General features: G+C 35.7%; 2 protein-coding genes across 23 annotated transcripts; one reads left to right on the plus strand and one right to left on the minus strand.

The window, feature by feature from the left end:
* Positions 1-5,784: 5,784 nt before the first annotated feature.
* FUBP1 (far upstream element binding protein 1) lies at positions 5,785-38,828 on the plus strand. Of its 21 annotated transcripts, XR_015767977.1 has the most exons (24): positions 5,787-6,011; positions 11,289-11,379; positions 12,222-12,284; positions 13,104-13,142; positions 13,802-13,841; positions 14,337-14,389; positions 14,482-14,553; positions 14,677-14,734; positions 16,929-17,091; positions 17,183-17,281; positions 17,404-17,505; positions 17,740-17,842; positions 17,941-18,041; positions 18,428-18,569; positions 19,182-19,342; positions 21,992-22,143; positions 22,233-22,312; positions 25,814-25,951; positions 27,630-27,704; positions 33,444-33,503; positions 33,584-33,729; positions 34,109-35,435; positions 36,306-36,352; positions 37,275-38,828. XR_015767977.1 is itself a non-coding variant. In XM_088022381.1 (23 exons), exons 1-23 carry the CDS (start codon positions 5,892-5,894, stop codon positions 37,303-37,305), a joined length of 2,136 nt encoding a protein of 711 aa, XP_087878507.1. In that variant the 5' UTR covers positions 5,785-5,891; the 3' UTR covers positions 37,306-38,828. The 21 variants fall into 21 exon arrangements, 16 of the variants coding, with proteins under 16 accessions (XP_087878507.1, XP_087878506.1, XP_087878508.1 ...); XM_088022381.1 differs by lacking the exon at positions 34,109-35,435 and having other exon boundaries at positions 5,785-6,011; XM_088022380.1 differs by lacking the exon at positions 34,109-35,435 and having other exon boundaries at positions 5,785-6,011; positions 38,601-38,828.
* Positions 38,829-39,821: 993 nt separating this feature from the next.
* Positions 39,822-60,238, minus strand: NEXN (nexilin F-actin binding protein). 2 transcript variants are annotated; one of them, XM_028102412.2, is made up of 12 exons: positions 60,171-60,197; positions 58,577-58,768; positions 58,306-58,384; positions 58,080-58,228; positions 53,464-53,505; positions 52,087-52,281; positions 51,810-51,986; positions 49,904-50,092; positions 45,872-46,069; positions 42,465-42,686; positions 40,431-40,616; positions 39,822-40,193 (listed from the first exon to the last, which is right to left on the minus strand). In XM_028102412.2, the coding sequence occupies exons 1-12, from the start codon at positions 60,195-60,197 to the stop codon at positions 39,822-39,824; spliced, it is 2,028 nt and encodes a 675-aa protein (XP_027958213.1). The 2 variants fall into 2 exon arrangements, with proteins under 2 accessions (XP_027958213.1, XP_087879090.1); XM_088022964.1 differs by lacking the exon at positions 58,577-58,768 and having other exon boundaries at positions 60,171-60,238.
* Between the last annotated feature and the right edge of the window lie 710 nt (positions 60,239-60,948).

Here is a 60,948-nt window from a genome sequence, read left to right on the forward strand (position 1 = left end):
ACAGGTTGCCTGGGTTCAGATCACTAACATGTGACCTTTGGCAAGTTAGTTAACTTACCTGTACCCCAGCAAAATGGAGATTTTAATAAGCACCTCATAGAGCTATTATAAGAATAAATGAATTAAATACAGATAAAGCACTTAAGAATAGGACCCAGTATATAGCACTAGCCACTATAAGCTATGTGCTAATCAGTGAAAACACAGAAAAAGACATAGCCTTTATTGTCACCGACCTTACAATCTAGTGGGAATTCCAAATGATACTATGCTATTATTGCCATGACGTAGTACATGACAACAAATAAGAATCCTTAAATTTTAGAGTTCTCGACAGGCTTTCTGGAAAAATGGAAATTACCAGGCAACAGTAAAATGGAAGAGGTGGGAAGTGTACCTGACAAAAAGGGAGCTCTGCAGTTATGGATAAGTGAGAATGATGAAGATAATAAAAGTCTGGACTTAGGGCAAATCAATGATCATAAGCAATATCCTAGTTATTCTTCAGTCTTCTTACAGCCCTCCAATCAGGACACGCTATCAAATTTGGCAACCAAATTAGATAAGAAATTTCTAATAAATGAGGGTGAGAGGATAGTATCTTGACTTCTGAAAGGGATAACAGAAGTCACAGTGTAAAAAGATAAGACTTTTTATTATCCTTTACTGTTGGCTACTTTTCAGAAACAGATTAAATTGCCCTCTTTTTTTGGTATGCTGGTAAAAGGAAGTTGTGTGACTTACCAAAGGGCACATGGGTTGTACTTGAACACAGATCCTCTTGGGCCTAGTCCAGAGTCCTTTCCACTATCTGGGGCTGCCTCCAGTTTCAGACACTGGTCAAACTGTTGTTCTCCAGCTAATTTGTGTTAACAACTTTGTTCTCTAAAATATATGGGTGCCTGGGTGGCTCAGTCATCTGCCTTTGGCTCAGGTCATGATCCCAGGGTCCTGGGATCAAGTCACACATCAGGCTCCCTGCTCAGTGGGGAGTCAGCTTCTCCCTCTGCCCCTCCCCCCCAACTCATGCACTCACATGCTCTCTCTCTTAAAATAAATTTATTTTTCTCACAAAAATAAAATCTTTAAAAAAAATGCTAATATATACTGCTTCCATTCACACCTTAGTCTGAAATAGAATTCTAAAAACTCAGTCAAGAGGGATATAAAAGTCATTAAACCAATAACAAACATAATGATCAAACACCCTAATGACATCCTGGACTATTTACTTTAATTTGAAGTGGCCACTATTCTTCTCACATCTAACCTGAATCTGTTGTTACTGTATACTGAGGAAATACTGGCCTGGTTTAAATGACACACAGTATATAGCATGAAGTTATCAGATCCTTCTGGCCAAGAGTTGTTAGGAGGTAGGTGATCGGTAGAAAGTTGAGGCAGGAAGCCTGTCCAATTTTGTCACTCTAAAATGCCTGTTAAGGGGAGCCTGGGTGGCACAGTCAGTTATGCATCCCACTCTTGGTTTCAGCTCAGGTCATGATCTCAGGGTCATGAGATGGAGCCCCTTGTCAGGGTCTGAGCTCAGCAGAGTCTGCTTGGGACTCTCTCTCCCTCTAAAATAAATCTTAAAAAAAAAAGGGGTGGGCACCTGGGTGGCTAAGTTGTTAGCTGTCTGCCTTCAGCTCAGGTCATGATCCCAGGGTCCTGGGATCAAGCCCCGCATTGGGCTCCCTGCTCCGCGGGGAAGCCTGCTTCTCCCTCTCCCACTGCTTGTGTTCCCTCTCTCGCTGTGTCTCTCGCTGTCAAATAAATAAATAAATAATCTTAAAAAAAAAAAAAAGCCTGTTAAAAAATCCATAATGGACTATTTTTCTCCAACAGCTAAAAATAATGTTACTATCTCACAGATTTAATAAATCCAAAATGAAAATTGTGCTAAGAAAAAAATCACATAGTCATTTGGTAACCAGTAAGTCAGAAGGTAAAAGAAGAAACTTGCCAGTGCATTTAATAGTCCAACTTTTATTACATTTGCTAATCTTTTCACTCTGTTATTTGGTAAATCTAAATGCTCCCTACTATACTTCTGGCAGTTCAAAAACACCAACTTTTGCTTCATCCTAAGGATAAAATATGAAATACCAATTTCTGTGGTAAGAGTCTGACTATAAAATATAATCCAGGCAAATATTTAGCCAATCTCTCAAAGCATAATAAACCAATTTTAGATTATTAGCTATGATACATCCACTTTTAAGAAATTTACATTGCAAAAGGGAATAAATTTAGTCAAGAAAAGCCTGATGTTGGCTGTCTAGGTGGCTCAGTCCTTTGAGCATCTGCCTTTGGCTCAGGTCATGATCCCAGACTCCTGGGATAGAGTCCCAAGTTGGCCTCTCTGCTCAGCGGAGCCTGTTTCTCCCTCTGCCTGCCACTCCCCTACTCACATAGTCTAACCAAAAGTCACTGATTAGTTTTCCCACAATTCAGTTGCTCTAGCAGGATCCTGGGGTTTACCAAAACTAAGATTTGAACATAACTGCAATCTAAAAAATGTACACGGATTATCCTTTCTTGATTATAAAATGCCAGAAGCTGAATTACATGTTTATTACTAGTTTCCATTTGTACAGCACTTTCTGAAGAGCTCACAAATATCTCATTTGAGGACAGTAAAGGAAGTTATGATCATCAGTGTAGATGAGAAATCTGAGACACAGAGACTAAGTTACTTGCCCAAGGTCATAAAACCAACTAAAATGTAGAGGCAGATTTTTTTCAATATGCATTCTTTGAACAAATATCTAAAACGCTGACTAGGCATTAGGGACTGGTCAATGGTAGACAGACAGTCCTTGTTCTCCAGTTTAAATTCTAAAGGAAAAGAGACAATAAACAAGTAAACACAGAGAATGTAATTTCAGATAAATGGTATAAAATGGTAATGGGATAGTGATTGCAGAATGGCACAACTAGAGGTCAGAGATGGCCTAAGGAGGTGACATCTGAACTGAGCCTCGAATGATGAGGACATATCATCCAAGTGAAAGTCTATAAAAGCATCCAGGCCAGACAGAAGAAAAAACAAATATAAAATCCCAAAGGCAGGAAGTATCTTGGACAGCAAGGTGAGTGAAGAATGAAAGGGAGGAGTGTTTTGAGATGGTAGCCTGATCATATGGAGCCCTTACACCACTCTAGGAGATAGGATTTAAAGTGCAATACTTAGGGCGCCTTGGTGGCTCAGTCAGTTAAGTGTCCAACTTTGTTTCAGCTCAGGTCATGATCTCAGGGTTGTGAGATGGAGCCCAGTGTCAGGTTCCCCACTCAGTGGGGAGTCTTCTTCTCTCCTTCTTCCTCTCCTTCTACCCTTCTGCCCACCCTTACCATGCATGCTCTCTGAAATAAATCTGAAAAAAAATATAATAGGAAGACAAAGATGAGATGATCTGATTTGTTTTAAAAGAAATCATTCAAGCTGCTATATGAAGAAACAATTGTAATATAATCAGGTAGAGGCTTGACCTTCAAAAGTACTGGTAATGGATCCTTGTTACTTTTGAGAACTTACATGTTCTCAAAACATGTACAAATATGTATATTACATATTTTTATAATTTCATAATTTTTTTTTTTTAGATTTTATTTATTTGACAGAGAGAGAGAGAGAGACAGCAAGAGAGGGAACACAAGCCGAGGGAGAAGCAGGCTTCTGCAGAGCAGGGAGCCCGATGTGGGACTCGATCCCAGGACTCTGGGATCATGACCTGAGCCGAAGGCAGTCGCTTAACAAACTGAGCCACCCAGGTGCCCTATAATTTCATAATTTTAAAAAGCAAATTGCAGAGATTTAAAGGTGGAAGCACAAAAACCAAGTAGAATACTATTGCAGTCCAGGACTGAGGTGATGGTAACTTGGGAGTAGTAGAAATGAAAATTAATAGAATTTGGAATATACCACAAAAGTATGGTAAATAGGTCCTCCCAATGGAGAGGAAGGGGCAGGAATGAAGGCTGACCAGTGGTTCTCAATGTGGGATTTTGCCTACCAGGGGACATCGGCAATGTCTGGAGATATTTTTGGCTGTGACAATTGAGTGTATTTGTGGCAGGGGGTGGGGGGGTGTTATGTTACTAGCATCTATGTATGCATAGAGGCTAAGGATGCTGCTAACATATTATAGTACACAGTGGTATTTCAAACAGTGTCAACAGTGCTGGAGTTAAGAAATCCTGATCTAAACTGATTCCAACTGGTTCCCACCCTGGTTCCAGGAGAGTCTACAAATAAACTACAGATGAAGGGCCTTACTTTGAATATTTAGACACAACGAAAATAGAAATAAAGTTTGTTTGGAGGTATATTATATCACTCTGTGGTTAACATTACGTTGATCAGAAGGACTGGTATATGTCCAATTAATAAAATACGAAAAAATCCATTAATTAATAAATGTCATGTTGGACAAACTTTCTCAAAACAGAACTGAAAAAATTTTGTTTAGCAATACCCCCAAAAATGCTTTGTCTTTTTTTTTCCAGTTATACTTAAATCTGTAGTCCAATACATTTGCTGCTTTTCCAAATACAAATCCTCACCCCTCCAAATGTAAAGGGATAGGTAAGAACATTGAAGAAGATAATCAGAGCTATTAATGGTTAAGACGATAGGAAAAGCTTCATTGGAGGAAAATGACCGCCCACTTGTAGCTATATGCATGCATCTGTCTAGTTACCTGACTTACTTAGGGCCCTGAACAAGCAGACACATTAATTGTAGTTATCAGGAAGACCGCAACACACATCTCTTCCAATTACTCTTAAAACTAGCAATGGGAAAAGTACTTTTTTAGACCTAATTCACAAAACATAAAATGCCAAAACTGGTAATGTTCATTTAGATAACAGAAAATACACACACTTAAAAAGTTATCCAGTCCCGGGATGACAATTCAGAACATTACATTTGGGTTCTCATAGGCAGGGGCTGGGGTAAACTACTTTAAGGAAGCCACAAAGTCAATTTTGGTCAAAAGATGGATGTTGTTGTTAATTATAAGATGACCTCAATAAAACTGGCCCTGGACACATACAGTGTCAGGTTATTAAGTGTAGTCACAACGGAATTTTACGAACAATCACGTTTTTAAGAGGCAAAGGGCAGTCGTGATTTCACAGCCTCATCCACATTACACAAAAATACCGAAATCAGCTCGAGAACTAAAAGGCCTCTAGCCCGAATTCACCCCACTTGTGATAAAACAGACCTGCCAATCTATAAGTAAAATACAGGGACACTTTACTACCCTGAAAATCAGGACGAGATCCCGCCAGGCCGGGCGGACGTTTTCGGAAACATCTCCGCTTGGCGTCCCGGGCGCGCTTCTACCAGGCACACTCCTGGTTGCAGCGCTCTCGAGATACGGTAGCGTCGCCCTTACGCCTGTCAACGTGACTCCCTTTCCCATGGATACACAGAATGACCCTTGGCGCAAAATTCACCCACAGTCCCTTCCCGAGTCTGCAACCAATAAAAAACAACTACTCTTTCTTCAGGTCTTAAGAAACGCACGCCAACCGGGGTCACCGCGCCAGTATCACCCACCACCCCGGAAGTACAAGCAACACGGCTTCAACAAGAGAATGCGCGTAGAGGGGGCGCCAAAATAAATCCCACTCTCGCGATATCTTAAACACAAGTCTCGCGACATCCTTCTGCTTCTCCTTGTTTTTTAGCTCCACCCCCACACCAGTTCGTTGCTTCAAAACACCGCGAGATTTTCTCCTTTCAATCTCCGCCCCTTTACGGCACGATGGTCGCACAAGAATGTGATACAGGCTCGACGGCCGCCATTTTCTTTCTTTCTTAGCAGTTGGCTGAGGGAAGGTCTCTGCGAAGAAGCGGCAGCGGCCACTATAGCGTAGACATGGCAGACTACTCAACAGTGCCTCCACCTTCTTCTGGCTCAGCTGGTGGTGGAGGCGGCGGCGGTGGTGGTGGAGGAGTTAACGATGCTTTCAAAGATGCGCTGCAGAGAGCACGGCAGGTAAGTCTGGACCGCGCGGCGGGATCCCGAACGCTCATGGTAATTGGCCGCTGGCTGTGTAGGCCGCTACTTCTTCGCTCATGAGGAAGAGGAAAGAAGTGCCCTTCCGGGCTCTGAAATGTGAGGAGACTTATGGTTCCCCACGTTGGTGATAGAGTTTGGAGGCTGGAGCTCGGTTTTGTGTATCTTGGTGTCTAAGCCACTTAGAACCCCAACGCGTGTTACGCATAGATGGCTTTAGGTCTTTAGCTTCTGCGGCAGTCGCGCTTCTTTCTCTGAGGAGTTAGCTTGGCATTTTCTTTTTTTCAGAGTGAACATTCTCCTCCATGGGATAAAGCGCGCGTAGTTTTTACACAATAGTATGGAAGGTTCTGGTAATGAGTTTGGGAGAGGACTAGGGTCTGTCCTCAGGAGCCATAATAAGGGAGGGATATGTCAGTAAAGCAGTCTTTACAGTTTCCAGCTCATTCGAGCTCTGTCGAAATTAATCTTTCGGTATCATTCACTTTCATTATCTACAAGGAAGAGACTTAAGAGAGCACTAGTATCCCGTGTTGGAATCCTTCCTCGGAGCAGGATTTATGTGTCAGTGTGTTACCAGTCCTTTCCCCTTATTTCTCAAAATGGCTTCAGGCCTATTATACCCGAAGTTTCAATTTGAATCTGCCTCTCTGTTCAGAGTCGTAAACTGACCAGACCTCTTTGTATTACGTAGGTGCGTACATTTGCCTTGAAGGCAGTTCTTTTCCAAACGAAAGCTGTTTAAAAAGAAAAAAATTACTCCAGGAAATTTAAAGGCTACTTAATTTGAACTTTATTAGATGGTCCCTTAACGTAACTATAACTTAAAAGGTATGGAGTTATATGTAAGCAAAATAATTTTATTCTCGTTACGACATTTTTCATATTAGGTGCTAGACATTTTTAGATTACAGCGTTAAGCGAACGGGAATCAGAAACTGATTTTGTGGTATGTTTTGTTTGCGTTAGGAGTTAACGTTGTTAACCTTTTTCACCCTCCAGTTCCATTAAAGCATCGTTTGAGTCAAACTGCGTAAACTCTGTAATAATGTAACAAATCGTTTATTTTTATAATGTGAACACATTATAATTAAACTTACCTATACTTGTGTATGATCAGAAAGTCAACAAAAAAGTCACCATTAATACTAATTGTGCAGCTTTTTCACATTTTTGGAATAGCGACTGAAACACATATATAATGACATAAATTGTTGGTTATTATTAGATTGGTTGAAAGACTCACCTGAATTATTTTATTCGACCAATGTATTGAAATTAATTCGTGCTGCACATTGTACTTAGATATTAGAGTTTTTTTTTTTAATGTGTGAATTGTATTTCTGCCCTAGGAAGTGATGATACAATCAAGGAACCAAATGCAAATGAATAGTAGTATCTGATTAATACTTTCAGAGAGGAGTAGACAAAAATGGGCACCGTTAATTTATCCACGTGTTCTGTAAACATTTATAGAGTTCCTGCTGTGAGTCAGGCACTGTACACAACACCAAAGAGTGGGGTGCCTAACTGCCAAAGGACTGATATTTTAAGCAAGGCATTAAAGAATGAGTGAAAGTTTGATAAGTGGAGAAAAGAAGCATGTGCAAAGGTATGAGGGTTTTTGGAATGACAGGAACCCAGGAATGAAGTCACTGGAGGATAATGATGGTTGGGGGAAAGAGGGTGGAAATTGAGGTGAGTACAGATGGACACAACTTCTGAAAGACTTCATGTTGCCATGCTTTAATTAAAAATTGGACTTCATTATTTGGCTAAGCTGTAATTTCCTAATTATGTTAGATGGCTTAATTTTTAAATACAGAAATTGTCCTCAAACTGTGGATTTCTTGTACTCACTTTTTATGCCAATAGGTCAGCTGCCTCAATGCTCTTGCTGTAATGATATGATTTTTATAGATGTCTTGCTGTAATAATTTGATTGTTTCTTTACAGAATTGATCTTAAGCCTGAGATTCCTAAATTTAGCTTTTGAGTTGAATTTCCCTTTCTGATTACATTTGAAGATGCCTCCATATGTCAGTTGTAGCTGCTTGTCTGATATATATAAATGGAATACAGAGAGGAGTACTTGGACTGACGAAACAAGTTAGGTTAATGTCTGAACTACTTTTTCCTTATCTATATTAAAAGCATGCTGGATTATATTTCCAAAATCCCCGTCTAACTTTAAGTTTCTTTTCTTTGTCCAGTGTATTATGCTGTGTTCTTGGAAGGAGGAGGTATAAGAACAGCTTCTTGCCCTCAGAAAGCTGTGTACTAATGGGGATGCTATTGGCTTTTTTTTTTTTTTTTTAAAGATTTTATTTATTTATTTGAGAGAGAGAATGAGAGACAGAGAGCATGAGAGGGAGGAGGGTGAGAAGGAGAAGCAGACTCTCTGCTGAGCAGGGAGCCCGATGTGGGACTCGATCCCGGGACTCCAGGATCATGACCTGAGCCGAAGGCAGTCGCTTAACCAACTGAGCCACCCAGGCGCCCGATGCTATTGGCTTTTTTAACTGGACGGTTCTTTGTTAATGCAGGACAAATGATTACTACCTAGCTCATTTTGCCATCTGGTAATTTAGACCAAGTTGCTCAATCATTTTTCCAGAGAATTCCAATGGCTTATTTTTTAAATGTGAAATTTCCAAATTTTTAAATACCCTCTGAGCTAAATTCAGCACAGGGGCACCAGATTGCTTCTCTAGTTTAGGAACCACTTGAGAGATTTATATTTGTGTATTTCAAGCTGTAACTCCAAAGGATGGGGTTGGGATTCTTTGGTTAGGACTTTGGTGATCACACTAAACCAGTTTTGTCTCTGAAATACTGGAAAAGCAAAATGTATCTCTCTACCTTTTTTTTCCTTGACGTTATGAAGATAGAAGTGAATCAGGCTGGGACTCCATGATTGGTAGAACACAAATGAAGCAAGAGTATCAGCCCTGATTCTTTAGCTTCTAAACAGCTATTAGTCTTTAAGTACTCAGTTATTCTTGAAATCTCTTCCTTGATTAAAGTGATTCAGGCTGCATTATGTTTGAATGCAATGAAAATTTTATAAAATAGAATTGTTGACTTTTCAGTTACCAATAATTTCTGCTGAAAACGAACACTTGAGTAGGGTTTTTGGGTCTTTGTTTTTGTTTTTGCTTTTTTTTGTTTGTTTCTATATTTTGTGACAGGATAGCAAAGCTTGATCATGATAAAAAATTCCTCTGTTGTAGGAGGGCACAGTGTTAAAAAAAATGGTTGTTAGTATTTTTACTAAGAGCGCTTCTTAATGTCTTTGTACTCTTTCTGAATTTTTAAAATGGTGTTACTGATTCTTTTGAATGAAGCTTTCATTTTCATTTGGATAGTTTTAGAACTATTCAATGAATAATGGATAATAGGGAGGTATAAATAAGTATCCTTTCTATATGCGGAAGTTCCTTGGGAGTTCAGGGAGTGGTGTTGTGCAAACTCATGCAGCATTTATAAAAGCTAACTGCAGAAGGTATTCACAGCTTAAGATCATCAGTAGTTACTATCCTGTCTGGCTTTCTTTTCTAAAATCAGTGCCAGGCAGTGTATTTAAGTTCTAAGGAACAATTCAGATGTTAAGCCTTTAAAACTTAAGGGTGGAAAAGCAGTTGTTTTCAGGTATTTCTTTCAGAAAAGAAATAAGATTTTAATTAATTGCTCAAAGACATGGAATAGGCTTTTGAGAAAGTGAAAGGATGATTAAGGAAGGTTAGATTGAGCCTTTTTTTTTTTTTTTTTTCAAGTAATCTCTACACCCGATGTGGACCCTGAGGTCAAGAGTTGCATGCTCTTTGAGGCAGCCAGGTGCCCCCAAAGCCTTTTTTAAATCAAGCATTTTAATAGTTAATCCTGATATGCTTTGTGAGGAAAAGGGAAATCTGGAAACCCTGGGAGGTACAGTTGGGAACTGATACATATTCAATTTTAAGTGATATGTAAGTGGATTTTAAGACTCAAGTCGTTGAATATACTTATCCTTTCCAGTTTTCTAATTATAATGAAGCATGAAGCAGTTGGTTTAGTTCCACATCAGGATTCCTTTGGGGGAATTCTAGGCAACAGAAGTTCGAATTTTCTGTGTAATTTTTTAACATGGAAAATTTCAAACATACTCAAAATTAACAATAATCTGATGAACCTCCAATGAGCGTATCATTCACCTTTGGTGATTACCCCTTCAGAGTAATTAGCATGGAGCTATGTAGAAATTGGGACATCTCCACCATTGACTTACCATGTAACCTGGTTAAGTTCCCTCTTGAGATTTTTTCTGCTGTAAAATGGATCATTATCTCATGAAGTATTCTCACCTCTTAGGGTTGTTTGATGATTGAGTGACAAAATGAGTATAAAACATATAGTATGGAGTTTGGCCTATTGCTGGCACTCAGCAGTATTAGTTCCATATTTCTTTCCATAGAAAAATGGAGTAAATACCCACTGGTTGTGTCCTGCCTTGTGACTTGAGGCTGCTATTTTTTTATATGATGTTTAGTTAAGTGCAAGCAATTATTTGCCCCACTCTAAAAAAAGTCTAAGAATCTGTAGCTGAGACTTTTCTTAGAGGTACAGCCTCCCAGACTTCTCCCACCCCCATGTTCCTGTAGAACAGGATTGTCTGATAGAAATATGATGCAAATCATATATTTTATTTAATGCAGCATACCCAGAACGTTACCATTTTGACATGTGTGCAATATAAAAAAAAAACAAAAACAGATGCTTTCCACTCTTTATATTTGATTCAAGTTTTCAGTATCCATTTGTGTATTTAACACTTCATTTGGGCTAGCCAGATAACCATGTGTGGCTAGCATCTACCTTATTAGACAACACAGTCTTAGAATCCCATAAGGTGTTCACATTCTCTGTGCCTACAACACATTTTTTGAAGAGTCATGGGAAAGAGCCATGGAGAAGATAGAATTAGGACCACATTTTCCCCAAAGCTATTTATTTATTGGTCAGTTGATTCTGAAGATTCCTGATTACTTCTTCGTTTGTTCTTACAGAGATTTATCAGAAGCTTAATTCCAGCTGATTATGTTTTAACTCTTTGAAGTTATTACTGGTAGTGATACATTGATCTGTAATTTTTGTTTTTCTTTGAAATGAATTTTTTTGTATTAGATATTTACCATATGTATGTATGAGGAAATACAGCACTGAATAGTGTATAGTAGATATGTTATCCTTAATGATGGTGTGCTTTTGTTTTTTAAGATTGCAGCAAAAATTGGAGGTGATGCTGGTACATCACTGAATTCAAATGACTATGGTTATGGGGGACAAAAAAGACCTTTGGAAGATGGAGGTAAGTTATAGTCATAAGTATTTTAATTGTTTTATACACAGGTTAGTTGAAGGTGATTTTCAATATTTTTCAAATGTTCTTTTATTAAAACATTACTTTTATAATAAGGTTCTTAAAATTGTAAGGTTTATATTGGCCTCAGGAGGAAGGGGGGGGGAGACCTTAGACAAGGTAGGTAAAATTTTGAGTCAATCAGCCAGTTTTGTCTTAGTAGAAAACAACATTTTCTCTCTTTGAGGATTGTGCCAGATTGACAGTTTGCACAGACATCTTGTTAATATACTGAAAAGAACAAAAATATAAAATGTTTAGAAGACATTTCACTGGTTTTTCTCATCATACGTGAATTAATCTTTATATGCTATGTTTTCATTGTTTTGCTATTTCAGATTTGACTTTAAAGGTTGATGTTGCTATAGCTTGCTACTGTAGTGTGTTGCAGGTTATACCTTTTTTTATGTTACTTTTTTTGTTTTAGTACCTTGTTTTGTGTTTCAGGTTTAACTCAAAATGTGGCTTAAAACAGATTTACAGTGCTTTGTATTTTTTAAAAAAACGTAATTGTTGAAGCTTCTGAACTTAGAAGTCTGCAAGTTTTTTTTTGTTTTAGATGTATGAACTTTGATACATTTTCTTTTTGCCCTTTTATTTACTTAATTTTTTTTTTTAAGGAGGATTCTGAATGAGCCTATAGAATGTATTTGTAGCTTTTGACCAGGTGTACTTGGTTTCCTTTTATTTAAGTGTCTTTCACATTTATAGTGAGGTTTTAATATACAAAAAAATGAGCTAATGATGCTTCAGATGTTGTATGTAATGTATTCTTTTTATTTTATGTGTAGATGGCTCTTGGACAAGTCCGAGCAGTACAACACACTGGGAGGGAATGCCCTCTCCTTTTAAAGGCAGGAATTTTTATTTATTACCTGTGTTTAGTATGTAAACGTGAAATAAACCAGTGGATTCTTAAATGGACACAAATAATTCTTGGATTATGTGTCTGAATTTTTGCTGCACAACATTCTGATGTTTAATCATTTAAGTTTGAAGGGGGGAGGAAAATGTAGTACTTTTCAGATGTAGGTTGTCTATTCTAAGGTATGCATTGTATTCATCTGTGTAAAGGATGTAGATGAAGGTAGTCATGTAGTTGCTTTGAGTTTTTCTGCTGAAGCGTATGCCGTGAAATGTTTGGTTAGGAACAATAGAATAGTTTAGATTGAGATTGCCTTGTAATGTGATTTTTTTATTTATTTATTTTGCATAGCCTTGTGGTCACTGTCAGATACACTCAACTTTGATATGTCAAATTTTCACATTTTGATAGGTTCTGTTTTTCTTCCAGTCTTCAGTTCCTACAGTGGGAAGCATCATTAGCCTTTAGCATGTGATATTTTGCTAGTAATGGACCTAAATACTTTGTCTTGTATCATTCTAAAGTGCTTAACATACATTAAGGTCAGTGATTTGATACAATCAAAAAGAATTTTTTTTAAATGTCTGTGCATCTTTTAAACATGAAAAGAATGAAAGAAATGTAATGTTTCTTTTGATTACTAAGAGTTTGGGATAAGTTTTGGCACTTTTGGTTCAAATGATCAACAATTATCCTCAGCTATTTCAATAAGTGTTTACATTGATATTTATTCTTGCTTGGGCACTGGTTAGCTAAGTCTTATATTTGTATTTATTGGCAAAAAGTTAAAAGGCTCTTAATTTTGCAGATCAACCAGATGCTAAGAAAGTTGCTCCTCAAAATGACTGTAAGTATTTTAAATTGGGTTAAAAGCTAAAGTAACTGGATTTTATTTTAAAAGATTTTATTTATTTATTTGAGAGAGCACGAGAGGGAAGAGGGTCAGAGGGAGAAGCAGACTCCCCGCTGAGCAGGGAGCCCGATGTGGGACTCGATCCCGGGACTCCAGGATCATGACCTGAGCCGAAGGCAGTTGCTTAACCGAGCCACCCAGGCGCCCAGTAACTGGATTTTAATATCAGGGTTTTCTGCCTGGATTTTGTTGGGTGTCTTTGGAGTTAGTTGATGGCCATGAATATTTTAGAATGAATGTCTTTGTAAATATTACTTCCTGTCTTCATAATCTCCCACTTCAATTATGTCCAGGTATATAGTAATAAGATTTGATTGCTAAATTATTTTCATATTCAATTTATTTTATAACTCCATTTTTTAACCTAAGCTTGTGCCCCTTGAGAAAGAACAGTTTCTGTGTCATTGCTAAAAATACCTGCTATTTCACCGACTTTCTTACCCATTGTCAATGTTTATTTAAGTATTTTGCATACAATTTTACTCTCAAAGGTGGTGTTCTCTATGTGTATGGGAAAAAGTATTGCTTGATAGGATTGTATTATTAAATATGTGTGAACTTAAAAGTTTTCATTTTATTTGATTTTTTGGTAGCTTTTGGAACACAGTTACCACCGATGCATCAGCAGCAAAGGTATAGTGAAATGCTTTTCAAAGAGTACTTTGCAAGATTTAGTTCAACGGTCTGTAAAAACACAACGAAGTTAGCGTATAGTGAATATGTGTCTGTATTTTTTTTTGTATATTCATTTCTCTCCACTTAAGTTGATACAGAATGATCATTTTTCCTTTTGAGTGAGATGCATTTGTAATTTGGAAGGATGGGAAGAATTAGCCACATATTAGAAGAACTAAAGTGAATGAAAATAATTGTTAAAAAAACATTCCCTGAACTCCACCCCAACTCCTTTGCAGTTCATACCTTCAGACTGTTCATCTACCATACCCTCGTCACTTGATGTCTCACCTTAAGATTCTGACTTGAACTACTCAAGCTGTATTTTGACTATGAATATGTGCCTGAAAACCTAGTTTAAGCCATTAGATGTCCATTTTTATTAGATTACCTTTTATATGTAAACAAATTCTCTTTCTTTGAAGGAAAACGTTAGTTTTTGTCTTTTGTTAGCAGGTCTGTAATGACAGAAGAATACAAAGTTCCAGATGGAATGGTTGGATTTAGTAAGTAGCCTAATTTTTAAAGCTTTGAAAACAATCAAAACATACTTTACAGTCTTTTAGCAAATAATTTTTTTTCTTTTTTCTTTACCTAGTAATTGGCAGAGGTGGTGAACAGATCTCACGCATACAACAAGAATCTGGATGCAAAATACAGATAGCTCCTGGTAACGTTCTCTTGCTATTTTCAGAGTGACTGGAAAACTAGGATATTTTTTTTAAGTAAATACTAAAAATGATGTTGTAATCTTTTCTTGGCCTAAAATATTTTTGGTGTTTTTTAATTGTAGACAGTGGTGGCCTTCCAGAAAGATCTTGTATGCTAACTGGAACACCTGAATCTGTCCAGTAAGTATGAAATCATATGCCTGAGGCCAGCCCCTCTTTCCTGCTGAAGAAGGACATTGCCCCTAAATAGAACTGATACTCTCCTGCACTATTAGTTTTCCCATTTTCTAGGTAATTTCTAACAAGGTATAAAGATGATTGAAAATCCCTCCCATCAAAACAAAACCTGTTCTTGAACCTCACATTTTTATTTCTCTGCCTACTTACACAATAAAACTCCTTAAAAGGGGTAGTTCTCTTTGCCATATCATTTGCATCTATTTTCATTTTGTCTTGAACTTGTATGAATCAGACTTTAATTCCCGTGGTTCCATTAAAATTGTTCTTTTCAAGATCACAAATGGCCTCTGCATCATTCCACCTATCAACATTGTTTGACACAGTGAACTACTTTTCTAGAGATATCCCCTCCCTAGCTCCTCTTTCTCAGGCATTCTTGGTTGTCCAACTTTATCTTCCTGGCCTTTCAGTATGAAAGTGCCACAAAATTCAGTCCTCCTATTGTCTGTCTACATGTACTCTTTAGATGACTTTATTTACTCTTTTATAAACTTTTTTTTTTTTTTTTAGATTTTATATATTTGACAGAGCGACAGCAAGAGAGGGAACACACAGGCAGGGGGAATGGGAGAGGGAGAAGCAGGCTTCCTGTTGAGCAGGGAGCTGGATGTGGCCTCGATCCCCAGACCCTGGGATCATGACCTGAGCCAAAGGCAGATGCTTAACGACTGAGCCACCCAGGCGCCCCTATAAACTTTAATATATCGCTTTACATATTATAAATTTTATGTACTCCTAAATTTTTATTTTCAGCCTTGCTCTCTTTTTCTAAATTCTAGATTCCTGTCAAGCTGCTGACTTAGTATCTTTTTGAGGGGGCACCTCACCTGGTTGCACAGTCAGTTAAGCGCCCGACTCTTGGTTTCAGCTCAGGTCTTGATCTCAGGGTCGTGAGGTTGGGCTCCGCACTCAGCACAGAGTCTGCTTGAGACTCTTCCTCTTCCTCTGCCACTTCCCCACCCCCATCCCTGCACATGGGCACTCACTCTAAAATAAATCTTTTTAAAACTACATTTATCTTTTTCTTGTCCTTCATTTATCCATAAGCAACTCTTTGGTCTTTTTTTTTTTCATAATTTATTTGGAATCCAGTCTCTTCTTGCCACCCTCTATACTATCACCTTGTCTATGACCATTTTTTATATTTCAACATGTTTCCATTCTTTTTAGCCTTGTTCAGCAATAGTCTATTCTTAGTAGCATAGACATACGATCTTTTTAAAATGTGAATCAGTTCATATCATTACTTTGCTCAAATCCTCTAATGCTTCACCACTTCGAGTAAAAGTCAGCATCTTTATCATGGCCTGATTTATCTGCCACCTTTCTCACTTCGTTTTTTACCATTCTTCTTCCAACTCTGTTCAAACCCCATTTAGCTTCTATTCTTTCAGCACACCAAGTATGCTTCTCATCTGAGTCCTTTGCAATTTCTCTTAATTCTCTCTGGAACATTTTCCCTCTGATATTTTCATAGTTACTTTCCCTCTTCCTTTACATTTTTGTCAGAATGTCTCCTTATCAGTAAAGTCTTTTATGTCTGCTTTGCATAAAATAGCATACCTTTATGCACACACATTCTGTCCCTCTTACCCTGTTTTGATTTTGTTTATAGCACGTAACCAAACGTTGTTTTTAGTTACTTAAGGTGAGCTAAACCAGCAGGAACCCTGTATGTTTCATTCAGTGTTGTAACTCTATTACTTAGAATAGCACCTGGTATGTACTTAACATTTCTTAAGTATTTTTGAATGGATAAATAAATTTTAATGTGTGAGTGACCAAAGTGATGTCTTAAAATTGGAAATACATCATTTAGTTAATTGGCAAAATAGTTTAATTCTGAGATAACTTTAGAAGTAGAGTGGGGAAAAAAAGTAGAGTGCTACTTCTTGGAAATTTAGGACTATCCTCAAAAATACTGCAAATTACATACCTAGAAAATTTATTGTATAGTTTCATTCTTTGTTCTTGATGGCATTTTCTCTTAATTAAAATTGTTAAATTAGCTTTAAGCCACCTAAACCTGAATTGGGATGGGAGAAGTACCTGCTTAAGTTATTTTTTATTTCTCTGTTTGAATAACCTTTTGAGTATGCTATAACTTTTTGTTTGACTCCTAATTTGTTAACAGATCAGCAAAACGGTTATTGGACCAGATTGTTGAAAAAGGAAGACCAGCCCCTGGCTTCCACCATGGTGATGGACCAGGAAATGCAGTTCAAGAAATCATGATTCCAGCTAGCAAAGCAGGATTAGTTATTGGAAAGGGGGGAGAAACTATTAAACAACTTCAGGTATTACTTTGTAAAATTACTTTTCATCTGTTTTGAAGCCAATTTCCTTCCACTCCCCTTTTGTTAAACATACAATTTCTTTGATTAATAGGAGCGGGCTGGAGTTAAAATGGTTATGATTCAAGATGGACCTCAGAACACTGGTGCTGACAAACCTCTTAGGATTACAGGAGACCCATACAAAGTTCAGGTAAACTTAAGTTTATATCTTACATAGAAGGATCTGGGGGCAGAATGGGCAAAACACATATGAATAATTAGTGTTTTGAGACATGCTTTGTAAGTTGGGTGTTTTGTGTTTTTGTACTTCAGCAAGCCAAGGAAATGGTGTTAGAGTTAATTCGTGATCAAGGTGGTTTCAGAGAAGTTCGAAATGAGTATGGGTCAAGAATAGGAGGAAATGAAGGGATAGACGTAAGTAAAAATACCCATGCAGAAATGGTTGTATGCTAACTGATAAATATATGTGGATTCCCTCCCCCCTGCCAACCGTCCCCCCTCCCCCCCATAATTTATGCCTTAGAGTGCAGAATGTATATCTTGTTACCCTATTTGATGCAATCATAATACTGTATATACTTTTATGATTTGAGGTGGATTAATTTTCAGGAAATTACTTTCCTTAATACCTAGTCATCTTTGTATAAGGTCCCCATTCCAAGATTTGCTGTTGGCATTGTAATAGGAAGAAATGGAGAGATGATAAAAAAAATACAAAATGATGCTGGTGTTCGAATTCAGTTTAAGCCAGGTGAGTACATATATTTCATTATCTATGTATTAGTAGCAATTAACTTTTTAACACACATTTGTTGCTAACTCAGTCCAATTTGTTTCTTGGTTTTGAAGATGATGGAACAACACCTGATAGAATAGCGCAAATAACGGGACCTCCAGACCGATGTCAACATGCTGCAGAAATTATTACAGACCTTCTTCGAAGTGTTCAGGTTTGACAGATGTTAATATTTTCATTGTTTCATTTTTATTTAAAAAATGTTTTCCTTCAAGTCTGAAAGGGTCCCCCCTCCCCTTTAGTTTTATTTATATCAGAATCTGTCAGGATACTTTGTTAATAACTGGAAAGTTTAAGTTGCTTTGAGGTAGACATCTTGGAGTGGGAAGGTAGGGAAGGTAGCTACGTGAATTGTCTTATTCATCCCAGTATAAAAAGAATAAATGGTGGGTATTGTTGACTATTTGGGCCACGTCATCTCCCAGCCTCTTGAATTTCTGGTATAGGAAAATGAAGGTTGTGGAAGATAGACATGTGATGACTTTATCATGGAAAGAAGAGTATGATTCTATGCTGACTTTCCTTCTTCCTCTTTTTTAGGCTGGTAATCCTGGTGGACCTGGACCTGGTGGTCGAGGAAGAGGTAGAGGTCAAGGCAACTGGAACATGGGACCACCTGGTGGACTACAGGAATTTAATTTCATTGTACCAACTGGGAAAACTGGATTAATAATAGGAAAAGGCAATGTATTTTAAACTCTTATTAATGTTTTGATGTGTGGGTAAAAATTTAACACATGGCCGGATTTTTCTATATGCTTTTTCTGTTGTAAACCAGTAGCAGTGATTTTTCCTTTGCTGTATCTTATGTTGATTTCTAACAAAAACATAAATGAAGGGCCTTATATATAAAATAAAAGTGGGATTTGAATCACATTGGCTTCTAGAGAGGGGACCAACAGTTTTAATTATTAGTGTAAGAAATTTTTCCTGATTCATATCTTATTAAAATTTAGAATTTTTTGTAAGTGTGTTAGTTTATGTTACTTGTAAAAGCAATTTATTTGAGCCAGATATTTTAAGTTACAGTTTTTTTTGTTATAATTCATTTTAAGGTTGGGTGTAGGTATACTGATTTATGTCTTAAAACTTAAATGCGTTTTAGGAGAAGTATGAATGCTTTATATAACTTGATTTAAAGTGTAAAATAAATGGGAAATCCCCCAAAAATATGGCCAGATGGGATACTGCTCAAAACTTTTTTTTTTAATGGCCCTTTTGTGACCATTTTCTTTTGGATAGTTCCTTTTGTATCCTTTGAATCTTTAGAGAAATTAATGTGTTTTGATTTTAGGAGGTGAAACCATAAAAAGCATAAGCCAGCAGTCTGGTGCAAGAATAGAACTTCAGAGAAATCCTCCACCTAATGCAGATCCTAATATGAAATTATTTACAATTCGTGGCACTCCACAGCAAATAGACTATGCGCGGCAACTTATAGAAGAAAAGATTGGTGTGAGTATGCTTTAAACCTCAATTTCTAGGGGTGCGTGGCTGGCTCAGTCAGTAGAGCATGTGAATCTTGATCTCCAGGCAGTGAGTTCAAGCCCCACATTGGGCATAGAGCTTACTTAAAAAATAGATAGGGGCGCCTGGGTGGTTCAGTCGGTTGGGCATCTGCCTTTGGCTCAGGTTGTGTTCCTGGGGTCCTGGGATTGAACCCCATGTGGGGCTTCCTGCTCAGCAGGGAGCCTGCTTCTCCCTATCCCTGACCCCACTTGTGCTCTCTCTCAAATGAATAAATAAAATCTTTAAAACACACACACAACAGTTTAAAAAAACCAAATACATAAATAGATAACCAACCTCAATTTATACAAAGGCCCTCTTAGTTAAATAAGACATTAATTCACATGTTCCTATAATGGCTATACAGAAAAATGCCAATTTCTAGTCTAAGATTATAGGTTTCATCATATAATGGTTACATATAACATAGAAAAGATTCTCCAGCAGTGAAAAATAACCTAATTAAATACACATTTATAAGTATTCAGAACCTCATATTTGGGTGTGGATAAATAAGAAATGGGTAGCGTTACTTGCAGATACGATGTTAGGGTTGGTGGAGGGTTATAGAGTGTACTTGAAGGACATAGTTAATGAGAATTCAGTATTTAATAAGGGGCTTACTTTACTCAACCCTGCTGAGGTAAATATGAGTTATATGCATCCCCCACTTTAGAGTAGAAATTTACAAATCCAACTCTTAGACTGACAATCGCTTAAGGAGTTTTAGATGTGTACTACTTGAATGCTTTCCACCTCTACACATACCACACAGCTCTGATTCAGAATGTCTGGAACAGGGCCCAGCATCTAATTTTAGAAGGATGTTCCAGGTGATTCTGATACATGGCCAAATTTGGAAATTTTTCCTTTAGAAGAGTTTCCTGGTGGTAGTACAAAAAAATGTATAGAGAGTCTTGATTGTGCTTTCTTATAAATGAGGAACTACTAGTGTTTTACCGCATTCTTTTACTATAGGGCGTAGGGGAGCATCGTAAGTTACTAATAACAATTAGAATTTCTTAGGAAAATTCTCCGTGGTGTTTGCCATGCTGTGGATGGGATAGAAAAGAAGTTTGACACTGTATGTTTCAGAGAAAGACAAATATAGATGTACAAAAGATGCTTAAAGAATGTCTCATAGGGGTTCCTGGCTGATTCAGTTAGTAGAGCATGCAACTGTTGATCTCGGGTTGTAAGTTCAAGCCCTACATTGGGTGTAGAGATTACTTAAAAACAAAAAGAATGTATTATAAAAATACATAAAAACATTGTAAGTTCTATGGGATGGACAATAAGTGTTCAAAAACAAAAATAATTTTGGACATGGTAGTGGCAGAGATTGATCCTAGAAAAATGAACACATCTTGGTTTTGGGTTTTACAGTGCTTAGTATTGCATGGATCAAGGTTTCTTCTGGATTGATGGGCAAAAAGATAGGTTATAGAGAAGCAGTTTAGTATGGCGGTTATGAGCATGGACTCTTGGAGTCCCATGTTAGGGTTCAGAATACTCTGAGTCATTTACTGACTTTGTGACCTTGGAGTAAGCTATTTATACTCGTTTGCCTCTCGTTTCTTCTGTAAATGAGGATAACAGTAGCTCCTTTATGGGTTTGTAGGGATTAAATAAAGTGTGTGTCACTTAAAAGAGTGGCACATAGCCCTATAAAAATATTAATACTTTTTCAATAATCCTTTTTTACTTTTTAGAAGGGATGGTTTTTGGATAGTAGAAGTGAGTGATAATGACAAGTTAGAGATTTAAAGGGATAAAGTAATAAAAAGGATTTTAAAAGTCCTGAAGTTTAGCTTCATTATTTTGTAGTGCGAAAATAGACAACCAAATGTGGTTTAAGCAGTTTGCTCCAAAACATCATGAACTGTATTAACTGCATGAAAGCTGTGTTTAGGACAGTTAAATCTAGTCTAGTGGTCTTTACAAGTTGGATTATGAAGAGGAAAATCAACTGAGCTTTATTAATTATGTGGTGTGATATGAATATGAAGATACGGTATTTGGAAAATGATAAAGAGCAAGAGGAAATGAATTTAAATTGTTCACGTAAATGGAGTTCAGTGACACAAAGGTTGTGAAGAGGATAGTTTTTTGAGTGAGAATTGTTAATTTATTAGTAAAGTACCCAGTAGACAATTCACAATATAAGCCCTAAGCAATTTGGGGAATATATCGTCAAGGTGGTTGTCTGATTGTTAGGAAAATAAATGTAGAATGGATGCAGAAAAAGAAAAGCTAGAGACAACATATTTGATAGGCATCCATGATTAAAATGATAAAGGAGTAGTAAAAGAATTAAAAAAGGAAAGGGAAATAACAGAAAAGGGAATAGTCAAAGGAATAGAATGGAAGGTAAAGGAGATGTTTCAATTCTTTGCTGATGCTGTTGATTTTAATGAATTTACATGTCTCAGTATGGTAAAGAGTTTAAGCAACATGAATGAGAAAATGAAGGAAAATCTAAAATATGTTGCTTGTGGCTATATGAAAGGGTAGGAATGGAAGGTTAATTTGGCCTTTGAATTGTTCAGCCATTACCATTTTTCTGATTTTCTGCATCTTTCTGCTTTTTTATAGGGCCCAGTAAATCCTTTAGGGCCGCCTGTACCCCATGGGCCCCATGGTGTCCCAGGTCCCCATGGGCCTCCTGGGCCTCCAGGGCCTGGAACTCCAATGGGACCATACAACCCTGCACCTTATAATCCAGGACCACCCGGCCCTGCTCCTCAGTAAGTATTGAGTTTGGTTCTGGGGTTTTCCCCCCAAAGATTCTAGCTTTTGGTAAATTGTATTTTTATATTGATTTCTATCTTTTCAGTGGTCCTCCAGCTCCTTATGCTCCCCAGGGGTGGGGAAATGCATATCCACACTGGCAGCAACAGGCCCCTCCTGATCCAGGTAAAAGATATTTATCATTCATGTGTAATCTGTATTGTTTGTCATTCTTGTTATCTTCTTAAATTTTCTAGTCTCAACTCTACGTTGTGTGCGTATTTCTGCACTTAACACTCTTCAGCAGGAGTCTTAGTTTCTGGTTTTACCACGTTATATAAGATTGGTGTGAATATGGTCTGTTTTCAATGAACTTTTTTTACTTGCATTTGGCTTTCTGTCCTTTAAAAGTGTAAGGGCAGAGTGCTAAAGGCCAAAACTACAGGAAGAAGTACAACGTCATAGTTTTAAACACCAGTGCCATCAAATGTATAATGTGTCAATTGTGACGTTATCCATGAAAGAGTAGTGTACGTTTATTTATAGAACTATGTGAGTGTTTAATGGAGCATTTAATACTTGAGTATTAAACTTTGAAGTTCTCAAATAAGATATATAAGATGTTTTCATATTCCTGATATGGTAATTTCACATATTCGTAAAAATCAGGGCTGTGTTTAATGTCTGCATGTTAGAACTCAAAAAATACATTTAGTTAAATGTATTCTCTGTTCAGAACTGGATTTTATATGTACATTCTATTCTGTTACTGCATCTGCCATCCTCTAGTTTTCTTTCCATGATGGTCAAAGGAGCGTTCATCGAAACCAATTAACATTTATTTATGATCCTTCTTTCTCATCTACTACCTATCTTTTAGGCCTCTTTCACTGGAGTAGTTTCAAGGAAGGTACTGAATTATGGATTCCTTTCCACACTAGTGTATTTATTTCTTAAAAGAACCTAAATAATTAATTTAAATGAAATTGTTTTAGTGAATTTAATTAAACATTCTGTTATTTAAATGTGGCCCTATATTGTAACATATTTTAATTTCATAGGATGTGTGCTCTTTGGAATATGATGGCACAGCATGACAGTAAGCAAATAACCACAACTTATACTCACTCAAGAAACAACTTGAGTGTGCAGGGATGTGGGTATGCAAAGATTAGTTTACATTGTATAGCAGAAAAGTGCACTCTAAGTGTTAGCAGTGCTGTGATGACTGAGAGTCAAATATAATTTAATGTATAATAGTTTAAACATCTCTTAAGAATGAAAAGACTTTTCCTTCCCTCTTGTAAACTAACTGGGATGGTGTGATTAGGCAGAAAAATCACATAATTTAAGAGATTCAAGAGTTTGAGCAAGTTAAGGGGTGAATTTATATTGGGAAACTTGGATCTGCAGGATTGCACCTTATGAGCACTGTTTGGGTCAGTAACATGATTGAGAAAAATGTTGGGAATCAGAAGTAGTCTCTATCACAGTCAAGTTTTCCCAGTGGGAGTAGTGAAGTCACCACTGTAAGAATTGGTTGATGAATATGGCTTGCAGCATTGCCTTTGGAAAAAGAAGTAACCCATTTAGCTAAAAGATAGCAGCTGGGGTTAGATATTGCTTATATTAGACTTAGCAATATGTAAAAACCAAAATTATTATTAATTTATAAGGTTTTATTCATTTATTTGACAGAAATAGAGCAGGAACACAAGCAGGGAGAGTGGGAGAGGGAGAAGCAGGCTTCCCGCCGAGCAGGAAGCCCGATGTGGGACTCGATCCCAGGACCCTGGGACCATGACCTGAGCCGAAGGCAGATGCTTAACAACTGAACCACCCAGGCGCCCCCCCCCCAAAATTACTTTTTTAGATGAAACTGTTTTAGTGAATTTGATTAACATTCTGGTGTTTAAATGTGGCCCCATAATGACAAAGTCCATATTCTCTGAATTAAAATATTTTTCTTTGAAAAATAAATGGGCTGTTGAGGATTTATGTAGTAGTCAAGAAATTAGATTCAGAGTGAAAGAGACCTAGATAAGCCCTAGTGCTACAACTTTAGTAATTGGGATAGTAAACAAGTTTTTTAATCCCTCTGTATCTTTTTTCTTACCTATAGTATGATAAGTGAAAGATAATCATGTTGAATAATTATTAAATTCTTTGTATTATATGGAACTGTGAGACTGGTTCTCTTATACCCTCTACACATTCAGGAGTACAAGTATCATTTTCTAAAGTCTGTTTTTTTTTTTTAAAGATTTTATTTGAGAGAGAGAGAATGAGAGATAGAGAGCACGAGAGGGAAGAGGGTCAGAGGGAGAAGCAGACTCCCTGCTGAGCAGGGAGCCCGATGTGGGACTCAATCCCGGGACTCCAGGATCATGACCTGAGCTGAAGGCAGTCGCTTAACCAACTGAGCCACCCAGGCGCCCCTAAAGTCTGTTTTATCTCAGTTTCTCTAGACAGAGATGGTGTCAAGTGAAATATTTGTATTAATATACAGGTAATGACACAATTAAGACAAACATTCAACTTAGAAAAGCACTACATTTATTACTTGAGGATGTTGTGGAGGATGGATCATGCCTTAAAATTGTATTACCTTAGACATTGTATCATTCTAGAAATCCTTGCTCCTTTTCTCTCAAACTTACTAAACACCTGAGACTTGCTGCCCATTTGGGATAAAGGCTAAACAGATTTCACATAGATACAGACTCTGGCAAAGGAAATTACATTTTTCTTGATAATATAAACTTAAAAAGACATTATCTATAGTGTCAAATGATATTCTTGATATAAAGGACAGAATCAAGAAGAGGATTTCTGTTTCTGACTGAGAGATCTCAAACTGTTACTGCATGAGTTTTTTATGAAGGATGAAATGAGGGTGCAAGTGCAGAGAAAGCATAACATGGTCTAAGGCCAGATAATGAACGTGGCAACTTCTGAAAAGTACAAGCAGTTTACTGTGACCAGAACTTGAGTGTTGGAAAAATATTGACAAATGGGGGAAGATATGGCTAGAATGGAAAGGATAAGCCAGGGGGTCAGATCATTAAAGATGTTGAGTGATAATGTTGCACTTAAAAAAAGCTTCAACAGCCCTGAAGACTCTATGGAATAAATGAAGAATTTCAAGTAGGGCAGTAACATCAAGTGTATGTTTTAGGATAATTACTGTGAAATATGAGGAGATGAAATATGGCTAAATCTTGTTTATTTTTCAAGATTATGTTGTCTCTACATTGAAAGCAAGACAGGACAGAATTCATAGTTCTAAAATAATTGTTTCTTGTACAGGTTAGTTCCTAGAAATCCTTTTCCTGTAGTCATCTGTCATGTAGAACGGCTGTGCTTGAGGCAAAACCAGTTTAGGAAGAAACCAAGGCCATGGGATGGTTTGAAGCAAAGCATTGGATTTGGAGACAAAAGATCTTTATTCCTATCCTAATTCTGCCACTCAACTAGTTCTCTAAGAACGTCACTTAATCTGTGTACCTCACTTTTCTGTGATTAATGCTAATGATGACAGTTAAAGTAATAGAATTGAAAACGTCCCATTTACTATTTATTTTTGATACCAGTTAATTTGGGGGTCTGTTTATTTACTAGAGTGTGTGGGTGAGAGAGAGAGATTACGGACTTCAGATGCAAACCTTGAACTTGTGTTTATTCTAGCTAAGGCAGGAACGGATCCAAATTCAGCAGCTTGGGCTGCCTATTATGCTCACTATTATCAACAGCAAGCACAGCCACCACCTGCAGCTCCTGCTGGTGCACCAACTACAACCCAAACCAATGGACAAGGTAACTATGGTAATTAAAGAATTTATTTTGTATGTAGAAGTAGAAACTTGTGTTTGGAAATTTCCAATATTTAATTATAGCTTCAGTGAGCAGACTTTCCTTTTTAAAAATAAGTTTGAAATAATTGCAAACTTTCATAAAAGTTTTAGTTGTAAGATAGATTTACAGAACACCCAGGTAACCTAGCTGTTAATATTTTACCTCTCACCTCTGATTTGTCCCATTACCCTGTCATACATGCCCATATCCATTACCAGTAGTTTTTGAGAACCATGTAAGACCAGGCCGTACACAGGAAGTCCCAGTAACCTTAAGTACTCTTTCTGTATTACTCCAAAAATACATTACCATCATACAGCCTGCTATAAAACAGTTAACCTTGATACATCATTACTGTCCCAATGTAAAACCCTTACTCAGATTTCACCAGTTGTCCCATCAGTTTCTCTATTCTGATCCAGGGTCCCATCTGGCAAAAAAGTATAGACCTTTTGTTTTGCGAGATGATGATCAAATCAACATAGGTTCCTTCAACTTTTTCTCACAAAGATGAGGTCATGATCATGAGGTCCTACTTGTTAGTTGGCAGTACCTCCTAAATAATGCTGTGCTCTTGGTGCATTATATCGTGGGGTCGTATAATGTTGACCTGCTTCATCCCTGGAGATGGTAACCATAGTCCATCGGTCATGTTGGTGTCTTGCCAGGTTTCTAGACTATAAAATAGCATTTTTCTCTTTGAAATTAATAAATATTTTTGGAGAATTATACTGAGATTATCTTTTTTCCTCATATCAACTTCTCTGATAACACATTCTTGATTCAGCTACAGCTATGATGATAATTTTTATTTACATCATTTTATATGTTATTAGGTGGTATTGTACTATAAGGAAGAAGTTTTTTTCCTATTTCTATCAGTATGGACTCCTGTTTTACTCAACATGCTGTGGTTTTAAACTATCTTTACTATATGATTATCAGATTGCCCTAGCTTTGGCTAATCAGGAGTACCTTCAAGATGGCTCCTATATCCTTTTGACATGTCTGTTATTCTTTAAGCACATCCTTACTTTCTTGCACAATAAGATGCTTATTTTGTGCTTTCTGGGCTCTAGAATCAGCCATTTTTCCAAGGAGCCCTGATTCCTTTTAGTAAATACCATCATCTAAGAAACCAAACTCAGTGTGTTCATTGCTACTAAGCTATCATTGCTTCTAAATCCTTTCAGCATACAGAGCTAAGAAATTTACCTGTATGTATATCTACATACACATATATGAAACAACATAAATAATCTATATATGTATATAAGGCTATTGTATCTCCTGCAATTCCATTATAATACTTCAGGATTCTTTCTAGCTTTTTCCCTTTCCATGCTTATATATAAATGGTGAAAGACCTATCTTCAGTGTGTTTCCTTATTTAACCAATGAATTTACTTAAATGCTCAATGTGACTACTCTTCCTTCCATTGTGTATAGACAAATTTTCTCTTGACTGCCTCTATACCCCCTGCTTCCTATGTCTTTGGCACGAGCAGGAATCCCACTACCACACAGCACCCTCACTCCCTATGACAGGCCGCTCCCAGTTTCTCCACTCAAGGAACAGAAGGAAAGAGCCAAGAATGTCTTCTGAAACCCTTAATCTTACTATTTGTTGTTTTTTGTTTTTCTTAAGGAGATCAGCAGAATCCAGCTCCAGCTGGACAGGTTGATTATACCAAGGCTTGGGAAGAGTATTACAAGAAAATGGGTATGTTCTACATTTCTTTTTTATACATTTAATTAAACTGCAGTTGAAGCATTTAGTAAATATCACATTAGAAAGGATGAAGACTGAGAAAACCATGTTTGTATCATGTTTTTGTTACTGGGACTTTTTATTTTTAACTTTTAAATTTTGGAGAATAATTGAACGCATTCTAAAATCACTGAACTTTTGGGTGTATCAGGGTTACAGTTAATTCTTAATTTGTGTCACATAACAAGGAAATTTTATTTCTAAATGTATGTGTCAACCACTTAATAATTGAAACTAAAAATTGCCCCATTGGCACATATAACATTGGGTATTACTTGCACTTTTGTCAAAGATAGTTACATATAATAGTAGCCTAACTGGCGTCGGTTAAATTATAGAGTGCCAAGCAAAAATTTGTTGTGTGTGCTATTTTCTGCTGCAAAATAAAACTGACAGTGACATAGTACATTAATTACTTAAATAACATTTGTGTATATGAAAAAGAAAAAGTCACCTAGAAAGGCCATTTCCATTCAGTAACTGTAGAGCACATACCACATGCCAAACATAGTGGAAGAGCTGAGAATGTGATTATGGGCATAATAGCAGGAGCCCCTGCCCTTCTGGTTTTATTCTCATGGAGGATACAGTTGTTAATCAAGTACTTTGCCAGGTATATTACTACAAACTGTTACTAATGAAAAGAACTGTATTTCCACTAACACGTCACATGTACAGCTACTAAGTGGTAGCAGAATTTGAACTCCTTAGAGGGCATAAATCCCAAGTCTATCTCCCAAATTGGCCTTTTCCTGGGACCACTTGGAACTTGATATTATACTCTTAACCTCTGAATAACCACATAAGTTTGAACTTAGCGGGACTACTTAGAAGTAGATTTTTTTTTTACAGTACTGTAAATGAATTTTCTTTATAGTTTTCTTAGTATTTTTTTTCTAGCTTACTTTATTGTAGAATACAGTATATAATATGTAAACATACAAAATAGGTGCTAATCAACTGTTTATGTTATCTGTAAGACCTCTGCTCAGCAGAAGGCTATTAGTAGTTTTTGGGAAGTCAAAGTTACATGTGGGTTTTCAACTGTACAGGGGTCAGTGCCTATAACCCCGAGTTGTTCAAGGGTCAACTGTATTTCTGAACAGATAGTTTTTGCTTTTAGAAGCTTGTGGTGTTAGTCATTTAAAATTAACACATGTATACCACAGCCACTTACCACAAATGAAAGCTAAACAGATAAACTTATCCACCCTTCACTGGAATAGAACGAATCTATAGATGGTATAGATGGTAGAATTTTTCTCATAAGATACAGTCTGTTTGAGATTCTCAACCTAAATTTCAGTGTCTGCCCATGGATGTTTTGTCATCTTACACAAAGAAAAATTTCCAGAAGGGTAGTTATATTAATCTTTTTTGTGTGGGATACATTTGCCTGGTGATAAGGATGTTTTACACAGCGTGATTTCTGTTTAAAGAAAAATTGTTTTTCCTCAAAACAGTATATTCTATTTAGGGTGATCACGTAATTTATTGTCCAGAGTTGGATAGTTTTGAGAATAACTGAGGATGGTATTCTGTCAGGACTTATGGTCACTCTAATAACTTGTATGAAATAGTGTCACCATTTTAAAGATTTGAGCATTTGCAATTAAATTGTTGCAGTTAAATATCATTGGGTCCAACTTACATTTTCACAGTGGTTAATAAACCAGAGATGTTCCCTACGTTAATATTAAAATAAGTAAAAATAGGCCTGTTTGTGGACCTAGAAAATTATTGGGGAATTAGTGCAACTTGTATTTTAGTATATTTTATCATTCATTTGCAGCATGGCCATTAATTACTGTTTAGCATTCTTAATATTTTACTTGCCCAAAGTGAGGGATGCATGTTGAATGTAATCTTTGAGGTCTTATTACCATTCAGATTTTTAAGGATAGACTTTTCACCTTGCCATTCTTTTAATTTTTCATTTTCTACCTTTACTCTGCTGACTGTAAAATTTTAATTTTATAGATACTACGCTGGACTCTGTTGACTCCTTTGTGGAGAAAAATGTTACAGAAATAGTTAAATAACACTATGTTTGGCCTAAGAGCCTCCTTAACCCCCACCTTTTTTTTTTTTTTCCAGTTATGTGTTTTTCTATAGCATGACATTGATCAGCTGTTAATTTATTGAGCAAAGGATTAGTTTAATGATTCTCTCACATGTAAATCTTAAAGGAAATAATGTTAAGTTGCCAGGTCTTTAATGTTAGCTACAAAGTCAATTTATTTTTTCCTTTAAAAGTTCTTTTGTTAAATGATTGGTTGCTTAACTACCTTAATTTCTCTTAGATGCATTACTGGTCCTTAAGATCCTTTTATGACAACTGCGCATAAGCGACCTTAAAGCATAAAACTAATATAGTTCAGTTTTCAAGATTTTTATGTATGTATGTACATGCGTATGTATTTAAAGTAGTCCGTATACCAACGTGGAGCTTGAACTCACAACCCGAGATCAAGTCACATGCTTTACTGAGACAGTTTTCAAAATTTTTTTATTTTTTTAAGATTATTTATTTTAGAGGTGCTTGAGCAGGGGGAAGGGCAGAGGGAAAGAAGCAGACTCTGTGCTGAGCGTGGAGCCAGATGTGGGGCTTGATCCCACAACCCTGAGATGACCTGAGCCGAAATCAAGAGTCGGATGCTTAACCGACTGAGCCATCCAGATGCCCTCAAGATTTTTAAATGAAAGGGAAGAAAGTAATAAAATATTAGGGAGATAAAAATCTTTTATCTCCAAATCTAAGTCCCCTATTGGGAGAGGCCAAGTCCAGTGGCAGAGCTGTGATTTTCTAGGACTCTGGACATCTTAATTCCCAATCCAGTGCCCTCTTTACCAAACTAGGCAGGCTGTCCTAGCTTTTGAAGGCAAATTTCAGCTTTTTCTGTTAACAGAAAATACCCACTAACACTATAAATTTGTCATTGTTCACTTATAAGTAAATAAATCTCTTAAAACAGGAGTTAAGTTTTTAAATTTGTTTCGTTTTCTGAAACAATTCTAAATTTCCTAGGATTAACAACAACAGAATTTAGGAAAGAAATTCATAAAGATGAATTTATTAGAGGGTTAATGAAGGAAATTTTAAGTCTTAATAAGGAATGGCAGCCAACATGGAAGAGTAGGTATTTTTGAAGCTAGAATGAAGGGAACTTTTGTAATAAGTAAACACCCTAAAGAGAGATGAAGCAGAATTTCAAAGTAGAGACTGACAGTTGCCCTTTGGAAGAGGGCTAGTGAAGGCATTTTTGGAAAAGTTGGGAGTTGAGGAAGGCCCTTATATAATGTTAAGCGCTGATACGGTGGACACTGCACCTTTGGTGTAAAGGCCAGGGGATGGGTGGTGGAGGTCGTGTGGTGGGGAACGTGGTTGTGGGAAAGATGCAGGTGTTTAGAGAGAGAATTTAGAGTGAAATCTATTCAAACAGGTTTGGCTCAGGAATGTTACATGTGAACTTGGACAAGTCTCATCTCTTCAATGAAATGAAAGTAAAACCTTATATATTGTAATCCTATATGTAAATATTAAGTAATGTTTTAAAGTATAAACTAAGCTATCTGGCCTTCAACAGTTTTTGAACTAAGGATAAAGGGAGCCAGCTAAGGACATTCCTAAAAGGGGCAGAGGGGCACAAGAGGCTAGGGGATAGCCAAGTCCCAAGTAGATAGGAAGAGTTCTTTCTTTACTTTCAGCAGGGCAAAATGAATCACATTTGTCCACCAGATTGGGGGAATGAGTTAAGTTTTTCCTTGGACACTTTCAAGAAAGGAGTGTGAGGTGTTTACGACTTACCAAGTGTTTGTTTTTCTTAGAGTCTAGTATGTTTACCTTTCACTTCCCACAGAAATATTTGAGTTGGGGGGAGGGTAGGGAACATTTGAGTTTGATGAGTTTTCTTAATGTGTCTCCCTGTTTCTACCATCTTAGTTATTTTGCCTCTAAAATGAGCATCTAACAATGATCAGTTCCTTTTTATAAACCCAAAGTAGAAATTGCTGCTGTCTTAACCCAAGTTTGGCCTTAAGTCAGCAGGTTTTCAAGTGTACAGTTTGTAAGACACATTGTGTAGTTTTATTACTGTTGATACCCTGGGGTATTTGGCAATTGTCTTAAATATTGAAACCTGTTTCAGATTGGCTTTAATTGTGTCTCATAGGATCAAAATGTTAAACTCACTTACTCTTTGAAGATGATTAGGGAACGCAAAAATAAGAGAATTTTGTTTATATTACATGGAATTTCTCTGCTGTTGCCTATATTTTATAGAAGGGGAGGTTTTCCTGGATTTTTAAAGTTACTCATAAATGTTAAAAATTTTATTCACTGAATTGCTTCTGTTCTTCAGCCAGTTTTGTGATACTGATAGACACTAATTTCTGCAACTACATAAAGTTACCTTGTTGACAACATCCAGTAAACATAAAAACAGCTTTTTCTGTGTCTATGCTTCAGTATTTTTTGTCTAGCCATACTTCCATCAGGTCAAGTAATTATAAGCTAAATAAAATTCTCAAAGGAGCTAAATAAGAAAATACGAAAATACGAAAAACACTTTTTTCTCCAAAAATTACATACCTTCAGTAAATTGGAAAATAGTACAGCAGGCACCCATATTTATATTTTCTACTCAAATTCAACACTTTTTAAAAGCTTACCATATGTACTTTGTGTCTGTGCATGTGTACGTATTGTGCCTTGAACCTTTACAGAGTAAGTTGCATACTTTTAAATTATTTCAGTAATATTATCAACATACAGACCATATTTAAATTTCCTTGGTTGTCAGAAAAGTGTTTTTGTAGCTGTGTGTGTGAGTTTGTTAAGATGATTTTAATCCAGAGCCAGTTTTGTGCATCGTATTTAGGTTGTTAGGTCTCTTTAGTCATTCAGGAGTTAACACTGCCTAGAAAAATAGCTGCTCATGAAAGCTGTTGAGTTTTGTGTTTCATTGATCTTGTCGCTTTGAACCTCTCCAGTAATTGTTCTTTATGTCCTTTGTTCAGGTTACTTTTAATGTAATTTTGTTGGTGATTTGAATACATTGTATTGAAACTTTTAACATCTTATTAAAGAGTATCTTGAAGATTAGTCTTTGTACACACAATTTATAGGTTATAATAAGGAAACAAAAATCTTGACCAGATCTTAATAAAGCCTTTAAAAGCTTTCAGGTGTTTTTTGTTTGTCAAAAATGTTCTTTTTCTCCATCAAGGATTTTTCATTTTATTTAAAATCTGTAGTGTAACATCCAAATGAATAAGACAAAAAATCATGGTCTCCCCCATCCCTGTGCCCAACATCAGTACCAGGGTACCATAGATTGCTTACTTGAAGTACTTTCCAAACTCATTTTAGAACATACTTATAAATTTTGTATTGAATCAAGATATCTAAATCTTCTCCTTTCCTAGTTAAAACTATGTCACGGTTTCGATTTTGCTTTTTCTTAATAGTGATACTCTAGAACTAAAAGTTATTAATATTAATAAGGCAAAAAGAAACAGCATTCTGATTTTTTTTAATTACAAGAGTAGTTTTCTAATGAATATCTAAAATAGGACACTAATGAATATATAAAATAAAACAGGAGCAATTCTGACCCTCTGTGCTTGTCTTTATAACCTGTACTTACAGTGGATATAATTTTGTATTAAAATTTAGGGGGTTTTTTTTAGGTCAACAAGGGCAGACACAAGATTATTCAAAAGCTTGGGAGGAATATTACAAGAAGCAAGGTATTGTTTTTATTAGAAATGAGATTCTTTTGGGCTTTTAATTGTGGTTACAGCAACAAAGTTGTTCTGTTTTCTCAAAGGTCAAGCAGTTCCTGCTCCTACTGGTGCTCCACCAGGTGGTCAGCCAGATTATAGTGCAGCCTGGGCTGAGTACTATAGACAACAAGCAGCGTACTATGCCCAGACAAGTCCCCAGGGAATGCCACAGCATCCTCCAGCACCTCAGGTATACTAAACTTGCTAAAGTGTTGATTTCTATTCCAATCATGTTTTCTGCATGTTTACTGTTTTGTCTGGGATTATGTTTGCCTTTTTAATTTTTATCTGGCATAGCATAACTAAATGAAGTACCGTGGTGTATTGTTTGGGTTTTTTTGTTTGTTTTTTTATAAATGCTTTCTGGCATCTGAGTGCTGAATATTTCTACAATGCCTTTGATTTTAAAAATAAATTTTTTTCCCCCAGGGATTTGCAAATCATGCAAGAAGCCACCACCATTTATATTAACCAGTTTTTCTTTCTTAAAGGATTCACTCCTGAGTTAGCTCCATTTAAAGGATTTTCTTTAACTTTTTGTGTATTTCTTATGTATCTCTTCTGCACAGGGCCAATAATAAGAAGTGGACAATACAGTATTTGCTTCATTGTGTGGGGGAAAAAAACCTTTGTTAAATATATGGATGCAGACGACTTGATGAAGATCTTAATTTGTTTTTGGTTTAAAATAGTGTTTTTTTTTTTTTTTGAAAATGTACAAAATATCTATCACTACTGATAGGAGGTTAATATTTCTGTGTAGAAATGAAAATTGGTTTGTTTTTAGTATTTAGTGTAGATGTACACATTCCAGCAAATGTATTTGCAACTATTATGTGGTCAATGCTTTGTGATATAAATGTACTTTTTCAATGTATACTTTCACTTTTAAAATGCCTGTTTTGTGCTTTACAATAAATGATATGAAACCTCCTGTGTCGGTAAGTTGGATATGTGGGTATTTAAAGGATTCATAATTTCTTAGCAATGATAAATTAAGATACATATACACAAATATATAAGCTTTCCCCATGAAATATTAATTGAGTTTTTAAACACTGGCATGTTTTTTCCCCCTTGCAGTATAGTAGTAGATTGGAGGATCTTTTCCATTTATTGTATTTGGCTGTTTCAGCACAAGTAATCCTGATATCTTCATTTTTTTTTCCTTCTGTTTGATTAAAACCTGCATGTGTGTACAATGATCTTTTGGCATACTTCCATTGCATTAACAGTGAAATTTCCTTTTATACATGACCACTGTTTCAGATCTGTACTGCTGCTATAACAGTTAACCTTTCTGTTCTTAATTTAATAATTACTTGATTTCCAAGACTGTTTCAGCATAACTAATTTTAAACAGTTTTCGGATAGTGAATATGAGTAGTTGATTAAGAAGTTTTTCATGTAAAGAAACTTTCAATGTATACAATATTAGTGTGTTTCTTTTTAAATTTAGGGTAGAAAAGTGAATAGTATGCAAAAAGTATAGCTACAGTGCATCTACCATTGAAACATTATTGGGGTATGGAAATGTTCAAGCTTTTTTCTTTCTTTTTTTTTTTTCTTTTTGCAGTATAGATAAGCTTTGTTCTGTAAATGCACAAGTCCAATCATTGAATCAACTTAAATTTTTTATGTACTTGAAATCACTTTATTACTCTATAACACTCATGCTGAAGTTCTGATATTTTGTTGAAATCCATTGTTTACTCTTTGCATATTTGTTGGCTCTTTGCATATTAATATATTAGACTACATGCAAATACAGTCTGTCTTGCCATTGTCTGTTGAAGTGCAGGTTTGATCCAGCCAGTATAGAACTAGCTCTGTAGGGGTGAGGAGGACTGTGCTGTGTATCATCCTTGATTGTGTTCCTTCAAGGAGCATTGCACTGTAAGTACATCAGAATGACAAATTGATGAACTGCAACAGTATCTTTTTGTCAATGTTCCACATAATGTAAATGCCATACTTTGTGTGAATATTATGTTGGAATACAGTGCTGATATCTTGGAAAACCATAACTGCTTCTTAATTTAACATAGAATAATACATAGGTCTGTATTTTTTTTTTAAGTGAGCTTAATGGGTAAGTATTTTTGATATGCTTTAGCTATAGCTAAAGAAAACTGATCATTAAAATTGAATAGTATTACTCATTGGTGCTCCTAAAATATATTGTTTTTCAGTGTACCGTATGCATATCTTCTATATTAATATGAAAGACTTGAAATGTATCAGACAGAAGTGGTTTTCAGTTTGCAAATATTAAGCAATGTAGCAGTTTAACACCATTTCATAAATATATATTAGTTCTTTCATTGGTGGGGAGCACCAGTTGTTCTGAATATAAAGGGAGATGTACAAGGACATAAATGTTGAGATTACTTACAGGGTAGAAAATAGCAGTTCAGTTCATTATAGATATTTTGAAATGTTTTTGATTGTTTTATAGAACCTGGAGTGACTTCCCTTGCCCTTATTTAGATATGGATATATAGTTCTAGTTTTCAAGTTTAATAAGGAGTTAGTTATGTGTTATCTTTAAGAGTAGGGTTATTGACATGAACAATTTCAGTATTTTGCATGATACTGTTTTATAGATGACCTTTTAGGAAAGTGGTGCATTTATTAATTAAACTGAAGAAATAGTTCAGTTGGATTCAGTATCATAACTCACAAATTGGAGGCTGTTGATTTTGATTCATTTAAGGTTTAAAATCTTTATTAATTGCAAACAGTGCAATTATTTATACTTCACAGTGCCTTCCCAGACCTTCCACCTTAGGTTCTGCTGCAAAAAGCAACAGGTAAGCACAACCTAAGGACATATATAAATAAATATTTCAGTACATTAATGTTGTCCCTGTGAGGTTTTTGTGGTTGTGTAATTCAAAAGCAATCTGCTACTGCTTCCCCAAAATGTATTTTGTTATTTATGCTACCATTTCAGTGGAAAGTCTGTAAGTTGTTCAAACAACTGTTTACATTTCTGGGTAATGGTTTTTGTTTTTTTGTTTTTTTGTTTTTTTGTTTTTTTATGAAAACAAAAAAATGATGAGTAGATTGCTGCTATAATTGAACTACATCCAAACTTTTTGTAATCTTTTCCCAACTATAGAGGGATTGTTAAAATTAAGAAAGGGCAATTACAGTTTTCTAGATTTAGGAAATCACTTGGTTAGAAACTTCAACAGCCTTCACAATCTCTTTATGATTGACAGGACATTTTCTTTGCCCTCCAAAGCTATGGAGTCTTTATTTTTTTCTCATTCTTGAAGTATAATAATTCAGTAAGGACATTATGGGTCAGAGTTTCATTATGACTTTTTTTTTTAGACAATTCAGTTTTCATAATCTTTATATACACTGAAAAAGGAAAAAATTATAAGGAATACTGGCAGTATGTTTTTGATAAGGCATGTGCATCAGTGAAATGTTAACTGTATAGCAAATAACCTTTCATAATCTGTATAGCAACCAGTATTTTTCTGATTTATAATACTTAAATAACTGACGCTGCATTTATTTTTTTTGCCAGTTTAAAATGTTTGTGTTCTTATAGATGATTTTAACTGGTACATATTTTGAGTTAAGATGAATGTATTAAAGCAGCATCATATCAGTTTTGTTTATTCAGTTTCTAAAATGTGCTGATCCTTTTAAAAACTCCTGCTTATCTCTACAACAAAGAAAAATATTCAAAAATACTGCCTTCATTTTCACACACAGTGCTGAAGATGCTGCAAGCACCAAATCATAGCTCATAAAATCAGGTCCTGAGATAGTTACCCATAAAGAGGAATCCTTTGAGTGTATGCCATTGGTGAGCCGATGAGCATGGACCATAGAAGGGCTCAATGTAGAAGGTAAAATTGGCAAATCATAATTGAGAAATATGAAATGTATTCCCATACATAATATGGTATAGGGTGTAATGTACCTGCTTTTGATCACTTTTCATTTTAAAGTGCTATTCGCTTGATCTTAAATGTTCCATGAACTGTTAAATTTTGTAAGTTATATAGTTACTGCACCACATTTATGTGTGTGTATGTATTATTTTAATAGTCAATGATAGGTATGTTAAGACTGATAATACAAAGGAGCTCTTTGAACCTTAAGAGCCTGTCAAGTTTTGGTTAGTTGTAGTTTGCATTTTTATAAAATACAGATGAATGCTAATAGATAATTGGGGCATTGTTTCTATATCAAGAGTTTTTTTTATTCATTACCATAAGCCTTCACTGATACTGCATTTTTTTAAATGGCGCTAATCTTAACCTTGAAATAAATGGAAAGCGGAAAAGGTGAGCCAGTTGACTTGAATGCAATGGATGTTAGGAGTGGTAGAAACAATGTTTAGATTGAAATTGAACTGATTTATTTTATTTAGCACTTAAAAACTTGACAATGTTTCATTTTTTAAAGATATTTTAGTGTGGTGTTATGTAGAATTCTTATGGTTTGATGTTTCTTTTAGAAATGAAAAGTATACTTTTATTTTTAACTAATGAAAATGGTTTTAATACTAAAACTAGTGATTTGATACTAGTTGTTTATAAACATAAAATATTTCCTTAGACAAATACCTTGGTAGTTAATTCATAAGGGTGGGTTTGGGTAGGAGTAGCAGAGTACCTTAAGAGGGAAATAGGAATATATGCAGAAGTGATAACATTTGTTTGAATACTCTGCCAGGAGAACCAGCTCTATCTGCAAACATCTGTTGTCTAGAATAAGGATGTAGAAATGATCAATGAGGATGTCTTTTTATTTTCTGAAAATTCTGCCTCATTTTAAAATGTATTTTAACAATACTAAAGATAATTTTGACTCTGAAAATAACATTTTTTGTTTAGTCACTTGAGTTTTCTTGCCACAGTATAAATTTGAGGGATTTTTTTAAATTGGTGCTTTTAAGAAGCAAATCCGAAGGTTTTATTTTCTTCAATGATAGCCCTATAGAAACTCTTAAATGTATTTGCGCATATATATATATATTTTTTCTTATGCATGCTCGATGCATTTTCGTCCTGAGAAAAGTGTTCTCTACAGAAACTACCCGTGTGTAAAAAGAAGATTGGCTTAAAATGGCTACTGTGATGGGAACAGTGTCTTAGGGAGATGCAGCTTGGACTTGAGGTAAATTGAATACTTTACAAACTGTGGTTTAGAGTTTGCTTTAATGACATTGTATGTAAAAGGGCACATGATTGCTGTAATTTTGTATTGATTATGGTTTCCTCAATAAAAAAATAAATGTACATTGATCAATATTATAAAGGAGTGTTTTTCTTTTCTAAAATATTGACTTTATTTTTTAATACAGAAGTTACTTTATTGAGTTTACATTGTAAAATTGTCTTCCAGAAAACTAAAATATAAAACAACTTGGTACTAGAACATGGTAGTTAATTATTTACAAACTTGAAGACCAGATTTTAAAATTGAAGATTGTGCCATTTTTTTCCTTAGATCTTAAAATCGTTCATTATGTTAAAAGTGTTTTCTCCTGCATAAACTACTGATACAAAGTTTTCTCACTAAAAGATAATTTGTTCAGGCAAGGTCACAACATAAATTTGCTTTATAAGCTTGAATATGTATTACACACATTTGAAAAGTACATGTTAATATTCTCAACATTCAGAACTCTGTAGGCAGTGGTTTCCATTAAATTTTCTCTGGCAATTGTTTTTAAAGTCCTCCTTTTGTTCTCCATGCTCCCCCTTTCCCTTGAAAGGAATTGGCACCCCTTTCCCCTCTCTGCTTCAGAAAGACTTTGAAGCTACAAGGAAAATGATGTATTAAGGAAAACTCAAATTGATAGGTTCCAAATTCATTAAGTCTTTACTATCTTGGACTAATTTTAGGTGAAAATAGCTCATAAATGACATTCTTTCATGCAAAATAATGTATTTTAATAATTGAGTAAATTTTCCACTTTACCCCATTAGATACACCTTAACTTCTGCATAATATGGCGATGAATCTGGTGATCATTTGGAAAGGAAGAAGTTATTCCTTAGATGAGCTTGTGTTTTGAAGACTGTTATGAAAAGGAATAAAAAGTCAACATAGTGGCACTTCTGGTTTCCGTTTTGGCCCCGCCACAGAAAACATGGGTGTAGTAAGAAAGTCGGGGGTGGGGGGGGGAGAAAGTTCCAGGGAGAGGGAAGGGGAGCTAGTAGTCGTCAGCTAAAAAAGAGAAGAAGAAAAGTGATTTTTTTTTAAAGGAAAAAAATTTAAATAGAATAAAAGTTCTAGATTAAGTGATTAATTCTTACTTTCAATTGTAAGAATACAGGTACTAGCTGCAGAGCCTTTGTTGTTGACTGCTTTACACATATACTCTCCTTCATCTTCTGGGAAAGTTTCTGGTAAATAAAGACAGTAAGTTTCTCCTCTTTCAATATATTGGTAGTCTTCTCCATCCTGCAGTATTTCTCCCTCAAACCACCATGTAATTTCCGGTTTGGGTTCTCCTGTTACTTTAACAGTAAATCTAACTGGCTCACTGTCTACAACCGATGTGTTTTTTAGAGGCTTCTTGAACCACGGAGCTCCTGATCTCGTTTGCTCCTCATCTTCAACAGTAGAGCCATTCATGATGCTACCACCCTCTTCTTCCTCCTCCTCTTCTCTTTTCTATATTAAATATAAGCACATTCAAGTTGGCATTTAAAGTAGCATTTTCAGGACAACGGTTTAGCAATAAAATTTCATGAGTGAATGGGTTTTTGCTTCCCAAAGAACATGTAAATATGCCTACTACAATGTGTACTTTATAAAACATTACACTGACCTGAAAGCTATTAAAAATTATTTTTAATCCCTCAATATTTTAAGAGCATATTTGAAAAATAGAGTATGTAAGCCTGCTACCTTTTGTAGTGCCGCATCAATTTCCTTTTGTTCAAACTGCATCCGTAGTAGCTTTTGCTCTTCAATTCTTCTTTGTTCTTCTTCTTCTCTTGCCTTAGCCATTTGTTCAAATCTAGCTTTCATGTTCACTTTATGAGTAAATGGGGCCTCACTTTTTTTTGCAGGCTTGACATCGACATCTTCTTCCTTTATGAAAATGGGCCAAGAATAAGAATTGCTTGTTTTCTAGAAACCAACAAGAACTAAAGCATTAATAGTTATGTTGTCATTTATAGGCACAAAATAATGACTCATGTTTGGTTTACATATTTGTGCTATACTCAGATGTGGAGATTTTCACTATCCCCTAATTTGTGAAAAATGAAAGTTTTATTTGAATAACAGTCTCCTGACAATTAGAACCCTTTCCTTCCAGTGTAAAGGTTATACAATATCACTGGAGTCCCAGTGTATTTATCTGCTTAACCAACACTGTGCTGGCTGATAGTACTAAGTAACAGGAAAGGATGGGGATGTTACACATTTTAAAACTATTAAAATACTCCCTTGTCACAAGATTGTCCATCACTCTACACCCTCCTGTGTAATATAGAAAAAATGCAATTTCTGTTACTTCCCACTTCATGATTTCCTTCCTCACCCTTCTTCGCTAATAACTGTCTTTGAGATGAATTTCATCCAACAAAACATATTGATGGCCAAATGGCAGACGAGTGTTTGCGGGTAGAATAAGTGGAAAGACAACTGCAAGAGGCAGTGGCTGGAAGTTGGGGAAATCACTGAGTTGAAGTAGGTGGTTAGTCATCTATTTAGGGTAAGAGCTGGAAACCATGGAAATAAGCGATAATCTAAGTGCAGAGTTTAAACTATTAAAACAACGTTGAGTCTGTAAAACAGTGATAATGAGGTCACTGGTGGCTTTTGAGGGAGGTTTTAGTAGAGTGGGCTTGTAGGTACAGTTAATTCAGGGTTTCTAAAGTACCTTAGCTATAATTTCTAAACTACTTAGACTTTTAATGGATCTGTCTGGAAATCTCACCATTTATATTTCACAGTACTAAGAAATTGCTTCAGGATACCACATCCAACTGAAGGAAATTCTGAAACAAGCTCTAAAATAATTGCCTATATAAGAAAAATAGGTGCATGGATGTTTGGCATCAGTTTCTTCATTCTGTCTTCTAACAGTCTCTGAAGGCCTGCCCAACTTCCCACACCTCTATTAGTTGATTATTTGATGAAAATTCATTGCTAGAAGAACAAGTTAAATGCTGTTAAGTATTATAAAATGGCAATTCTGGCAGAAAAAATTCTCCAGATCATATTTAAAGCAATATTCATAACCATGGAACTAGACCTTAGGTTGGAAGGAACATTATGGGTCATCTAGTAATTGCCTTTTTAATATTTGGAGGTACTCCAAATTCATGTCCTCTGAATTCTAATTTAGGCTCTGTCACTGAATTATTGGCATGACTTTGAGCAGATCATTAAGCTTTACTGGCGTCATCCTTTAAGTACGAATAATCTCGAGTTATTTTAACCCATATGTAGACTGGTTCTAATTATTCAAACTAAAATTTGTGCCATAAATATATTTTTTAAAGACTTATTGTCAACACAAGCGGGGGAGCAGCAGGGAGAGGGAGAGAGAGAGAGAAACAGGCTCCCCCTTGAGCAGGAAGCCTGATGTGGGACTCAATCCCAGGACCCTGGGATCATGACCTGAGCTTAAGGCAGATGCTTAACCAACTGAGCCACCCAGGTGTCCTGTGCCATAAATATTTTTAAAGTATTTTTTCCAGAGTGATGTTCACTATAGGCTATTTAATTCTAATAAAAGCCATTTTTGAAACAATGCTAGACTGAGGCAACCTTTCAAAGTCTCTTAAGATCTTAATGTGCTTTTGCTATTTAGTTCCTAGATTATTATATATACCGATGGTTAATCGTAAGTACCAAAACTTATTTCAAAGTCAATGTTACATTTCTAAATTCATAATTACTATACCGTAACTGTTAAATACAGTGTACCTCATGAAAGTTTTCTGCTTCTCGCTCTTTAATTTCGAGGTCAATTGCTCTCCTTCTTGCTCGTTCTTCTTCTATTTTTTTCTGTATTTCTTTTTCAGACAATTGTCCAATCTTTTCAAACTTGCTTTTTAGATTTTTGGCTTGAATAGAGCCACTTCTTTTCAATTTGATTAATTCTTCATATTCCCTACTCAATTCAAAGGTTTCATGTTCTTCCTCTTCCTTAAAAAATATATTTTTATATATTAAATACCAGAAAATCAGTTTGTACAATAAACCATCCAAAAGGTGTTCATTTCTTACTTGAAGCCAAAAATAAAGCTTAACCTGTTCCCTAAATACAACGCCTAAATTTCTGATTAAAAGTAATGCTACAAATTTAAGACTTTAGATAACATCTTATTTAAAATATTTCATTATGGGATATGGCTCAAAACTTCATTTAATATTTCGTTATAACGTCCTAAAACTAAAATATGCATATCAAGATTATGGGGCGCCTGGGTGGCTCCGTCGTTAAGTGTCTGCCTTCGGCTCGGGTCATGAGCCCAGGGTCCTGGGACTGAGCCCCGCATCAGGCTCCCTGCTCAGCAGAAGCCTGCTTCTCCCTCTCCCGCTCCCGCTCCCGCTCCCCCTCCCCCTGCTTGTGTTCCCTCTCGCTGTGTCTCTCTCTGTCAAATAAAATCTTTATACCAGGAACCACAGGAAAATGCATGTTTAGGGGAAGATGAAGAAATGTAAGAACAGGGGGCTGGGAGTCAGATATAAATTCTAGTTCTGACTTTGATACCATGTGGCCTTTTGCCTTGTCACTTAGCCCCCTGGACATGATTTTTTAATCTCTATATAGAGCCAGAGTATCCTAAAGTTCCTCCTTTGTTTTGACGATAGTCTAATAAATACCACTTTTCCCCCCCAAGATTTTATTTATTTGACAGAGACACAGCAAGAGAGGGAACACAAGCAGGGGGAGTGGGAGAGGGAGAAGCAGGCTTCCCGTGGAGCAGGGAGCCATATGCGGGGCTCGATCCCAGGACCCTGAGATCATGACCTGAGCCGAAGGCAGATGCCCAACAACTGAGCCACCCAGGCGCCCCTAATAAATATCACTTTTAATACTCAAGTTAACTGAATGAACTCTTTATACAGTACAGCCTGGCAAAATCCCTACATTTGATAACATATCACTTCTAGTCTCAATTTTATATTCTGCCAAGAAAAAGGAGTCTACCAAAATTGGGCTCCAATTCTTTAAACCATTTTTTATCTTAAATACTTTTTATTCTGGTTTCCCTTGGCTTTTCACAGTTTATTACTAGTTCTTTGTATACTTCTTACACTAAACCCTAATCTCACTATATGAAATGTTAAAAAAAAAATGCAGTTATTCCCGGTATACTTTTCCTGGAGAAGACAGAATTCTAGGGGTGGGGAGGGGTTAGTAGAGAAGGGGAATGAAGGTGTGGAGGGGTGGGGTCACAGTGGATGATTCGAAATGAGGGTTAATTTTTTGGTTCAACCAAAGGGGAAAAAGAACTTACAGTACCTTCACTTTTTAGTCTATGTGGGTGAAAAGAGACAACTCCTAAAATACCAGAAACCTAACAAATTTGTTATGTACCTCCCATCGTTGGTTCCCAAAACATTCTGGTCAAAATTAATGATTCAACTAATAAAATTTACAAGTTTTTCTAGGCAATTCATTTTCGTCATCCTTTATAAAATAAAATTTTCTTTTAAAGATTTTATTTATTAGAGACACAGCGAAAGAAGGAACACAAGCAGGGGAAGTGGGAGAGGGAGAAGCAGGCTTCCCACCTAGGAGGGAGTCCAATATGGGGCTCGATCCCAGAACCCTGGGATCATGACCCGAGCCGAAGGCAGACGCTTAACGACTGAGCCACCCAGGCGCCCCGCTATTACATTTTTAAAATAAGGCTAGACCTTGGAATATTTTCCTACAGCATATTCATGATATTATTACCTATATATTTATATAGTATTTATAGTCTCTTGATTGGGGCAAGGAAGTAAATATCCCCACAGGTCCATTGCCCCAACCCATGACAAAAGAGGCAACTTCTAAGAGATTGCAACCTCTGCATAGGATCCCATTTGGTGCCTAGATCAGGAGTTGGCAAAAGGTCCCCACCAAGCTGCCTGCCAAACACGCCACATCACTGCCAGTTAGAGCCTGGGACAACCACTGCTTGTTTCACCCCAAGTCACCGGGCTGTGTGCTGATCCCTGACCCTGTTCATGTTGCTACCAAGAGCTACCCCCCATCAGAGGCCGAGGGTGACAGTGGAATGCTGCCCCCCTTTTCTATCTCCCCTCTTCTGCCTACACAACTGGCCATCCAGATGGAGGGATGCAGCTGTGGGAAGGAACCGTTTAGAAAGGGCCTTGGGGCATCAGGAGATAGGAAAAAAAATGCACCATAGAGAGGCAGGGGACAGCAGGAGATTTGAGCCACGGCTCAAAAGTCTAGCACATGCTCCATTGTCCAATCAGCTTTCACTTAAACACACAAATTCAAAGATAAGATTACGGTGTTAATTAAATTTTAAGTTTTAAATTTTACTTTATTTTTTTATTTTTTTAAAAGATTTTATTTATTTGAGAGAGAGAGAATGAGAGATAGCATGAGAGGGAAGAGGGTCAGAGGGAGAAGCAGACTCCCTGCCGAGTAAGGAGCCCGATGTGGGACCCAATCCCGGGACTCCAGGTTCATGACCTGAGCCGAAGGCAGTCGCTCAACCAACTGAGCCAATTTTTAAATTAAAAATCAAGATGACAACCTTAGAACATTAAACCTTATGCACAGCCTGTCTAAGCACAGGGTCCTGTGAGGGCCGAGGCTGCCCTGTACAGTCTATATTTATGTAGATAAATGTATTTATTTCACTTCAATACTAGAGAAATCATACTGAAATACCATGAGAGTTCTAATTGAGTAAAATAAAATGATTCAAAGACTTGCCAAACTGATGTTCCTATTGGTATCCATGGTACTCTTGTAATTTTATTTTGACTAATCAGTTTGTTTATTTCAAGGAACATAAATATAAAAAAATGGGCATAGTAAGCACTTTAGGAAACAATTCTCCATCATAATGTAACCACATAATTGTGAGGTATATAGGAAGAAATATTTACTTAAGGTACTATAGTAGTATGTTAGTCACTTGCAATCATATATGTTTTAACCTAGTAAGAAAGAAGCAGAGTTATAGCAGGCTAGAAAGTGCTCATAACTATGCCAAAACTTGTACCAAGCGCCTCATAGTATGCTGTGTCCTTTATGTGAATAATACTACTTAAAAAGTTATTGTAAGATACTACATGTAAAATACTTATATTAATAAATATTTGAAGAATATAAATGGTATTTCTTAAAATCTCACCTCTCCCATTTCTTGTCTCAGTTGTTCAAATTCCTGTTTTTCCATCTCTAGCTTATGCTTCCTTTCCTCCTCTGTTCGTCGTTTTTCTTCTTCCATTTTTTGTTTTAGTAATTCTTCAAAATTAATTTCCAGTTTTCCCGGTGTAAGAGATTCTTGAGAAATTGTTTTATACATCTCTGGGAAGTCATCATCTACTACCTATTTAAAATAATTCTTTTATTACTTTTGCCAAAATTACACAAACTAAAAAGGAAATTTTTTTTGTAGAAACTGATTACTTGAATAGAAAGGTTTCACACTGAACTAAAAATTTGGAGACCTAAATCTCTTCAAAAGTATAAAACAATAAACAAGGGAGAAATTACTAGAAAATATAAGACTAAGGTATTTTGTGGTTACAGAGGAAATGGTGACCATCTGTTTTCTGCTCCAGTGAACACAAATCCTTTGAATTTGTATTATGAGTAATTTGAATTAGATATTAAGATTTTCTGATACGGAGAACACTTTGAATTGAATTAAAATGAATTTCCATTCTGCTAATTAAAATAGAGCATTTCCATTAAATCATGGTTTGAATGAATGAATTAGATAACCCATGATTCTTTCATAATCAGGTAAAAATCATTCTTAATGCTGTAATTTTTTTGTACTAATTTATTTACTGTCCGGTTAATTAATAGTTAATACTTAGAGCTGCCATGTAAATTCTAAGCACTTTACATTGATTTATTTAATCCTGTAATCCTATGAAATAGATATTATTAATACCCTCCATTATAGATGAGAAACTCAGGCACTAACTTTTCCAGAGTCAACACAAATACTAAGTGGCAAAGGTGGGATTCAAACCTTCAAAAACCTAATAAAATTATAAATAATGATTTAGACTATCTTTTTGTAATTTCACGAATTACATATCTAACTGCCATTAAGTTGTGACCTTGGGCAAGTTACCCAGCCTCTGTGAGTTTCCCTATCTGTAACAACTTTTCATATAGTTGTCATGACAAAGTTTGGAAACGTTTACAGTGTGTCTGATACCCAATAGTAAGCTCCCAATGGCAGTTTTTTTTTTTTTTTAAGATTTTATTTATTTGTCGGAGAGCATGAGCAGGGAGGGAGGGAGACAGAGGCAGAGGGAGAAACAGGCTCTCCGCTGAACAGGGAGCCCCATGTGGGACTTGATCCCAGTACCCTGGGATCATGACCCGAGCTGAGCCGAAGGCAGTAGCTTAACCAACAAACTGGGCCACCCAGGAGTCCCCCAATGGCAGTTTTATTATATTATCATTCCCTATAATAAAGGCAATCCCTAAATTGCAAATAGAAACTTCGCTTTTAAATCGCTGACTTGGAATACATTTTACCATGAAAAGCAATTACCTAATTCTGTTTTTCTATCCCCTGAGAGTAGAAAATAAACGTCTGGCCTGAATTAAGACCCTGTGGCTAAAGAAGACATAGGGTAATAAGAAGGCAAAGGGTAATTATTTGTTTTATATATGACAGGCTTTACCAAAGAATAAACTCAACTCAGAAACAATGTTTACGTGGTCTTACAATCCAAAGATTGCCAAAAATTTTTATTAATATATAAGCTAACTGAGCTGTAATACAAAGTTAAAATATGGCCCTGGATAAAAAAAACAACATAAATGAAGGAAAAAGTTTCTCTTTCCTGATACAGAAATATCTCTAGGAAACTAGAGTTTTGGATTAATGCAGTTTTCCTTCCCTACACTTTTTCTACTAGTGAATCATGGCAGTTTCAGCCTAAAAATCTGCCCCTAGGATTAGATCTCCTGATCTTCACAGCTACTTCTTGTCTATCACTTCTGAACCTGCTTATTCTCCAAAAATTAAGTGCCTTCACAATGTTTATGGGCTTTCTGTGCAGAAATCATTTGTGAAACAAGGATTACCCAGTTTTACACACAAGATCGTTTTAAGGGGCACCTGGCTGGCTCAGTCAGTAGAGATGCAACTCTTGATCGTGGGGTTGTCAGTTCAAGCCCTATGTCAGGGGTAGCGTTTACTGAGCAAGTAAATAAGAATTATTCTTTAGAAAGATAGTTTTAATATACTCCACAAACATTTATAGGAAATTTGTTATGCTAGAATGCTTTCTGCCATGTGCCTGATGAACAGTCTCAGCCTCATGAGTGAGAACAATAGCTGTAAGCAACAACAATACATTAGTGCTACACCAGGGGAGTACAAAATCCACAAGAATGCACAGAAAGAACACGTCTTTGGAACTTGTGTCCTCAGGAAAGGATTCCCAGAGGAAATGGAAAATATGAATAGGAGACAGCAGAGCATGGGGAAAGGAAAGGGGGGCATGTTTCATTCAGCATTTATGAAGGTCCAGAGATGGATGAGAGCACAGTATTTTGAAGAAATTGGGAGAAATTTAGTATGTCCAGAACAAAGATGGCAGATTAAGAATAAAGAAATGAAACTGGAAAAATATACTAGGACAATATTATAAAGAAATTTCTTTAAAAATTTTTAGATTTAAAAAATTTTTTGATTTTTGGTTAAGGGAAGTGGAAAATTCTTAAGCAAAATAGTAACACAAATTTACCTGAAAGAGAGAGCGAGAAAGATCACTCTTGTCTTTACAAAGAAGAATGGATTATAGACAAGAAAGCAAATTAAATAGGAGTTGGTTTGAGGCTAGAGATAACTGTGACCTGGGAGGAGATAGGTGACCCAAGGAAGGGTAACAATGGCAGTGGAAATGAGGGAAAACCTGATCGATTTTTAGAGTGATTTGGAAGGTAGAATGAATGAGACTTAGTGAATGACTGGATGTGAGGCATGAATGAGAAGGTGGAAGTCTTTAAGACTCCCAACTTTTTGATTTGACCATCTGGATGGGTAATGAAGCCAAATAAACACATGGATATATGTGCCTGAAGCTCCCCCAGACATAGGAAGAAAACTAGGTCATGATATCACTGAAGCCAATTAAAATGTTTCAAGAAGAGGGGGAGCACCTGGCTGGCTCAATCGGTAGAGCCTGCAACTCTCGATCGTCAGGTTGTAGTTCAAGCCCCATGTTGGGCGTAGAACGTACTTTTTATGTTTCAAGAAGGAGATGCAGCATTTATAGGTCAACTTGCTTGAAAATGGTTTGTGAGATAACTGTACATTTTACAAACATTAAAAAGTGGTATAGGGGGTGTAACTTTGTGATGGAATTAATTTTGGTAACAATATCCAGAAGTGATGGGTGAGCATTTTGGAGAATTAAATAATTGTGATTAAATGGCTTTGGTCATTTAATATGTACTGGATGGGATGGAAAGTGAAATGAAAGGAGGAAAGAAAGGAAGGAGGGAGGGAAGAAGTGAAGGAGGAAATGTGGGAAGGGAAAGAAGAATGGAGAGAATGGAAGAAAAGGTAGAGTAGGAAAATCTCTGCTTAGATACTTCTGGAAAACATGCCTTCCCAGAGAAGGAAGATAATATTCAATCCTTTAAGCCAGGCATAGCAACTTAATCAGAACCTTCTCAACATTACACTGAAGCAAACACCTTTAACTGATAGGTGTTAATGCCATAGGAGACTTTAAAGCTTATTTGCTATCCCTACTTTCGACAGATTCCAGAAATAATAATATCTAAAGTTTAATTATTTTTCTTACATACTCTATTTTTTTAATTAAAAAAAATTAAGGTTTATTTGAGAGACAGTGAGTGTGTATCTGAGTACAGGGGGAAGGAGCAAAGGGAGAGAGTCTCAAACACTGTGCTGAGCGTGGAGCCTGACACAGGCTCAATGTCAAGACCCTGAGATCACAACCTGAGCCAAAACCAAGAGTTGAATGCTTAATTGACTGCACCACCCAGGCACCCCAAATTTAAAAAATTTTTAAAGTAATCGCTATACCCAACATAGGGCTCAAACTCACAACCCCAAGACTTGCATACAATACTGACTGAACCAGTCAGGCACCCCCTCTTAACATACTCTTAAAAAAGTTGAATCCTAATGGCATTCTCCAGTTATATTCTATCTTACCATGCTTCTCCTTGCTTCAGCAAATGCCTTCTTTTCTTCCTCTATTCTCCTCCTGGCTTCTTCTTCTGCCTTCCTTTTTTCATCTTCTCTCCTTTGTCTTTCTATTTCTTCAAAACTGAGTTTGAGTTTACCAGGGCGGTACCCTTTTAAAATTTTTTCTGTGTCTTGGTTTTCCTCCTCTTCATTTACCTAACCAAGAAACAACTCATTACTAAGAACTGAGATTCATCAAGGGTAGGAATGAATTATCAATCAAAAGGCACAGAATTGGCCACCTCACACACAAATATTTTCTTGCCCTTAATATATTTGACCAAATTTCCCTTCCTTTATAATTTCTTATCTGATAAAGTATTCAAATTTGGAGAAATTCCAAATAAAGATGTACTCAAGTTAAATAACAGTTCCCATGAAAGTCAAATTTTTAAATAGATAAATTGAGTGTTTGAAAGAATTTAAGGGGTCATTTAAGAGTTCTAATAAATATTAACTCTTCCAGAACAAAACATAAAATGCGTGTGTGTACTTACTATGCTTCAAGTATATCTATAGAGTCTCTTTTGTAGTAAAAGTTCTCATTTTGTAATTTTCATGGATATTTTACTATGAACTATGGTACTTTTCCTTATACTAATCAGATAAAAGATTACCTGGAACTATGTTTTATAAAATTCAAATTTTATTATTTTATAATTAAAATTATAATTAAATATTTATTGAAATTTATGATTTGATTGATATTTCTATTTTCACGAAATTGATCACCACTGGTAGCTAAAGTGTGTACATATTATGCAATTATAATTACCCAGAGGTAATAACATTTTCAAACAAATGTCTAGAGAATTTAACTTTTGTAGATACAGTCCTTAGGACATCATTAATGAAAGTTGATCAAGAAATTCTGAAACTTTTTAAAAATTATAGATATTCCATTAAAATTCAAAAAATTTATAATGAGATTTGAAATCAGTATTTTTTATTTCAATTTTATTGATATAGTTATTAATAATAGTTATCATTTTACAGCACATATTAATATGCCAGACATTACTTTAAATGCTTTCTGTATTAACTCACATACAATTTAAGAGGTAGACACAATTATTTTCACCATTTTACAAATAAGGAAACTAAGACATAGAGGGGTAAATAACTTGTCCCTGGTTACACACTAAATAAACAAGAGATATGTGAATCCAGGCAGTGTGGTTCCAGAAACTATGCTCTTAACCACTATACTCCATACCTCTAGACACACACACACACCTACATACCTTATATGACAAACTGCATATTCCATAGTAAATTTATTTTGATAAGTTCAACTATTTGAAAAACTGGACTAAAACTAAGTGTACACTTATGATTAGACTTGAAAGTGTGCATGTGCTGTACCCTGTCATTAAAAACACTGCAGGCTGAATTAACAGATAAAGAGAAACCAGGTTCATTGACTTATTTTACATATTTATAATTTATAACAAAAATAAAAATTTAAAGCATATTAGGTAAAATGTCCCATCATAAAGGGAAACTAGAAAATAATACAGATACATTTTATATAGGAAATATGTACAGTTTCAAAATCAGACCCTTTTATATAGACAATCTCCTTGAATTTATAGGAATGAATTTTATTTAAAGCCAGCTTCCTTCCCTAAAATTACATTTTTTATATATAACATTTATATGACATATAGAAAATATCATTTGTAGGTTATATATCATATATTATATATATCATTATATATAAATACATATAGGGGCATCTGCTGGCTCACTTGGTAGAGCGTGCAACTCTTGGTTCGAGCCCCATGTTGAGTGTAGAGATTACTTAAAAATAAAATCTTTAAAAATATATATATATATTTTAAAATATGTTTTATATATATATTTATTTTACCATTTGCCGCCTTGCTTCTTCAAAAGCACGTTTCTCTTCTTCTAAACGTTGTCTTGCTTCCTCTTCAGCTTGCCTCCTTCGGTTTTCTTGTCTTTGTCTTTCCAATTCTTCAAAAGTTAGTTTCAGTTTTCCAGGAGAAAGAGATTCTTTTTTTGCCTCACTTTCTAGTTCATCATCCTAAGAAACATTGTGCAAACACATCTGTTAATCATAAAAGGAAATGCTAGTAACTTAACTGCTTTGATTTGTACCTAAAAAAAATAAAAATAAAAATTACCATGACCAATGAAAGACTCTTTGCTTCCTTGAGAGATCGCCGTTGTTCTTCATATCTTATTCTTTTATCTTCTTCATGTTTGACCCTTTCTTTTTCTTCTCGTTCTTTCTCTAGATCCTCAAAATTCTTCATCTTTCCAGAACTTTTGTGTGATTTGACAGGTACCACTGTTACAAGTAGTGAATCGTCTCCTTCCTAATTTATAAAATAGAAAATTAGCATATTTCTTGCTAACCAAAATTTAGGTTTCATGGGATCTTGCCTCCATTATTGGTGAGTTTCATTACATTGCCATCAATTTATGAAGAACAAAAATTTATATATAGTTTTTACAGATTTCTATTCAATAGTTCTTTCTCTGAACTCATTGTACATTGAGTTAATTTAACTGAAATCCATTGTTGACAAGGTTCAAGGAGCATCTTCTTTCCTAGAAGGTGGTGTTAATACAGCTGTTTGATAAAACTGCATGACATCATCTGAATTTAGCTGTCCGTGCACTAGTTCCACAAAAGGTGATGTGCATGTGAGTGTACTCTAAATCAATTTGATGGTGGATAGATTCTGTTTAAACACACACAGAAAGTCTCTCCATAGGACTTTTTTCTCCATGCAAGTTTTTAACTACTTAATAAAACTATTATTTAGTGAGGAAAAACAAACAGTATTTCCAAGTTATTTATAAAACATTTATAGACCATACTCATCGGCATTTGGTCCTAGTAAAATATTCTTAAATCTGTTTTTCAAATTCATTTTAATTAATTCTATTAATCTACTGTTACCTCTGAACTTTTTTCCAAAAAGTAAGTTATAATATGTAACACATGTCCCTAAAATAAAACTGCTTCCAATTTGTGTGGCTGTAGTTTTAGGCACACCATCAAATTGACTTATGCTTAACCTTCTCTGTTAGGTAAAAAGGAATTAGCTAACATTTTTGTGGTTGTTGAACATTCCTTCATGTTACTAGATACTAGTATGTGATAATCAAAACAAACTATCAAGAACTCTGAGGAAAGAGGAAGACAAATGATGGAAAAAACCCTGCTTTTAAAAAATGTTAGCTTTCAACAATCTCAACCATTAGTAACAGTTCAAGAAATACACAGTCTTGGCAGAGTATCTCAATCTGAGATTTGTGTCTCTAACCATGAAAGCAAAAACATACTTTTTTTTTTTCCATACTTTTAAGACACTAAGCTAGGGTTTGAAAGTGCAAAAGTATGATCTTGCTTTGCAAAATACTTTTGTCCTTTTTGTTGTTGTTGCTATAATTATAATAAAAATAAAAATGCTTTTCATTTTTTAATTAAAAGATTATTTGTGAACCAGATAATTTTAGGTGATGTTTCATTAAAGGAAATGTCCATTTACCTCTGGTGCTGATTCAGTTCCCGTATTGTTTATGTCCTCAATCTATTGAATGAGAATTTCATATCATTACATTACACTGAATTTCTGCTTTCTGCTTTCTGCTTTTAAATATACAACTGAAAAGTAATTTAGCTGTGACTTACAGTAAATTTTCAAATTTATAATTTTTGAAATATTTTTATGTTTCTCCAAATTGGCCTATTATGTCTAAGTGGAGATTAAACCTTATATTAGTTTTTGTATTTTGACATCAAATCAATATCTAGGGAATATATTAAGAAAAAATTAAAGCCTACCTTTGTAATTCTGGAATTTGAATAATGGACCAAATTCTTATGACCTGCTGTAAGCTTACAAGTAGCAATTATTAATTAAATTAGCAATTTAAACTGAGATACAGAAACATTTCTCCATTCTCAGTCTCTGCCCCAGCCAAAGTAAAACCTATCAGTAGTAATCAAATAATCATGACTATATTTTGCAATATAAATATATGGCAAAAATATAACTGACGGTAAAACAATGCAGTGCACTAACTTTCACATGGCTGGTTTAGAAGGGACAAGAATTCTGGTCGATATAATTGTTTACTCTCTATTTTGACCACATCTAGGAAAGAAAGGCCCTCATTCAGTAGAAGGGGTCTCAACTTGGACATTATTCATAAGAAACACCATTAGGGTAGCTCGAGTGGCAGGCTAACGTATGTAACAAACAGAAATGAGAAAGAAGCTAGGCAATTTAAATAATGCAATGTTTGAGATCTCAGGAAAAGGAAACATAAGCAGTGGGAAAATGGGAGAAGTTAGAAAGTAAACATTCATATTATTTATTGTTTTAACGTGATTTTTAACATCAGTGAAAGAGTCTGGAAGTGGTTTGTTCCTTATGCAGTCTAAGGGAATTCTGTTGTACCTTGGCTCATAGGAGGAACTGGACTGGCTAAGTCCCTGTTCTTCATCATTTCACTTTCCTTTTCTATATTCTCTGTCACGGGAGAATTAATACATTTTATTAAGATACCAAATTTCTTGAAAAATAAATTCTGAATAATTTATTAAAAATAAATCTATTTTACATTTTAATAATTTTATTAAGTTTTGTTTAGAATGATTTCTTTTGCACAATTATATATTACACTGATTTGCTATGTAAGTGGTGAAGGTTTTATTGAATGATGTATTGTACTAAGAAAAATTTTAAGCCATAATAAAATAATTACAAAATTATTTCTTTTCAGGGGTACCTGCTGGTTCTGTTGGAAGAGCATGTAACATCTGATCTCAGGGTCATGAGTCCAAGCCCCACACTGGGTGTAGAGATTACTTTAAATAAATAAATAAACTTAAAAAAAAAAGTATTTCCCTTCCAAAGAATGCTAACAATTCCTTGACAAATCACATTTGTCTCTCAATAAAAAGTTCTAGGAGATACAGTGAGAAGCCAGACACTGACAGTATAGGAAAGATAAATTCTAAATTTCTTAACTCCAAATTTCTTTTACTTGCTACTAAAACCTCTCAGATTTTTATTAGCTTATGATAAGATAATAAATTATATTATGGAGTGGCTTTTGTTTCGTTGTTGTATGCTTTCTTCTTTGCTCATTTTAAGCCACTAACAATTTTATTTTCATTGGGTTTCCATAAACAAAGGAAAAGGTGAATTTGTCTGAGTGGCCATGGTGTCAGTATATTCACAGAGAACTGAGACATTCAGTTCTGTTATAGTGTTGGCTCTCAGAAGCTACCACTGAAAAACTGCTTCCCAACTATTTCTTTTGATTATGAAAAGGAAATTCCTTTTACTCCTTCCCAGAGGAACTTCCTTTTGTCCCCTTTATTTTCAACATCCCAGTCCCCTACCAATAAATTCTTATTTTCTAAGTTGATAGATGTTAACCTTGCCTGTCAGAGTGTCCTCAAAGATAACCAGATTATACTGAATTAAGATTCTCCCCCAAGTTTTATTGGTCCTTGATTCTAACATCCAGTATAAAAAGTATACCCATTTTTAATTCATCATAAGAGGATCTAGAATCTGGTAGTTATCCTCCTGGGTCAGGAAACCCTTCTCAAGCATTCTTGAATATGGACTTATACAAGTGGGTTTTTCAAATTAACGTTAAGACTTTATTTTTCTTAGTAAACTCCACCCCCAATGTGGGACTCGAACCGATGACCCCAAAATCAAGTCACATGCTCCACCAATTGAGCCACCCAGGTGCCCCAACATTAAGATTTTCTTTATTACCTACATCATACTTCTTAAATTCAAAGATATATTCAATTTTATTAGACTTGAGCAGAAAATGTACTTAAATTTTTAAATTGGACTTTCCATATTTGTAAGATAAAATTACTATTGTTTATTTTGCTCTACCTACATATTCTCAAATAATGTAATAAGCGAAAAGTTTCATTAACCAGGATTCTAAGGAACCCTGCCATGTAGTTTCTGGAGTTACTAAAGAAGTGTTTTTTGGGGTTTTTCTCCTTGATACCTTGTCTCCCTCTCTTAGTATCCCATGTCTTCATCATATTTAAACTCACCTCTTCAACACACACATAGTTTTTCTTTGAGAAATCACTGCCTATATATTCAGTTCTTGGAGTTGTAGTGGGTCTTAAAGTCTCATGAGTCTAGTTAGTGCTTTCTGAAAAAGTATATAAGACTCAAAATAAGTAGACTAACCCCATGCACGTACCCACTATTTGTTGTCAAATCCTTATATTTTAATTATATATTTTAGTCTGATTTTATTACCCTATTTTATAATTTATATTAAAAATGTAATTATATCTGCTAATATATTTTATATTTACAACATAAAATCTATAATATTTATTATATTTGTACTCCTGGGTGAAATTTCATTGCAAAATGAATTCTCTGGGGCACCTAGGCGGCTCAGTCATTAAAAGTCTGCCTTCGGCTCAGGTCATGATCCCAGGATCCTAGGATCGAGCCCTGCATCGGGCTCCCTGCTCAGCCAGGAGCCTGCTTCTCCCTCTCCCGCTCGCCCTGTTTGTGTTCCCTCTCTAGCTGTCTCTCTCTGTGTGTCAAATAAATAAATAAAATCTTAAAAAAAAAAAAATTCTCATCTTGGATGACTGGAGATGGCAGAGATAAAGTACATGTCATCCTTTCTTTAGATAAAGAGGTACAAAGTGATAAAATATAAGAAATTCCAATTCTTTTCTATAATTCATCTGGCATATGTCATAAGTGGCTATTTGTGCCACAGAAAGTAGTTGTTTGCAAAATCTGGGTAAATAAATTTCTTTTACATTTAAGTATGGCATATGCTTTGCCTTCTTTGTCATTTTTATTTTCAGAAAGGTAGGAAACTGAAAGGAGTGTAGCAAGTAGATTTATGGCACTTAAAAGAGTAGGCAAAAAAGAGCCAAGTACAATTTCACAATAAAAATGTTTTTATACTGTGAAGACTATGTTAATTTGTTAATGATGAGAGATGGAGGAGAAGCTAAAATGGTTTCATGACATTTCATCTATATGTACTAAAAAAAAAATCTTTAAAAAATAAAATATTTTATTTGACAGAGAGAGAGAGAGCACAAGCCGGGGGAGTGGCAGGCAGAGGGAGAAGCAGGCCTCCCCACAGAGCAGGAAGCCAGATGGGGGGCTCAATCCCAGCACCCCGGGATCATGACCCAAGCCAAAGGCAAGACACTTAATTGACTAAGCTACCCGAGCACCCCCAGATTCTTGGTGTATTTTAAAAATGCTCACCAACTTCTTACTTCTCATGCTTTAAACTAAAATATATAGAAATTCTAAATCCATTAAAGAAACTATATAAAATCATAGTAATAATTTTTTTCTCCCTTCTAATTTGTCCCCTGCAGCTATGGGCATCAATAATGGCTATCTAAAGCAAATAGCTGTCACATATTTCTCCCCTCTCCTACCACCAACTTAAAAAACAAAAAAAGCTGGGACACCTGGGTGGCTCAGATGGTTAAGCGTCCGCCTTCTGCTCAAGTCATGATCCCAGGGTCCTGGGATCGAGCCCCACATCGGGCTCCCTGCTCCGCGGAGAGCCTGCACCTCCCTCTGCCCTACAGCTCCCCCATCTTAGATGCTCTCTCTGTCTCTAACAGATAAATAAAATCTTAAAAAACAAAAAAGTTATTAAGCTAGCTGACAATAACATTATTAAATAAAATACGATTTGATTGAAATTCTTGAGTGGCAAGGTATCCTAATTATGCCTTAATGTGTAATAATAACCAATAAGTATTTATTGATTACTATTGAAAGACCAGCACGTTGTGGATAGTTTATGTGAAACTGCCCTTACGTCTTTGTAAAAACCTCTAACGTGTCAGGAAAAACAAGAAATGTGGTCCATGGAAGGAATACGGACTGAATGACAAGACGGTACAGCATTCAACCTTAAAATAAGGACATTTTGCCCTTATCCTTTTGGCATTTGATAATAAATATTTGTACTTAAGATCTTGTTTTCAAGTTAGCTGCTATTTAAGAAGCTAGTGTTATATTAAAATATTTTAATTAGGCAATGTACTAATTAGTTTTACTCTGTACAGTCAGTTTCTGAAGTAAATACCAATTTCATATTTAGTGTATACCTGCTCAGCCCTTTTTGCTAATTCACGTTGGATCTTCCTCTTCTCTAACATATCCTGCTCAATTCTGCGTCTTCGTTCCTCCTCCGTTCTCTTTCTTTGTTCCTCTTGTCTTTGTTTCTCCATTTCAGCAAATCTACCTTTAACAGTTCCTAAGAACATATGAAACATGTTTGATATTTTGCTATGTTTCCCGTTTTGCAATTTATTTCCCTCTCAAGTTTCTTACCTGTTAGCTTTGGGACATAAGCCTTTTCTACTTTCGAAGATACCTCTTCCTCATCATCAGAAGCAAGCATTTCTTTAATCTAAATAGTTAAATAAATATGAACATGTCCAAAATTTAGACTAAATTATATTATATACCGAGTTTGAAATTAACTTATAAATACAGAAAATTATTTTATAGTTAATATAAAATATGGTTAATGTGAATAATAATGTGTAAATTAAAAAGATGAAAATTAATTTTGCACAAGAATAAAATAAAATAAAATAACCTCCTGCTTTCTCCTGTTCCATTCTCTCTCTCTAATATATTGTTCTTTTCTTCTTTGTTTTTCATCTCTAGATCTCCTTTGATTTCTTTCTTCCCTGGCTCTCTGCATGGCTTCAAACTTATCCTTTACATCACCCTTGCCAAGTTTTGGCACATAGGTTTTTGGGACAGGTTTAGATGAAGAAAGCAGAATCTTCGTTAGAAGAAAATAAAGAGAAGAAAGTTAAAAAAAAATAAGATAGGAAGAAATCAAGTAAAGATAGATCAGAATAAGCAATATAAGAAATACTTATTGAAACAAAATAGAAATGAGTTTGAAACATTTGTACAATCATAATCTGATTATTTTCTAAAGTCTAAGTATGAAAAATGAAATTTAGAAAATATGAATAAAAACTTATTAATATAAAGAAGTTCCATTTTGTAGGTATGTTCCCCTGAAACTGAAGGCTAGTAAAATATAAAAATTGAATACTGGATTCTAATTTAAAACAATATATTTTCCTACATTATTAAAAATTCAGATTTGACATCTCTTACTTAAAAGATACCAGGACTAATTTCAATAAATTAGGTGAAAGTGAAAACAAGGCAAAAGTTTAGGCTTTCAAGTTTAAAGCCTACTTCATATGTCAATGCTCTTGCTTGTTTCCCTATCAAATATGAATAAAACTGAAGGGCAGTCCTTTATTCCCATGTATGGCCGAGATGTGCCAGGGTCTTCACATACAAGCAGTGATTTAGAGGTTGACTACTACACAACCCATCTAGAACCTCTGTACACCAACATTAAAAATGTGTAAAAAGGCTGTATCATTCCAAGTAGGTTGACCTCTGAGACGGCAAAAGAGCTTCCCAGGAAAGGAGGAATCTAGTAAAAGACTGGAGGAAAGATTTCCCTCCACTGTAAAACCAGGAAAGCCAATTATTTTCATCGTTTCAAAAATTAAGCAGATTGCTAAAAAATTTCAGTAAATAAAACGTTGGTGCCTCAGAACATCAAACCCTTTTCTCCTAGTGATAATGGCAAGTTACTTATTAATCTGTGGCATACCCAGCCTCTATTTTATTATCATCTTATGGTGTCATTGGCCATTTAAGGTTTTTTTAAACTTCATAATTTTGGGGTGTCAGCAACTGAACTCTTCTTACTACAACTCCAAGTACAGCCAAGAGCCAGAAAAAGGCGAAGAGAAGTTTTGCTGCAGCTGCTGGAAGAAGTAGCTGAGAAGGAGCCTCTCCTGAGAGTGAATTATTGCTTTCTCCTAAAGATATACATCAAATCTAGTTTTTTAAATACTAAAAAAAATAACTTCTAAGACTTATCAAGGTATTAAAATTCTGTTCAAGGTGTTAGCTATCACATCCACTTCACCATCATTCACAAATTTAATAATTATGCTGCCAAGATTAGAATCCAAATGAAAATACTGGGCCCAAGAACAGCCTGTGAATTTTAGCTTTTACATTTTCTATCCTGACACTAGGTCATTATGAACTATGACCTTCCCACCAAGCAGCTCTACCATTTCCGCAGCTCTATAGTCAATCCTACGTTCCCCCCCCCTTTTTTTTTTTTAACGTTGGAGACTTACCTCAGCCTTTTGGGAAATATCATTCATGTTTGCTGTATGTGGTCTCACGGTGATTTTAGAGTTTTGTGTATTTTTGCACCTGAAGAAATAGATTAGTATTGAATAACAATTTTTAATTACTTAATTCTTAATATGCTATGTATTTTTGTAAACAGAAACAGCATGTTAATTGCTCCTCAAAAAATACTGACACAATCCAGGCAAGTAATAAACTGGAATAACCTTCAGCTCCTTTTCCCAAGATTCAGGGTATAGAAGGGACAAGGCACATGGCATTAAGAGATCCTTATAGGGGCATCTGCGTGGCTCAGTTGGTTGAGTGTCCAACTCTTCATTTCAGCTCAGGTCATGATCTCAGGATCGTGAGATCAAGTCCTGCAACGGGCTCCATGCTCAGCATAGAGTCTGCTTGAGTTTCTCTTTCTCTGCCCTTCCCCTTGCTCATGTACACACACTCTCTCTCAAATAAATAAATCTTAAAAAAAAAGATCCTTATAAATTTATGGTCCAGAATAGCGTGGTCAATGTATCAAGAGCCCTTGCAAAGAATTATTCTGGAGTGCCTGGGTGGCTCAGTAGTTAAGCATCTGCCTTCGGCTCAGGTCATAATCTCCAGGGTCCTGGTATCGAGCCCCGCATTGGGCTCCCTGCTTGGCAGGAAGCCTGCTCCTCCCTCTCCCACCCCTCCTGCCTGTATTCCCTCTCTTGCTGTGTCTGTCAAATAAATAAATAAAACCTTTTTTTTTAAAAAAAAAGAATTTTTATTCTGCTGTTACTG

This window comes from Eumetopias jubatus, unplaced genomic scaffold (assembly GCF_037043125.1).
Source record: "Eumetopias jubatus isolate StellerSeaLion01/CBP00866 unplaced genomic scaffold, mEumJub1_p1.0 scaffold_4, whole genome shotgun sequence".
Classification (NCBI taxonomy): domain Eukaryota; kingdom Metazoa; phylum Chordata; class Mammalia; order Carnivora; family Otariidae; genus Eumetopias; species Eumetopias jubatus.

Coding starts and splice junctions, on each gene's coding strand:
- FUBP1 (XM_088022380.1), top strand. CDS start 5,892: ATGGCAGACTACTCAACAGTGCCTCCACCTTCTTCTGGCTCAGCTGGT. Junction 11,380..12,221: donor AAGACCTTTGGAAGATGGAG/GTAAGTTATAGT, acceptor TTTTATGTGTAG/ATGGCTCTTGGACAAGTCCG. Junction 12,285..13,103: donor AATGCCCTCTCCTTTTAAAG/GCAGGAATTTTT, acceptor TTAATTTTGCAG/ATCAACCAGATGCTAAGAAA.
- NEXN (XM_028102412.2), bottom strand. CDS start 60,197: ATGAATGATATTTCCCAAAAGGCTGAG. Junction 53,506..58,079: donor TAGCAAAAAGGGCTGAGCAG/GTATACACTAAA, acceptor CTCATTCAATAG/ATTGAGGACATAAACAATAC. Junction 52,282..53,463: donor GAACTGAATCAGCACCAGAG/GTAAATGGACAT, acceptor TTTATAAATTAG/GAAGGAGACGATTCACTACT.